Here is a 72,089-nt window from a genome sequence, read left to right as displayed (position 1 = left end):
CATTACTTCTAAATATACATAGTAATATTTTCCTTCTGCTACTCTATCAGAAAGGTGATTCTATATAGTTTCAATTGAACAGTATGTAGCTTTCTTAGCAGGTGCACAAGAAAGAGTCCTGAGGTGACCTAGCACAGACAGCAGTTTAATATATATATATATATATATATATATATATATATATATGTATATATTACTATATATGTACATATATATTACAAGTTATTCTAATCTGCCTCTCATCCCATGCAGCAGAATGCATTTCTCATCAAAGGTTTGGGGTAATCACTTTTTAGTTTTGCAACTGTAATCTTTATGTGCATATAATTACATGTAATTGAGAACTTGATTCTTGAAATGTCATAATAGTGATTTAGTCTTACTATAGAACCTATAAATATACCTTGTAAAGTATTAATTAAATGTTGGGAAGCACTCATTTGCTTTCCCACCAAATCCTTTACTATGTTAGTTCTTGTTCAAATTTTGAGACTATAACAATCAATAAGGTAAAGATTTCTGTTCATATGTGGCTTCTACTGCAGTGAGAAGGATTCACAGTAAGGAAATTAAATGATATGTGAAGATGAATGGTTCAAGGGCTGTCAAGAGGGCTTACCAGATAAAGGTGCTTGCTACCAAGCCTAATGACATGAGTTTGATCCCTGGGACTCCCAAGGTGAAAGGAGAGAACTAATTCTTTCAAGTTGTCCTCTGACTTTTATGTGTGTGTCATGGAACAGGCATATTTGCCCCACCAACGGTAATAAATATGAATGGTTTCAAATCAGGTGTGGTGGCTCACCGCTGTTGCAATCAGAGTACAACAGAGAAACACAGGAAGGTCAGAAGTTCAAGGTCATCTTCAGCTATGAAGCAATTCCAAGGCCAGTATGGGATATATATGACCCTGTCTGGAAAAAAACATATATGTGATAAATATTACAAAGAGAAATAATGCAGAAAAACATACATAGAAAGGTTTCAGTTGTCAGCAGGGGTCAGTACTCACTGCAAAAGTGTCAGCTGGGAAATATTTAAAGGAGATGATAAGCAGGAGAGGATATGGCTAAAAGGGAAAGAATCTCAATTTCAGGCAATGAGAAAACCATGTCAAAGGCCCTGGGGTGTACACCCATGCAACAATGCAACAATGTTGGCCAGACTTGATGGTGACATTTTAAGAAAGAGTTTTGCTGAGACTATTTATATTAGGTAGAATACATCAAGTGAGATTACCAGGCAGGGAGCCTCTTCTCTCCAGGAATTCATTTGCAGCAGTGCTGGCTGGCCTAGGTGAGACTTGCTGTTAGCCATGGTCATAGTTTAGCAAAGTAGGTCTGTTGAAATGCAGGAGGGGTGGAAAATCGAGGTGATTAAAAGCGATTATAATAATTAAGCATGGAAATTTAAAACTGGGTCAAAAGAGAAGTTTGGTCTTTGCATATGCAACCTCTGTCTGGGTAAATAGAGCCCAGGCCATGAGTGCAAGGACCACTGAATAAATGCTGTCAGTATGAAACTCAGAGGGTTCAAGTTGCAGAGGGAGGGTGCGCTGGATGGGGAGAGGAAGCTTGAAATTCAGAGTTTTGGTTGGTTTGCAGTTGCTAGTGACCATGTTTAGGTTATAACATGGAAGTGAGTGGTTAAGATTAGGTTGGGGACAAAATCAAGTGAGAATGTCAGGCACAGACACACTCATTTACACAGATACCTAAGCCATGTGAATTACAGGATTAACGTGGTTGGTATCTGTTTACTGTGTGCCCAGGATCAAGATGGATTCCTCTCAGGGATGCAGGCTTTGGTAAACACAGCAGATTAATGACACAGGCCACATCATTGGAGGGAGCTGAGGAAAGACAGATCATTTTAATAGGTAAGAAAAATAAATGTGTTAAAATGTAATACATACCCATGTTAAAATATGCCACGAAAATTAGGTACAGGAGAGATGAAACTACATGTAATAAAAAAACCACTTACAGATCAGTAGCTAATAGTATACTAAGTGAGGAAAATTTGACCAATTTTTCTCTAAAGCTTGGACTAAAACAAGGAAGATCCTCACTGGAAAGTCCATCCAGAGCAGTCAGGAGGAAGAGAAAGCCACCCAGACTGGAAAGGAAGAGGCAAATTGCCCCTGTTTGTGCACAATACCACAGAAAAGATCAATATTCAGAATATAATCGTTCTAAAAACTCAAGTAGAAAAAACAAAAACACCAACCCTCTAAAAAATGCTATAAATAGGCAACATAATTAACTAAATATTTCCCCAAAGAAGACAACACAAATGGCCAAAGGTAGATGAGCAAGCTCTCAGCATTACAAAACAAATCAAAACCACAGTGAGATATCACTTCATCCCAGGAGTGATGGTTAGTATAAATAAATGAAAGATACGAGTGTTGGTGAGGATGTGCAGGAAAGGGATTTGTGTGCACTGTGGGTAAGATGGACATTAATATGGAGAATAACATAGCACTACATACAATCCAGCAGTATCATTACTGGGTGTATATATCCTTTGGAAACAAAATCAATGTGTCAAAAAGACATGTTTGTTGCAGTACTATTCACAGTAGCCCAGAAATTGAAAGACTTTCTCTATCAGCTGTGAATTCGTAAATGAAATAGAGGCACATGCACAGTGGAATCTGAGGCAGATGTAGAAAGTTCTGTCATTTGTCACAATGTGGATGGACTAATGTAGAGACCACTGTGCTAAGTAAGCCAGGCACAGAAGGAGAAGCTCCATTACTCTCATTCATGCGTGGATTCTGCAGAGGTGGGGAATGGAAGGGTACTTAGCAGAGCCTAGGGAGAATGAGGGGGGGGGAAGAGTCCGGGACGTTGATCAAGGAATAGTCAGTTAGAAACTAGGAATTTCTGTGTGACATTGAACAGGAGGGCAGGTGTAGACAAAAGTGATGTACTCTGTATTCTAGAAGTCTGAAAGAAAGCATTTGGGAGAATTTTAACATGAGCAATGGTAGGCTTTGGAGGAAGTACGTATTGTTAACCTAATTTAAGAATTGATTTAAATTTTGAAACTTCGCATATAATCTCATTAATACCAATTCATTTTTGTTAATATTTTAGACCATTTTACCATTTTTGCTAATACTAATAGTTTTTAAGTATTAGCTAACATACATTTCATGACTATTCTATAGCCTTTTGTTTTGCATGAAAGTTATATGGAATGTTTTTAAATTCTTGGTTGTATGTATATTGGCTAGTTTTAAAAGTCAACTTGACACAACTAGACTCATCTAGGCTGATTACCTTTTAGCAATCTTTCACTTATTTTAGACAAAAATATTGTTTTTATTTCCCCTCTCATACCCCTTTCAGTATTTTTGAGAAATGTCTTATTTATTTTTAATTATTTCTTTTATTTTTAAAATTATAATATAACCACATAAATTTGCCCTTCTCTTTCCTCCTCCCAAGCTCTCCCAATAACCTTTCTTCTCTTTCAAATTCATGGCTTCTGTTTTCACTGTTCCTGCATGTTTACATGCATGCATGTACACAAACACACCTGGATCCCAAAGAATGGATATATATCTATATCTATATCTATATCTATATCTATATCTATATCTATATCTATATCTATATCTATATCTATATCTATATCTCATTAGCATGTCTCTTTTTGTTTTCCTTGTCACGTTGGTGACACTTTGTATGTGTAGCTTCTGACATTAGTATGAAACACAATCTCACAGCAAATTACCAGTCCTCTGGTTCTTAAAGTTGTTCTGCTCCTGACCCTGGGAGGATCGTCTTGGAATTTTCTAGATCAGGTCAGCCTGAGGGCAGTTGTGTTGGGGATTGTCTTGATTGTTAATTGTGGTGAAAATCCAGTCTAAATATGGCCACACAATTTTATGGGCTGGGTCCTGAACTTTATAGGACTCAAGAAAGCTGGAAGTAAAACAAGCAAACAGGCAGCATGGGTTAGTTTTTTTTTTTTTTTTTTTTTTTTTTTTTTCTGCTCTTGACTACGGATATGATGTGATTAGCTCCTTCTGCTCCTATCTCGACTTCCCTCAGTGAGGGACTGTAACCTGGAATTGTAAGCTGAATAAAATATGAACTATCCTCCCTTAAATTGCTTTTGTCTGGTTGAATTATCACAGCAACAGGAATTGTGAGGGAACAGGCCGTTCTGCTGGGTTTGAATCCTGGTGCCTCTTTGTGTGGTTGCCGATGCATGTGAACTCATGTTTTTATGACTTTGTGGTGTGATATTCAAAGCTTTAGTTGAAAAAAATTAATCGTAGAAGGGTGATACTGGGTTTGCTTATGACAGAGCTAGGGCTGTGGAATCAACCTAAGACCGGAGCTGGGATAAGAGTGAGGCAACAGTAGCTGGCTAGGAACAGATGTTAAGGAGATCCCGAAGATCAGAGTCATAAAGGAGTCTTTCTAGAACCGCATCCTAGGAACCACTTTTGCCTAATCCTAGACCTGGCCCTGTCAGGAATTAGTTCAATTTTATTGAAAGTGACTCATTTATCATGAGGTTGGGGCTCACTTTCCATCTAATTCAAGTTAGTCTTTTAAGTTCTTTAACTTCTTTTTTGATTTCTGATTCTATAGAGTTTCAGGCTTAGTATGTCTCTCATACAAGGACTTCAGAGCTCAGGTTCAGGATGTTAATGATGTAAGCATCTCTGTTTTTGAAGGGCCCAAATGAGGATGCTTCAATCACACTTGGGAGTGAGAAGAAAACGGTCAAGGGGGGCAGAGGGAGGGAGGGATCTGGGTGGGAGAGAGGAGGAAGAAAGGAAAATGGGAACATGATCAGTTATTGGGTGGGGGAAACAAGAGTGAAGCCCTGAGGGCCAGCAGAAAGAAGGGAAACAGGCAGCCTCAGGAGGTAGAAATTGGGGGGACCCTCTAGAATGTACCAGAGACTTGGGAGGTGAGGCATGCTCAGGACTCAACATCAAGTGGAGGGATGGGGTTGCCATCACATAGTCAAAAAATCCGGCCCAGAATTGTCCCTGTCCATAATAATTGGATGGACAGGAATGGAGAAGAGACTGAGGGAAAGGAAAGGTCCAGTTACCAGCCCAACTTGGGATTCATCTCAAGGGGAGGCTCCAAGGCCTCGCACTATTATTGATGCTATGGTGTGCTTAACATGCAGGACCCTAGATGGCCGTCCTCTGAGAGACAACAAGCAGTTCACTGAGGCAGATACTCATACTCAACCATTGGACTGAAGTTGGGGACCCCTGTGGTTGAATTAGGGAAAGACTGGAAGAAGCTGAGAAGTAGAGCAACCCCATAGGAAAACCAGCAGTCTCAGTTAACCAGGACCCCTGGGATGTCTCAGACACTGAGCCACCAACTAGGCAGCATACAGTAGCTGGTCTGAGGCCCCCAACTCATATACAGCAGAGGCCTGCCTGGTCTGGCCTCAGTGGGAGACTTGCTTAATGTAGGAGAGACATGAGGCCCCAGGGAGTGTAGAGGCCTGGCAGGGTGTGTGTGTGTGTGTGTGTGTGTGTGTGTGTGTGTGTGTGTGTGATGTGTGTGTGTGTGTGTTGTGTGGTGTGGTTGTGTGTGTGTGATGTGTGTGTGTGTGTGTGTGTGTGTGTGTGTGATGTTTGTGTGATGTGTGTGTGTGATGTATGTATGTGTGTATGTGTGTATGTGTGTGTGTGTCTGTGTGTGTTTGTGATGTGTGTGTATGTGTGTGTGTGTGTGTGATGTGTGTGTGATGTATGTGTGTGTGATGTGTGTGTGATGTGTGTGTGATGTGTGTGTGATGTGTGTGTGATGTGTGTGTGTGTGATGTGTGTGTGTGTGTGTGTGGGTGATGTGTGTGTGTGATGTGTGTGATGTGTGTGATGTGTGTGTGTATGATGTGTGTGTATGATGTGTGTGTGGGATGTGTGTGTGTTGTGTGTGTGGTGTGTGTGTGATGTGTGTGTGTGATGTGTGTGATGTGTGTGTGTGTGATGTTTGTGTGTGAGTGTGTGTGATGTGTATGATGTGTGTGTGTGTGAGTGTGTGTGTGAGTGTGTGTGTGTGAGTGTGTGTGTGTGTGTGTGTGTGTGTAACATCCTCTTGAAGATGGGGGAGGAAGAATGGGATGAGGAACTGTGGGAGGGTGAACTGGGAAGGGAACAATGACTGGACTGTAAAAAAATAAAAGTACTATAAAAAAAAGAATCTGTGCTTTTGGTCCCCTGGCTCTGATCTCTCATGGCACACGATTTCTTCTTAGACCTTTTAAATACACTTTGTTTTAGGGTCTCTTCATTTTATCACAACTCATCAATGTAATTAAATGTTGCCTAATTGGGGTTTAATTTTATTAAATTAGAAGAAACTGTCATAATATGTAACCTATGGTAAATTTGAAAGCGCTACCCGATTTCTTTAAAGATCAGCATTTTCATGTCAGATATGATTACAAAAATATACACTAAATATTTAATAGCAGAATCTATTTCCCCTAGAATGATTAGTACACAGACAAATGGAAACAAGAGCCCAAGTAATAAGTATTTGCCAAAATGATTACTTTGACCTTCAATAACAGAATAATTTTTATTTTGACTCATTCAATGTTCCTGATCCTCAAAATAGTACTGTTAAGTGCCTGGTGATTTTTATGTCCCAGTTGTGATTAAGCCCCTGCTAAGCAGGTGAGCCTAGCCAGGCTCAGAAAATGCTGATTTGCTTTGCAGCAGGACTTTGCTCACAAATAAGGCTTTTGGATGCGGTTTATGTTTTGAAGCCAAGAAAAATGAAAGGTGGAAGTCTTACAAGGTGGAAGAGAAAGTTATAATTTCACACTAAACCTCTGGTGAACAAACACTAATTATTAAGTGTTCTACTTCAGTGATACTCGAGATGAGAAATGGTTGATTTAATTAAGCAACAAAAGTGTATTTGTTGAGAAATTTGAATTGCTGTTAGAGGGCACCAGGAGGAAGACACTTAAAGTGATCTTCTGTCATTTCAAGGGCAAAGGCAGAATCAACTAGCATGGGTTTTTAGTTCAGCTTAAAAACAATGTTGAGTTCCTCTGGGACCTAGTGAACCTCATGCAGAAAATGTTGTTGGACCAGAAGGTGTCAAAGGCAACATCTGCCAAGGCCTGTTTGTATGCTGCCTTGCAGGTGTCAAGAAACTGTGGAGAGACAAATAAGCCCAGGCCGAATCAAAGTTCTGCCACTACTACTCGGATCAGCTTTTCAGCACAGCTATGCGGCAGCGTATGAAAACAGGCATGATAACCATATTTACCTCATTAGGATGCTTGAGTTCCGAGTGAATCTTGCATAGCATATGTTTAGCGGAGTGATTGATACTTACTAGATGTTGAATAAATACGTTAATATTTCTGTTGCTCTCTGCCTTGTTTACAAAAAATATGCCTTGTTAGTTATCAGCATAGATCTTCATCCTCCCTTTTTTTCTGTAGCTCGATTTATCTTAATTGAACAAGAGAAACACGACAGTATAAAATTTCCTAGAGTAGCTAAAGTCTGAATATTCATTACTGGTGTTGTATTGCAGCCATTACACGGACACCTAATCTCAGTGGTTTAATTCTAGTAGCAATCTCTGCAGTTATAATTTCCTCACTCAAATTACAATGAGTCATGCAGAAAATCTTCACATTTGGTCAACACTGTTTATCTCTCTCTCTCTCTCTCTCTCTCTCTTGTAGACATGATCATTTCTTTTTTGCTTTTATTGGATATTTTTATTTTAAATGTTACCCCCTTTCCTGTTTTCCATTCCATAAACCCGCTATCCCATTCCCACTCCCCCTGTTTCTAGGAGGGTGCTCCCTTACCCACCCACCAACTCCCTCCCACCTCCTCCCCCTGACATTCCCCTACATTGGGGCATTGAGCCATGACAGCACCAAGGGCCTCTCCTACCACTGATGCCTGACAAGGCCATACTCTGCTACATATGTGGTTGGAGCCATAGATATAACTGAATGCTGGGCTTAAGTGATTGAGAAAACCAACTCCATTCTAATCACATTCCTTATCTTAAGTAAATAAAAAAATTACTGTATATACACTACACTGTTCTCCCAGTTTATCAAAGGCCTGTTTCCTGTATTGTGAACCTTGTGTTCATTTCCCAAGTGCCACTTGATGGCTAGAATTGAGTAATAGGTTCAGCCTGGGCACTTAATTTATCTAAAGACTCCATGAAGCTTGAGAGAAATATTTTTTTTAAAAAGTTCTGAAAATAAATGTGTTAGAATGGCAATTTTGATGTTCCTGAGTGACTATATAATATTCATATATATATGACATCATCTCTCTATGCATACAATAAGTCTGTTTTTGTAACAACAAACACAAATTAACCAGGAGACTTTTGTTACCACCAGGCACTTAGGGGCTAGGAGAAATTACATTAATTGAGTTGATCACAAACAATGGTTTCAAATCACCACTGTACCATGTGAGCAATTACCTTAGGTACATAATGTAGCGATTAAGAATTCAGTTCTACATCATAGTTACCTGATTGTTCTTGCCTGCTAAGTGAGACATCTCACTTAAGCCAAGGACTTAAGTGACTTAAGCCAAGGAGCTAATACTGTGTTATTGACACTGTAGACTGGAAAAGAGGAAGCATCATATGAGCCCATGAAAATATTATGTAGAGTTAGAGTTTGTAGTCCTGAAAGACTGGCAGATCAGGCGCTTAGTAGGGATGTAAGATCCATCAGTGGGAAAATGACACCTAATTCTGTAACAGCTATCTTTTAAGACAGCTCTTAACATGTATTTTGAAATACATGTTCCTTTTTACTCAGAATTCTCTTGGCTTCCAGATATCTCATAGACCTTAGATATTTTCACATACAAACTCTGATTGGTTTGTTTTAACTTCAGTAATTAAAAATGCCATTCTGATCAGAGAGGCATATCCTCTGAATGTGAAGGGGTGTGTGTGTGTGTGTGTGTGTGTGTGTGTGTGTGTGTTCTCTCTCTCTCTCTCTCTCTCTCTCTCTCTCTCTCTCTCTCTCTCTCTCTCTCTCTCTCTCTCTGTATGTGTGTGTTTGTGTCTATGTCTCCCACCTGATCTTCTCCCTACATACTTCATTCCTTATGACTAGAGTATGTCTTGGCTTCCAGGAAGCTGGTCTTCCCAGGCTTCCAATGAGCCTCTTGGAAGCCTGCCAGCTAAGTGATAAGGCCCTTAGGAGATTATGCAGATTATGAAACAAAAATCTTATGTATCTTAATTATTTTTCTGCTGCTATGATAAATACTCTGACCAAAGCACCTTATGCGGTAAGGGTTCATTTCGGACTCACAGTTCCAAACTACAGTTGATTATGATAGGGAGTCCACAGTGGCAGAGGAGCCTGGGACAGCAGGAGTTTTAAATGGTTTACCTGCAGCAGAATAACCTGAGGTCTAATAGAAATGTCAACTGGTGTGCTCCATGAAGGTCCAGTGAATCAGATAATTGAAAGCAGGAGTCTGGGACTCTATCCTGCAAAATGACATTTCTGGTGATGACCAGGAACACTGGAGAGCTTTCTTGACACATCTTCTCCTACCAGAACTCCTTGGACCTTACGATTGCTTTCTATAGCAGTAACAGAAAAATTATCATTAGTGCTATCGTACACTGATTGCCAACTAAATACCAAGAACCATTTTACATGTTTCAGATTCATCATCTACTCATTTAAAAAGGTGACAAAGTATAGTACTTTCTGAGAGACCAGACCAACTCCATCTTGGGTTCAGGCTCCATTTTAGAGAACCTGACGTAAGGTTGAATTTGAGTTAAACAACAAGCCTGCACCTAGCTCTAGTTTCCAGGTCATGCCCTAACAACCACCAATCAGGAGAAAAGCAGAAATTAAGTTTATGGTTTGGCTCCCAGCACCAGCCAATCATTTTAAAGGGCAACTAATTCCATAATTCCATAATAACTCCCAATCAGATGTGTTAAAAACCCCATAGCTTGTTTGTTTGCCTCTATAAATGCTTGCTTGAAACTAGGCTGGGTCTTTAGTCCTCCTGGATCAGAGGTGGAGGTGGCGAGCCCAAGCTCAAGCTTGAGTAAAGACCCTAGAGTGATTGCATTGGAATCAGTTTCTTGGTGGTCTTTTAGGGTTCTTGAATGTTTCCTGAATGGGCACAACACTTTCAGGTCAGGAAATTGAAGGAGCACTGCTGCTGAGTACAAACTTGGGAATTCAGCTCTGCTTAGTACGAGGTGCTGTCTCTCTACTTGGAATTTAAGATGCTCTCTATACGTCTTGAATTCTTGCCCTTGTTGTTCTTCTCGATTATCCCACAAGCTCAGTTCTTGCTTTTGTTTTGGGTCAGGGCCTATGTAACTCAAGCTGGTCTTGAACCTGCAATATAGCCATGAATGGTCTCGAACTTCTGATCCTCATGTCTCTGACTCCCAAATGCTTCAATGACAGGTCTGCGCTACCTTGACAGGTTTATGCAGTATTTGGGAATGAAACAAGGCTCAATGCATGTTAGCTAAGCAAGCACTTTGCCAACCAACAGATCCATATCTACAAACTTGTACAGGTCTTCTGCATGCTGGCACAGTCTCTGTGTTTATATGTGCATCAGTCCTCTTGTATGAATGACTAATGACCCACCTCATACTTACCTCTTGATCTGCAGCAACAGTGTTACTTTCTTTCCTGAAGTCCAGTTCATCATCAACCCTAACTACAACTAGATCCTTCTGTTGTAGGGTCTGACTTGGATTATTACAAGGATTATATCATCTATCGGGACTTCAAATTGGCTTGTACACTAGAAACTTAAAATGAAGATGAGAGGTCAATGTGCAGATGAGAGGTCTGGCTGCTGTTGCTACTGTGTTTGTGCTGTTAGGATGTGATTGCTGTTGATTTACCGAGGATTGAGTCCTTAGGCTTATGTACTTCTGTGCCTTCAGTCCTTCAAGTATCACGCTGACCTTTCCTGAAGTCTAGATTTGGTTCCTAGATTTGGTTCCTAATCTTGCACCAATACCATGTCATAATATAATCTATTCAATATAGGGAATTCCAATTAATGTTATCTCTTCCTAAGAGGGCTTCTTTGCTATTAAGTGTAAGTTTTCTGCTTCCAGGTTCTTTCTCAGGCCCAACAACTAATCATGTTACTCTAGGTTTGTTTTTTGCTTTATTCTCTTCTTCCCTACTGTTCTCTGTTTGAGATTCTAACACTGGCATACAAAGAGGCTTCATTGCAGGATGTGTGTTATGAGCAGAGAGTTCTGTGCAATAGAGATCTCATCGTCAGGTGGATGGCCACTCAGAGTCGGATGGAGAATCTCACTTGGAAGATCTATTCTCAGTGCTCATGGATGGAGCTAGCCACTTGGGTATTCTTAATGTATCAAATACATACACACAATTTTACACATCGATGAATATGTATTCTGGAACTTCCTGTGTTCCTGTCATCTCTACATGGGGACAGATTCTCATGGTGGGGATAAAGGAATGACATAAAGGCACATGGGATGATCTGGGCGTCCTTCCCAGAACTATGGGCCATGAAAGAATCTATTTTGGAGACCTATCACTAGCCTTGCTCGGTGAACTGGCATAAGCCCTCGGATCAGACCATGCCATTTCTCGCTCACCTGCTCATTTAATGAGCACAGTCCTAACATGTGACAGGCCATTTGCATTTCTCTCCTTCCTGCAGATTCAACTCACTTCACGTCAGTGTCTGCTCCAATAAAATACACAAACTGTCTTATTAAGGTCACAAATGACTCTGGAAACCTTACTGTCTGTAGGAAATCACCTATTATCTTTGTTATTGATCTTTTTGCAATCTCTGATACAACTATCGCTATCTCCTTTAAGGATTTGAAGATCACAATAATAATAATGTATCAAGAAAATATATTTGTACAGCCAGGAAATCATGACTACAAATGAGTTCAACACCACATCTCTTCCCTCCTGGAGTCCATATATTTCTCATCACTGACCCCTCTCTCACACACACATCCCGGGCCATCCCCAGGAATCAGTATTCTTACTTATGCTGGTTTATGGTTTTTTACCAATTTAATAATATAACATATAAAAATTAGTGGCTTGTCCCTTTCACTTGACATGATATTTGAAATGCATCCCTGTGGTTCCATGTATCAACAAGTCATTGTTTTTATTATTGTGTAATAGTCCATTGCATGGATATACTACATTTTGCTTACCTATTTGATGGGTATTATGTTTTGATCATTTTCTAGTTGTACTGAATACTTCTGCCATATTCTTTGTAATCCTGTGGTTCATTTCTAGTTCCATTTGTTTAGAAAACATTCTGTTTATGATTTCAATGCTTGTAAGTGATTGAAAGTTGTTTATCACTAACTTATAGCCTATCATATTCTGTTTTGCACTTGGTGGTGTTTTGTTGCTGGGTTGAGTGTTCTATAGATGGGAGTTAGATCAGGTTGTTTTAGAGTGTTTGCCAATTCCTTTACTCCCTTCATATATTCAAGCTATATTGGGTTGAGGAAGGTGCTCAGAGCCACATTTTCCCATATTTCCTCAGGCCTTTGATATTCAGTAGGCTCCCTGGAGGTCTTTTGCATTCATCCTTGATACCAAAGTTGTGGAATTTATTACATTAGTACTTCTCTGGCTTCTTCATGTCTTCTCTATTCCAGTGAAAAATGTAAAATATACTTTTATTTATCCTTTGGGTATTTCATACACATATACAAATGTCTTTTGATATTTTGCAGTTCCTTGCCTCTAGCTCCTACCACATCCCCCCAGTACCCCTTCATTTCAATGTCATTAGTCTGTTTTTTTTAATTGGATATTTAATTTATTTACATTTCAAATGTTCTGCCCCTTCCAGGTTTCCCCTCTGCAAACACTCTATTCCCTCTCCTTACCCCCTGCTTCTATGAGGGTGCTCCCCGACTCACCCACCCACTCCAGCCTCACTGCCCTAGCATTCCCCTACACTGGGACATGGAAAGTACCCAGGAAGATGGGAAGACATAAATGTGTGGCAGCCGAGGAGACAGTATCTAAAAGAGGGAGTTGACATCTGCAGGGAATGCAGACATGAAGAGTATAGCATTGGTCAATTCTTTGTAAATTAAGTAATTTTATTGGATATTTTATGTATTTATATTTCAAATGTTATCCCCTTTCCTAGTTTCCCCTCTAGAGCTCCCCTATCCCATCCTCCCTCCCGCTGCTTCTATGAGGGTGCTCACCCACCCACCCACACTCTCCCACCTCACATCTTGACGTCCCCCTACACTGGGGAATCAAGCCTTCATAAGACATAGTGCCTCTTCTTCCATCGATGCCAAACAATGCCATCCTCTGCTACATATGTGGCTGGAGCTATGGGTCCCTCCATGTGTACTCTTTGATTGGTGGTTTAGTCCCTGAGAGCTCTTGGAGGTTTGGCTGGTTGATACTGTTGTTCTTCCTATGGGGTTGCAAACCCTTTCAGCTCCTTCAGTCTTTCCCTTAACTCCTCAATTGTGTCTCTGTGCTCAGTCCAATGTTTGACTAATAGAGATCCGCATCTCTATTAGTGAGGCTCTGGCAGATCCTCTCAGGAGACAGCTATATCAGCCTCCTTTCAGCAAGCACTTCTTGGCATCAGCAATAGTGTCTGGGTTTGGTGGCTGCATATGGGATGGATCCTCAGATGGGGTAGTCTCTGGATGCTCCACTCTTTGTCCCCGTATTTCCTTTATACAGGAGCAATTCTGGGTTAAGTTTTTTGAGATTTGTGGTTGGCCCCATACCTCAGTCAGGGACTATGCCTAACTTCTGGATATTTTCTCTAAACCTTCTCACTCCAACATTGTTGGGTATTTCAGCTAATGTCATCCTTGTTGGGTCCTGGGATCATCTTTCTTTCCTGGCATCTGGGGCTTTCTGGTGGCTACCCCCAGTTCCCCATCCCTCACTGCTACACATGTCTGTTCAATTTCTTGACCCTCTGAACCTCTCCCCCATCTCCTTCCACACCTGATCCTGCCCCCTTTTTCCTCTTTTCCTCCTATCTCTCACCCGAGTCCTTCCCTTCCTCCCTCTACCTCCTGTGATTATTATTGTTACCTCTACTAAGTGGGACTGAAGCATACACACTTTAACCTTCCTTTTTCTTGAGCTTTATATGGTTCCAGCTGCATATGTAACAGAGGATGGTATTGTCTGGCATCAATGGGAAGAGAGGCCATGAAGGCTTGATTCCCCAGTGTAGAGGAATGCCAGGATGGTAAGTTGGGAGTGGGTGGGTGAGTATCCTCATAGAAGCAGAGGGAGGGAGGATAGGGGGGCTCTAGAGGGGAAACTGGGAAAGGGGATAACGTTTGAAATATAAATACATAAAATATTCAATAAAAATACTTAATTTACAAAGAATCGAACAATGCTATACTCTCATGCCTGCATTCCCTGCAAATGTTAACTCCCTTTTTTAGATCCAGTCTCCTCAGCTGCTATACATTTATGTCTTCCCATCTTTCTGGGCACTTTCCCTTTAAGCTTTAAATTGTTTGGATATTCATGTGGTGGAATTTAGGACACATGGCATCATTTAAAAGCATCCCTTGTTGGATTCTTGCATCACACTTTTCTCATGAAAGAGCTTATTGCTTTATTTGCCACTATCATTTACCTCTGAAATTCTTACATACATCATATGAATCCTTAGTCTTTATTTTTCCTCTTCTACTTCACTGGCAACTCAAACACAGGTCCAAAATAGAAGGCAATCTTTTTGTCTCACCTGGTCTTTTACGGGGATTTCTAGCTCATTAATATTACCACCACTTCCCATTATTCTTGATGTCCTTGTAGGCTCATTTTGTTCCAAAGATCTCCACAAATGATCACTGTAAAATATTTCCCATTTACCTTTGGTCCCAGTGTTCCCCAGTCTACAAGGATCTCAACACTGGCCATCCAGAACACCTTGGGTCTGCTGTACTCTTAATCTGTTTTCACATACATGGTATCTCTCCTTGGTGTCTAGTATTTTCATGATGTAGTTATTTGTTTCATGATTTCCATGTTCAGCCATGGGCTCCACATACAAGTGGTCTGTATCGATCATGTGTAATGGAATCCTAAACACAAATCATACTCTCAAGAAAATATACTTAATGAAAGAAAGCGAATGAATTGAATTTATACTTATTGCCCTTATTCTGTCGTTATTGGTTAAGCTTCAGCTTGGCTGAGGAATGGTTTCTTTGGCTCTCAATCTTGGCACAGCATGGCAGGGAAGATCCGGAGGCAGAATGCATCAGGGCATGAGGTGGTTGCAGCTCACAGGAAGCAGACCAGAAATGGGAGCAGGACGAACCTTCACAGGCCTGTCCCTAGTGACTTACTCTCACCTGTTGGATCTCCTTACCCCATGTTCTAAGGTTCTACAGCCCCACAAAAGAGCTACTGTATAGGGGACCAACTTCTCCAACCATTAGCCTGTGAGGGTAAATTTCTCATCCAAACCATATAGCATGTCTTTATTGTCACTTTTTCTTCAAATGTATTTTTAATATATATTTAAAAACCAGAAATAAAATTCTGAGCATCAAGAAAGCAAATAACCCAACAGAGTTTTCGAAAGAGAAAATGCAAATATCTGTGAAATACTTAAAGAAATGTCCAACATCCCTAGGCATCACAGAGATGTACATTTAAATTCCTCTTACCCCAAGTCAGAATGGTCAAGATTAATAAAAACAAATGACAGCTCATGCTGATGACAGGAAAGGGGAACAGTTATTACATGCTGGTGAGAGTGCAATGTAAAACCCATGTGGAGGTTCGCAAGAATCTTGGAATTGATCTCCCTCAAGATCTAGTCATACTACCCAAAGGACTCTATATCCTGCCCCAGAGATACTTCCTTATCCAGGTGCATTGTTACTCTACTCATAAAGGACAGAAATTGGAAATAGCTGTTCGCCAACTGATAGATGGATAGTGAAAATGTGGTACAGATGTACAACGGAATATTTTTTCAGCTCTTAAGAAAAATGAAATTTGCACAGAGCTCAAAGTAGTCATCCTAAGTGAGGTAATCCGGAGCCAAAAGACAAACTCTGCCTGCATACTCTTATATGTGGATGTTAGCTTTTAAGCTTTCAGCATGTGTGCTACAACATGAGTAATGCAGAGGTTAGATACCTAGTAAGGGGTCAGGGGCAGGAGGGGATTTTCCAAGGAAGAGGGAATAGAATATAGTGTTATGGAGAGATAAAGCATCAATGGGACTAGGAGGAAAAGAGAAGACCTGGAGGAGCATAATAAAGAAGGGAATATGGGGAGGGAGCACTAACACTAAAAACTTTGAAAAACCATATGTGGAAGCATTACTATATTATTTTTTTTTATTAAGTATATGACTACTAGGATGAGAGAATCTAATTACATAGTCATGCCAACTCTACTGTGGTAAAAGCAAATCAGGAAGATACACCATAGTCTTTTTTCTCTAAGATGCCTCCTGATTGCATATAGGTCTCTGTGCCCTTGGGTCAGCTTTGCATTGGTTCCCTTCCTTGTGATGTTTTAGTATCATTATTTTGGACTAGGTAGAAACCTTAAGAATAATGGATATAATTCTAACTATTTGGGAACTTTCTGCCACGTATTTTGGGACGGTTTTGCTCAATGTCTTTGTTTAGTTCAATGTCAAAGCAATTTTCATGCATTTCAACACAGAAGTTTCTCTTCTAGGGCTTAGAGCTATGACACTCGCAAACTCTACTTAGTATCAACGTTACTAGTCGGTTTCTGAACCATTGTATGTTTCTCTCACTTGTAAGATGGGACTGATGATGCTATACACTGCACGGAATTTCAGTGCTTACACGAATGATGGGCACTTATTTATACAGAGTATCCAGAAGTCTAGTTAGCTTTTCACACCACATCTCACACCCAAGCCCCCAAACATTATAGACCGCTTCTTACTTAGTTGTACTGCATAATAAACCTTAAGGGACAGAGGCTGGTACATTGGTTCCTCAATTAGACTATATATTCTCTGAAAGAACCATCATCACTTTACTCAAGTGCCTAGCAACAAAAAGCCTACAGTAAGATATTTGTGAATGGTTGTCCTTTAAAATACTGCACATTTCAAGGTTTCCACTAAGACTCTACCCCTTAATTTTATTCATTTGTTCTGTCTAACTCCCAGAGCTGAATAGGCCCATGCTGGAGATCATGGCTTTAAACTTAGCATCAATTAAAGCAACGTGTAAATAGGCTAATGTGGACTAGTCCAACACTAGAGCTATGGCGCCTTCATTTCTTCTGGATTCTGTTACTTGCTGATATCCACTTATTAAAATGTTTAAACTACCAAGGACCATGGGGCAACTTTGCTATCAAAACACATTCCGATAAAGGAAAAAAGAAATTGAAAGATCTGTCATCATCGAATAAGTTAACCAGCTGCTGTGGACACCTTTCAATCATTTGGAGTTAGGCGCCAGGTAAAATTGAATAGAGGCGAACACAAATCAGGTCAGCGACATGAACTATTTTAACAGGCCGGTCAAGGTGCAAAAAACAAAGCAAGAGAAGAAGAATTTGCTGTACTTGATGTGTTTGAGGGGGAGTCGAAGTCAAGTGTGATTTTGGCAGGGGTCACTGGTCATTAAACTGATCCATATTTGAGAGAGAATTTCTGCTTCCCTAATTGGTTGGTGCCACACAGACAGGCCTCACCTCAGATCCAGGCTGCAGCTCATGCCTGCACTCAGCCTGAAGTGCTCAGGGCTGAGCTTTGAGGAGACTGGAAAGCAGCTCTACTAATGTGAGGGCTTCCCAGCTGCAGCTCTCCACAGGAGCACTGCTGATTTAGAAGGGGATTTGTAGAGCCAAAGGAGGGATGCTGGCATTCTCAGAGCAGAGCCCCTTTGGCCTGCTTTAATCAGGACCAAAGCTTACAAGAGACATCACACTCTCCTCCTGTTTTCCCAGTGTCCTATCTACAACACCATCTTTCTGAAATTAGGAGGAAATGTCAGGGCCCCTCTTCTTGTTCCTTTACAATTCTATCCTGAAGAGTTACTTTTATTTTTCAGTTTTATCTTAAATTTTCCTTCCATGACTGACAAGAGGGCTTTTTTTTTCACGCCCTTCCCATATTCGCCTCTCTATGGCCATTCAATTTTCTCCTATGCTTCAGTTAAACATTATCCCAGAGCATATGATAAGGATGATGAAAAAGTAGGTAACGTGTAATCTCTAACTTCAAGTAAATCATGGAAGATTAATTTCATCTTTTGTAAAGGATGGAATAGTGTGTGAAATGGGCAATTTGAATATTTTCAGGGTAGAGGAGTTGGGCCTTACTTGATTACTCTAAACCAATTGAAGAGATTAAAAAAAAAAAAAAACAAGGGAAAAATTGAACACTTGCTTTCCCTATCCCTTCCCCTACCAGGCACTCGTTCCTTTATGAAGCTCCCATTGACAGCGTAATGAACGCACAGCACAGCTGTCAAAGGAAATGTTTGAGCCGTTGTGAAATTGCAGGCTGCTGCGGAAATGACTCAAGCACGCCATTACCTCTTGCTGCATTTAGAACAAATAAGCCACCTGCCCTTTAGGTATTATCTGATCTGCTTCAATAGGCTGCTATATAGACCCCCACAGAAGACTCCAAACAGTTTCTTCTGTGGTTTCTGCTCAGAGAACTGCATCTTGTGCAGCTTGGTCTCCGTTTTCTCAGTGCTTTCCTCCTTGGCTCTGCCCCTTGCATACACGATATGAACGGTCACATACGCCCCTTGCTGGGTTAACTCACGTCTCATCTCTGTGACCAGGCAGCCAGCTAGAGTGCATACCTCAGGCTGCTATATCTGCAAGCTGTGCTGGTCCTGTTTGAAAACTCAGTGTATGTTGTTACCTGAAATGCAGTTTTCTTGGTTGGGACTCTGTCCCCCAGGTAAATGCAGTTCTCTTTTAGACATAGGCTTATAAGAAGCATTCTAGGATTGCATTGCCGATCTGAGATGGAGACATTAATTAAGCTATTTTGGCAGGATGATTGTGGCTCTTCAGTTCTTACTAGAAGATTTCCAGGACATGCTCATGCCTTAATGTGCTCTTGCTCTACATTCTAGTAAGGAAAACTTGGCATCATTTACATGTGACTCATTGGGATCTACCAAATCAAAATGCTATGAGTCAACAGACAGTTTCTAAAGCCTAAAGCTGAGACTTTTCTGATTTGCTATAACTATCTACTTATTCCCAGCCATATACTTAAAAAGTGTTTTTGATTTGTGGTTTTTTCTTTGTTCTGTTACTATAAAATATTTATGAAATTGCTTCTACTTTGGAACATGGGGTTTGGAGCAATATAAGATGCGCTACTCCATAGTTCGGTTGTAGTAAGTTTACTTTTTGATTTTTGTGGTATAGAAATACATAATTACACTTATTATTCTGGAATGTGTGTACTTGGGGCTCATGTGCAAAGGTACATACATGGAGGCCACAATTCAAGTCTCAGTAGCCAGTTCTTTGCTTGTCCTATGCAGATCCTAGGGGTAGAACTCAGATCATCAGGCTTGAGAGTGAATAGTCTCATGCAGCCACCAAGCTGACTCAGTTCTTGACATTTTCAACCCAAAATGAGTTTATCAGGGTGTAACCCCATGCTAAGTTAAGAACATTTGTATTTTGAACTCATTCTCCCCTTTACACAGATCGTTGTGAGTCCTGAACAGTGATGAGAACCAGATTAAATAAAGTCTGCAATGTAATCAATGTAATCATTCTCTCAGGAGGGAGATACACACACACACACACACACACACACACACACACACACACACACACACACACACACACACGGGGAGGAGGGAGAGAGAGACAGAAAGAGAGAGACAGAGACACACAGAGACACACAGAGAGACAGAAAGAGAAGAGAGATAGAGATAGACGGAGAGATAGGTAGATAGATAAAGGACGGGTATGAATAGATATGAGGCCACCTAGATAGTATCCAGCTCATCTCAGGAGATGAACATATGTCTCCTTCAAAAGTTTCCTTTTCTCAATCACTCCCTTCAGTTCCCGCCCGTCCTTCGAGCTCCACAGTTTTATTCTGAAAACACAACTGATTGTATCATCTCTTTGCTGACTAACCTTTAATGGCTCATGCCATAGAGCATGAATGCTGAGTTCTTTATCATGAAATTCAAGGCCACACAAATCTTCTTTCCAATTAACTTTGGAGACTTTTCCAACCACTTTCCTTAGACCCCAATCTATTTCCTTAACCTGATAGTGTCCCAGATTTTCTCACAGACCACTCCTGTGTTCACGTCTCCTTATCTCAATTGCTCTTAACTTGCTCTTGATAAACCCTTCCTCTGTGAGGTTGGCCTCAAATATCACATTCCCATGAAGTACCTTGTACTGTCCTACTCAGAAATAATCCTCTCCAAAATATGTTCCCTTAAAATACTATAGCACATTCTGTCCTATGATTGATTGAGACATTTCTTCTGATAGATTATTCACTGGGCAAAACGCGGTGGCTCTGGGCTTGATTAGCAGTAACTACTGATCTTATAGATTTATTGTTCTGGGTTGGGACATGACAGAATTGGTCAGAAGTGGAGGATATTCACAGGGGAACTCAGACCATGTCGGAGAAAGAAAGACAAGGGATGTTTGTTTGTCTGAGAAATGGATAAATGAAAGCCAGGCTGTGGAGGGGAGGCTAGGGAAGAGAAAAAAAGAAAGCCAGAAGTTCTGCACATAGCGGGGAAGAAGTGAGTACCTCCAGTTCCCAGAGAAAGAAGAGTGTGGTGTCCAGGCCTTCCAGGAGTTCTGATCACCTGCAGCACTGAATTTTTGACTGGGTTGTAATAGAAAGAGTTGGAGGTCAGGGACATAGGTCCTTGCAGGCTGGAGCCTTGCACAATCATCTTTATGATCCTTCCCTTCTCTCTTTCTCTAAACCTCCTTACACATTGCCTTGAATTTAGCAGGTCCACTGAATATGTTTGTTGAAATGATTCAACGTCAGCAGATTTTATTTACATATAAATATTGTATGAGTTGTGAAAAGATATGTGTACACGAGATGATATTTTGAGAATAGTTAAAAGTCTTTCAGCAGTTTTCAAAAATGAATCTTTTGTGGTTTTGGGGTAAGGTATTGTTTATACCCTAGGTAAACTTGTAGTCTGCAGCATCTGTATAATTCGAGTATCTGGAATATTTGATATCTATGTCTAACAAGTATTAGTGTGAAGTCTGAGTCATTAGGGTAGGAAAATAAGAAAGAGAATTTGGCCACTGTAGTCCTTAACATGTTTGTGATATAGGTAATTTTCACTTATCTTTTATATTCTTTGACTCCATGACACTTTCTGGTGTCATGAGAGACTCAGAATTCCATAACAATGTGCTGTGGTTCAAAATTGTCAGGGTGAGTTCTGATAACAGTGTTGGATTTGAATACCAAGATTGTTTCAATGCTACATTTAAGATGATTTCTATCAGCACTAAACACATGCATCTTTATTGTGACTCACTAGAGGCATATTTGAGTCTGCAGAGATTGGGGAGCTGCTGGTATTTACTGGTCTCTTTCTTCCTAATATAAAATATGATGTAAGACCATTGGATGGAATCTGCTTTTCCCAAAGTAAGCAAGTGAATAGGATGGTAGAAAAACACAGCAGCCACCTACTGTGTGGGGGACCTAATCTGAAGCTTCAGACCATGTAATGGCTCTATCATTCGCAAACTCTATAACAGCAGGCTTCTCTGTCTTTGTATCCTTCTCGGGGTGAATAACGAGCACTTCAGAGAGTCCAGGTAAGTTCTTATACATAATCTGAACAAAATCCTTGTCCAGGCCCTGGTGCAAGGGGACAGGGGCTGCTTACCCTGTCATCTTCATCAGTTACGACTCCTAGGTATGACTAGGAAAGATCTGGCATCCACAAAGCCTGTACAAAGGCTAGCAGCTGTACATGCAGGAGACACAAACAGGAACAAAAGGTGGGATTGTGCAGAGCCTGATCGCATGAGTCATGCAGAAGAACATTTGGCAGATTGCGCCCTTTAAACTAATAAACGAATGGCTGGCTGAGGCAGTGGATCCTGTCTCTAGACTGATTATAGAACATGTTTGGTGGTCTGCTCACTTGAACTCAGCAGAGGACCGTAGGAATCTGTCCATAAATACAATTGATAACTCTGAAAATGCTTTTTGCTACTCTAAAAAGACCCAACATTCAACTATTTATTGTTAGTACCATTAATATTTCTAAGACCTAGATCTTAAGAGTCCACAGTCCTGTGGCTTTTAACCTGAGATTTGACCTAAATATTAAATCTAATCTTGTGGGTTTCATATAGGAAACAATATTGGTCACTTGTATCTGAATTGTGTTGAAAGCAATAACTATTAAAGGAAGAAAGGCAGCCATAGCTGTAAAGTTTCCAATAACTGTGAAATGGGACCATGACTGGCTTTGGGGAGATAATAAAGGATATCTCAAGACATAGGAAAAAGGATGATCATGAATTTTATCCCACTGAGATTAAACTCTTTCTTTAAATGTTTTTAAGAATCCCATACAATGTATTTTTATTTTAACCATGTCCACTCCTCCTCCCTCAGCTCCCCCATATCCATCCCCACCTCTCTGTGCATCCAGCTTTGCATCCTTTCTTCCCCACTCGGCCACCATTCTCTATCGTTTTCTCAAGCCCATCTGGTCCAGGTTTTGTTGACTTCTTTAGGGTTGAAAACTCCCCAGTCTCTTATTTTCCACACAGTGACCAGCTGTGCTTCCCCCTGTTAATTTCCATCTACTGCAATGAAAAGCTTCAATGACGAGGGCTGAGAGATGCACTGATTGGTAAGTCATCAATACCAATAAGTCATTAATACCACTTACTTGAGTCATAAACATGGAAAAATTAAAGGATATTCATCACTATTGGCTAGCTAGCTTTCACAGAGCTGGATGGTGCTAGGGACACTACATGAGGAAAACAATAACCAGCGGTTTCACATAGCAGTGAACTTCTTCATGGCCTGGCACTGGTGCAGTAGTGACAAAAATAGAATAAACATTTGGTTTCTGAGCTGGAACCCATAACTGAGACAGTTAACAAGGCCAGGAAACAGTGGATAGATAGGTTATACGCCATACTGTTATTCTGCTAAATAGAGACCGTATCGAGGCTAATGTATTTTGCTATACTAAGTAGAATTTCATGCTATATTATCCTTTGGGTAGATGAATTTTCTTCCTTTCTTTCTTCCTTCTTGCCTTCCTTTCTTCCTTCCTTCCTTTTTTCTTCCTTCTTTTTTTTCTTTTTTATTGGATATTTTATATATTTACATTTCAAATGTTATCCCCTCCCCCCCTCATTCTCCTTCTCCCTTCCCCTGCTTCTATGAAGATGTTCCCACTTCCATCCTCCCACTCCCCACTCAATGCCCAGGCATTCCCCTACACTGGGGAAACAAGCCTGATGCTAGACAACGCCATCCTCAGCTACATATGCGGCTGGAGCCATAGGTCCCTCTATGTGTACTCTTCAGCTGGTGGTTTAGTTCTGGAGCTCTGGGTGGATCTGGTTGGTTGATATTGTTGTTCTTCCTATGGGGTTGCAAACCCTTCAGCTCCTTCAGTCCTTTCTCTAACTCTTCCATTGGGGTCCTCATGCTCAGTCTAATGGTTAACTGCAAGCATCCTCATCTGTATCAGTAAGGCTCTGGCAGAGCCTCTCAGGAGACATCCATATCTGGCTGCCATCAGCAAGCTCTTCTTGGCATCAGCAATAATGGCTGTCTGCATATGGGATGGATCCCCAGGTGGGGTAGTCTCTGAATGACCTTTCCTTCAGTACCTGCTCCACTCTTTGTCCCTGTGTTTCTTCCTGTGAGAATTTTGTTCCCCCTTCTAAGCGGTACTGAAACACCCACATTTTGGTGTTCCTTCTTCTTGAGCTTCATATGGTCTGTGAATTGTATCTTGGGTATTTTGAACTTTGGGGTTAATATCCACTTATCAGTGAGTGCATAGCATGTGTGTACTTCTGTGACTGAGTTACCTCACTCAGGATATTTTCTAGTTCTATCCATTTGCTTAAGAATTTCATGTAGTCATTGTTTTTAATAGTTAAGTAGTACTCCGTTGTGTAGATGTACCACATTTTCGGTATCCATTCATCTGTTGAAGGACATCTGGGTTCTTTCCGGATTTTGGCTGTAATAAATAAGGCTGCTATGAACATAGTGGATCATGTGTCCTTGTTATATATTGGAGCATCTTTTGGATATATGCTCAGGAGTGGTATAGCTGGGGCCTCAGGTAGTACTATGTCCAGTTTCCGGGGGAATCAACAGACTGATGTGCCAACATGCAATCCTATCAACAATAGAGGAATGTTCCGTATTATCCACATCCTTGCCAGCATCTGCTGCCACCTGAATTTTTGATCTTAGCCATTCTGACTGGTGTGAGGTGGAATCTCAGAGTTGTTTTGATTTGTAGTTCACTGATGACTTAGGAAGCTGAATATTTCTTTAGGTGCTTCTCAGCCATTTGTTATTCTTCATTTGAGAATTCGTTTCACTTTGAACCCCATTTTTTATTGGATATTTTTATTTACATTTCAAATGCTATTTTCTTTCCCAGTTTCCCATCTGTAACCCCTTATCTCATTCCTCTCCCCTTCTTCTATAAGGGCGTTACCCCTCCCAAACTATTCCGCCTTCCCACCTCCCTGCCCTGACATTCCCCTACAATGAGAGGTACAGCCTTGGCAGGACCAAGGGCTTCTCCCCCCATTGGTGCCCAACAAGACCATCCTTGGCTACATATGCAGCTGGAGGCATGGATCTGTCCATGGATATGTCTTTGGGTAGTGGTTTAGTCCCTGGGAGATCTGGTTGGTTGGCATTGTTGCTCTTATGGGGTTGCAAGCCCCTTCATCTCCTTCAATCCTTTATCTAATTCCTCCAATGAGGACATTGTTCTCAGTTCAATGGTTTGCTGCTAGAATTCCTTTCTGTATTTGTCTTGCTCTGGCTGACCTTCTCAGGAGACAGCTATATCAGGCTTCTGTCAGCATTCACTCCTTGGCTTCATCAATATTGTCTAGGTTTGGTGGCTGTATATATATGGGCTGGATCCACAGGTGGGGCAGCCTCTGAATGGCCATTCCTTCGGTCTCAGCTTCAAATTTGGTCTCCGTATCTCCTCCTATGAATATTTTTGTTCGCCCTCTTAAGAAGCATCTGTACTTTGGTGGTACTTCTTCTTGAGCTTCATGTGGTCTGTGGATTGTATCTTGGGTAATTTGAGCTTTTGGGCTAATATCCACTTATCAGTGAGTTCATACCATGTGTGTTTTCTTGTGATTGGGTTACCTGACTCAGGATATTTTCTAGTTCCATCCATTTGCTATGAATTTCATGAACTCATTGTTTTTGATAGATGAGTGGTACTCCATTGTGTAGATGTACCACATTATCTGTATCCATTCCTCTGTTGAAGGGCATCTCCGTACCCCTTTTTTAATAAGATTTGATTCTTTGTAGTCTAACTTCTTGAGTTCTTTGTATATGTTAGATATTAGCACTCTATCGGGTGTAGGATTGGTAAAGATCTTTTTCCAATTTCTTGGATGCTGTTTTGTCCTATTAACAGTATCCTTTGTCTTATAGAAGCTCTGTGATTTTATGAGATCCCATTTGTTGATTCTTGATCTTAGAGAATAAGTCATTCTCTTCAAGAAAATTTCCCCTGTGCCTATGTGAGGAACACTGTGTGTTTTGAGCTTTAGTAAAGTTAATTTATGAATGTGGGTGCCCTTGCATTTGGAACATTGATGTTCAGAATTTGAGAGTTCATCTTGGTAGATTTTTCCTTTGATGAATATGAAGTGTTCTTCATATTTTTTAATAACTTTTGATTGGAAGTCTATTTTATTCATTATTAGAATGGCTACTCCAGCTTGTTTCTTCAGAGCATTTGCTTGGAAAATTGTTTTCCAGCCTTTTACTCTGAGGTAGTGTCTGTCTTTGTCACTAAGGAGTGTTTTTTTTTTTTTGTATGCAGCAAAATGCTGGGTCCCATTTATGTATCCAGTCTGTCAGTCTATATGTTTTTTTGGGGGGGAATTGAATCCATTGATGTTTAGAGATATTAAGGAATAGTGATTGTTTTTTCCTGTTATTTTTGTTGTTAAAAGTGAAATTATGGTTTCTTTTGCTATCTTTGTTTAGGCTTGTTGAAAGTATATTACTTTCTTGCTTTTTCTAGGGTGTAGTTCCTTTCTTGTGTTGGAATTTTCCATCTATCATCCTTTGTAGGGCTGGATTTGTGTGAAGACACTGGGTAAATTTGATTTTGTCATGGAATATCTTGGTTTCTCCATTTATAGTAATTAAGAGTTTTGTTGAGTATAGAAACCTGGGTTGGCATTCGTGTTCTCTTAGAGACTGTATGACATTTGTCTTGGATTTTCTAGCTTTCATAGTCTTTGTTGAGAAGTCTGGTGTAATTCTGATAGGTCTGCCTTTATATGTTATTTGATCTTTTTTCCTTACTGCTTTTAATATTCTTTCTTTGTTTTGTGTATTTGGTTTTTTGACTATTATGTGATGGGAGGATGGCCCAATCCATTTGGAATTCTGTAGGCTTCTTGTATGTTCATGTTCTCTTTCTTTAGGGAAGTTTTCTTCTATAATTTTGTTGAAAATATTTATTGTCTCTTTATATTGGGAATATTCACTCTATTCTATACCTATTATCTTTAGGTTTGATCTTCTCATCATGTCCTGGATTTCCTGGATGTTTTGGGTTAGGAGCTTTCTTCATTTTGCATTTTCTTTGACTATTGTGTCAATGTTTTAAATGGTATCTTCCACAGTTGAGATTCTCTCTTCTATCTCCCATGATCTATTAATTATTCTTGCATCTATGACTCCTGATCTTTTTCTTCATTTTTGTTTTCTCCAGTTGTGTCTTTCTTTTTGATCTCTTTATTGTTTCTATTTCCATTTTTAGATCCTGGATGGTTTTGTTCAATTCTTTTACCTGTTTCATTGTGCTTTCCTGAAACACCTTAAGGGATTTTTGTGTTTCCTCTTTAAGGTTTTCTACTTGTTTATCTGTGTTTTCCTGTATTTCTTTAAGGGAGTTAGTTATGTCCTTCTTAAAGTCTTCTATCATCATCATGAGATGTGATTTTCAATCCAAATCTTCCTTTTCTGGTGTGTTGGGCTATCCAGTAATTGGTGTGGTGGGAGAACTGATGTTGCCAAGTAGTCTTGTTTTCTGTTCCTTTGGTTCTTACTCTTGTCTCTTGCCATCTGGTTATATCTAATGATAGTTGGTATTTCTCTCTGTGGCTGGAGTTTTTCCCTCCTGTGGGTGTGTGAGCCTGTGATCTTAGGAGTGAGAAGGCTCCTGAGAGACCAACTCTCTCACGGCAAGTTTTGGGTTTGGAGGGCCGTGGAACAGCCTTAGCTCTGGATGCAGATGGAAACTGGAAGGGTCCTTTCCCAGGATGCTCTGCAGTTCCTGTGTCCTGTGTGTTCCTTTCAGGTCCCTCTTTGGACAGTTATTGAAGTGAAAGTGGGGTCTCACCTGTGGGCTTAGGAGTGAGAGCACTTTTGGGAGAACAGCTCTCTTGGGGCAGGTTTTGGGTCCAGATGGAACAGCCTTAGCTCTGGGTGCAGATGGAGATGGGAAGGGACATCAGGAATATTTTACATTCAAATCAAGAAATGTTCCTATCCTCTAAGCATTCCCTTATCAGAATCTTCTATTAGTATACTACATGTTGTAATCAATGAACAAATACCATTCAATTAAACAATAATAAACATATACATTATTATTATCTATTCTTCACTGTTTACATTTGGTATATATCATAACAAGCTTTTACTCTTACATATAGAATAATTTTTATTGAACTAAAAATTTCACAAGATCTAGATCAGTGCTTCATTCAGCTATTATCAGGGAGGCTTCCTCCTGCAGCAAATATAGAGAATGAATATAGAGGTGTACAGCCAGACATTATGTAGGATGATCTTGGAACATACAGTTCTAAATGACATGTCTCCCTCAAGTTCCTCCCTTCAAAGCTCAGGGAATCTAGCAGAAGAGGAGGTTTGGTGTGTAAACCAGAGACCATGAAAGAAACCAAGAGAACAAGGCTCACTAAATTAAATGAGCAGCTCATATGGGCTCACAGAGCCTGAAGCACTAAGAACAGGGCCTATACAGAGACTGGGAGGGATCTGTCTTTCTTTTCTGAGGCAGGGTTTTTTATGTAGCCTTGGTTGTCCTGGAACTTACTCTGAGGTCATGCTGGTCTTGAATTCAGAGATTCATCTACCTCTGCCTCCCAGTGTTGTGATTAAATGGGGCCACTGGCAACACATGGCACCCGGCAGATTTATTTTCTATAGAAAATTAAAGAACAAATTTATTTGTGGCAAAAAGCTACTTTTTAGATAATATTTTTGATTTTATCTCCCTTGAGGTACCATTCTTAGACAAAGCTATGTAACATAGTCTCTGTGTCTCAAATAGAATAAACAGAACATTGTTAAACCACTGTTATATTTCAGTTTTAAAGGATGACTATAGTAATAGTAACATTAAAAGAGAATGAAATATGTGCATATGTATCTTCTTGAATGCATTACAATCTGGTTTATAGATTGCACCATGTTTTATGTTCATTTAGAAATCATAAGTTAGGACTAGTAAGCATGATCTTCATGAATGGAGCTGGAAGAATTGCAAGTTCAAGACCCATGTGGGTTTTTGAGTGAATCCAGGACCAACCTAGGCCACCTAATGAGACACTCTTTCAAAATTATAATACCAAGAATAGAGCTGAGTAGTACAATGATTACCTAGTATACATGCTGCACTATGTTCAGTCCACAGGATCAAACAAATCAAAACAAAGCAAAGGAGACCAAAGCAAACCGAGCCAAACAAAAATCAAAGTAAACCAGGAGGCAATCCTAAGTTCATTATATGTTCTGCTGATTGGCTGTGTAGGAGTGCTATGGTTCATTTCTATCTGTGAAAAACTATTCTCCAGGAAACCCAGTAGGTCAAAGCTATGTGGTGCTGGGGAGTGTTTGGGTCTCTTTGGTGAGCTAGCCTGGCCTAATTGGTGAGCCTCAGGCCATCGAATGACCTGATCTCAAAACAAATAAGTACAAACAACTGGTCTCAAGGCAAATGACATTCCCAAGGAAAGATAGCCAAGGTTATCCTCTGCCCTCTGTCTGTCTGTCTCTGTCTGTCTCTCTCTCTCTCTCTCTCTCTCTCTCTCTCTCTCTCTCTCTCTCTCTCTGTGTGTGTGTGTGTGTATGTGTACATGTGTACAAATGTAGCTGCACACATATATTAACACAGATAAGTGAAACCAGTCATCTTAGCTTCTCCTGTAGACTCGCTTCTTCTCATATTCCCACAGTGGCTTTTTATTTTTGCTTAAGGTGCATGTTATATCAAGCTCTGTTTGTTCATCTTTTCTATTTCCCAAGCTGGGCTGTGGGAACAGTTCTTTTGTAGTTCTGGGGCCCAACATGGTGCCTGGCTTCTTACTTGCTCACTTAAATATTTGTTGAATGGTGGATGAATTATTGAAATGGTGTGGCTAAATTTTTGCAAAGCATAAAATAAAAGATCAATAGTATAGTGTAATTGAATCGACTCGAGAGCCAGAATCAGTTACGAGGGGTTGAAAAATTGTAGTTCAAAAAAGAGGACCCAGGAAAGCATTAAATAGGTTTAGCATTTTTCACGGTACAAAAATACTCTCTGGGAGAGAAGAAGATTCCTTAATACATTAAATAACCATCTTTATGATCTAAGTAATGATGCAAACAAGACGAGAAAAGAAAGGCATAAAACAATGCTCCAGACTGGTGTGTGATTACAAATTACAGAAAACCATATCTTAGGCGCTAATTTTATCATTCCAAACTGATTGGCAAGAGATACCCAGGTAAAGCATAACTGTGATCTCATAGATATTTGATGCACACATTTATTTGTTTATATACGTGTATGTCTGTGTGTGTGTGTGTGTGTGTGTGTGTGTCTGTGTGTGTGCGCGCGCGCCACTGTAAGGATACATATGAGATAGTTAGTGACAACCACATTAATTAACCCAATTAAAAGTTTTTATAGATGGCCAGACCATGAGTTTGTGCCTCTGAAAAACCTCTTGGTGCCCCAGCTCAGAGATGCAGAGTTTTAAAAGATAAAACACACAAAGAACTGATAAAAGACACATCAGAGTTGGAGGAGGGACAGAACAACCTTGGGATATTCATTCCTGGGAGAGGATAGTGGTTATTTTAGACATAACTTGCCACTTTGGTTAATACATGTGGACCATGATCAAGGCCATGGAAATCTCAAATGAGTTCCAAGGCAGATGTGACCGTTATAAGGAGAAGGTAGAGAACTGTCTGTCTAAGCAAACACAAAATGTAATCAGAACAAGACGACATTCCCTTAGTCATTTCACCACGTGCACCACCACCATGTACAGGCAGCACCACCAACTAGTTTTATGTGGGTTTGGGGCATGCTTATCTGTGTGTGCAGTTGGATCCTAAAGGAAACCAGTGGTCTGCAGTTTTATTCCCATGAGAAAGGTCTGTTCTTCTATGTGACTGCTTCACACTTCACACTGCCTGTATCATAACCCACACCAAGGCAGTCTGCTCTTTCTCTGTGCTGCCTCCCCCTTTCCCTGCCATATCTGTTGAGACAAAATCAAAGCTTAAAAAACACTCAAGACTCATGGCTCCTGGAAAAACAGGCTATGAAATCCTGGGAACCTGAAGTTTTCATCTGGCCTGTCAGGAAAATACCCCCAGTTCTAATTTGAATTAGGCCAGAGCTACAGAGAATCATTTGAGTAGCTGCTGGTTAATGAGCTGTGGTTTACAGGTTGGGCCGCCTCATGCTTCCCCTGGAGTACATGGCAGGCTAAGTAATCCACTCTCATTATAACCTCAGCTCAAGAAGCTGCCCATTTGGAGGCAGCGTAATGATGTGATGTTATGATGTTATATATCACAGAAATTAGAGTACGGGAACAAGAGCTGGTAGGTCATCTTGACTCTCCCCCGCCAGGGCAGGCTTGCTCCCCACAACGTTTCCTTGAATGTTTTTGTCCAGTCTGGTTTTAAATGACCCAGGCAATGGAGCTCAAATATCTTCCCGTGAGAGGCCATTTGGCAGTCTAATAGGCTCGCTGTTAGCAAACTCTTCCTAGATGTGCGGCCCAAGCTTTCCCTTGCTCAATTTCATCTCACTGTATCACCGATGCTGAATTATTCTGCTTTTGTGCACCCCAAACAATCCCTCCCTCTCCTTTCTGTTTACTCTTCCCCATCCCATAAATGTTTTCCTCACCCTCTTCCGTTATTTCCAGCCCCCTCTCGAAGCTTCTTCCCTTCCTCTATCCACATTCTCTACTCCCCTCCGGGTTCTGTCCCCCTTGATAGAACTTTCCTGATTTGTTAGGGCCAGAGGAACAGGCTGTATTTCATGCTAGAAGATGTCTCCTAAGGGCAACATCAAGGTGTTCTTCCCTGGCGGTGACAGATGTGCTTGTGTACACAGCCTCCAATTGCACCGCCTCTCTTCGCTGTCAAGCCACGGTAAGGAAGTTGAGGCCTGATGTACAATCAGGGTTCACAATCTGTTGAGCAAGCAAGAAGAGTTACTCACCTGGCACCTGTGATCCTGTCTTTGAATTTGGCCATTTTTCTTTGGAAAACTCTGCTCTGGGCTCACAGTTTGATTAAAGTTTGATTAAGGACTGAAGAGGAAAACGAACTGCCCAAATAACAACATTAAAAATAATAACACCTTGTTCTTTGAAAGCAGAAATGCGTTTCGTTACCCTGTAATTGCAGAAGGGTGACTGTTAAAGTGAATGAGCTCCAGTTTCACCCGCTCTCTTATACGAAAGAAGGAAAGTGCATGATGCTGGGAACAGTGATGTTTAAAAAAAGGCACATTTTTCAGGCTTGCAGGGATTGGCAAATGAAAGAAAAGCAGGAGGATTGTTGAAAATTACCTGATCCATGCTCCCCTCAGACAGGTACTAGCATATGTTCACAGGAAGGCTGTGGCCTTAGGGATCTTCTAAAATATCTTGCCAAGTTATATTCTATGGATTGTAACTTTCAATAAAATGTTTATTGTAGCATAATTTCACGTTAAGGGTTTATTAGTTATCTGTACTCCTTTCCAGTCATTGTGATACAATGTATCAAAAGCTATCTGTTATTTGTTGCAGTTTCTGATTCAACTTCACCTACAGTTGACTCATCTGTTCACTATGAGTCAACTTACTCTGAGTTTGTGCCCTAGCTTGCTTCTCTTTGGAATCTGTGAAGTGACTTGCTCTTTATATAAGGATCAGGAGAAACATTAGCTTCCCTTCCTGCTTTACCTTAGCATGTTTTGTACAAAGCAGGTAAATATTGGTTTGGCATTTTTATCCTAGGGTTTTATGCTACAACCTAGGGAATATGACTGCATATGAAAATCACTGTATACCTGTCAGTCTGCATTTCTGACTCTCACTTAAAAATTGATTGAAAAATAAGATTATGCAGTGGTATGATTCTATGTGGCATTTCAGCCAGCTGCATAATTGTGAGGTCCACTGGTGCTGTGCTGGTCACTCCTGGGATGACAGGAGAAGAGTAAACCATAAGGGAATCGGCTTTGTTGTTAAAGCCAAAACCAATATAAAAAAATCAGATCATTGTGATACTAGTAATTCACTCAGCGAATCCATGACTTTATGCTTTAAGTGTTATTAGAAAGCCCCACAGTTTAAATATGAGTGAGAAAGGAGAGACAAATTGGGAGATAGGTTTAAAAGCTATGATGATCAATAATTACTGTCTGCCAGGAACAGTGCTAAAATCTGCACATGGATTACCTCATTTAATGGTCACTAAATATTCTCCATTTCACACACAATGCTCAGAAAAGATAACCAGCCTGATTAAATGGACATAGATATTAAACAATGCAGTTGGGATGTGATATTTCAATATAGGGCTTATACTGTTAATTACCTTGAAGGAAGGACTTCGGTAGGGGATTAAAGATGGACATTATTAGCAACATGAGTAGTCCATTTGTAACAACATTATTTGGCAAATGACCTAGGATACTAGAAACAATTGGTTTCTTTGCTAACAGCTCCTCTTCTCTCATGAGGTTCCAGGGAGAAATATACACAGAAAACGAAGGCAAGGGGGTGTGTGTGAGTGGGTGTGAGTAGGACATTATGCTCTTTACAGTGTGCAGGACGCAAAGCAAAGGAGCTTCTTCCTCCAATTCTCTCCTTACTGCACTTGAACAAAGGATGCTAGATTGCCTAAGAACAGTTGTGGCTGGAAAAGAGACAGGGAAACCAGGCCATCCAAGCTTACTGGTCTTCACTCAGTTTAAGTTTGGGGAGTTTGGAGAACTTAAGAACACAAGGGAGAGGGAAGTCATACCAACCTATATGAATTATTTGTGCCACAGCATCTCAGAAGACATTTGTGATCCAATTATAGCTATCGAACCTGGTCCCGTTTAGATTAATACACAAAAGAAAGGAGAGAATAGAGACATTTGTTTTCATTATGTGCATGATAAAGAACCCAGCATTTTGTGATGAGAGAGATGTGTTAACTAAAATGGCAATGGAGAAGCAGGGTCTTTGGGTTTTGAATATATAAATGAACCTTGATATATTACAAGACTTTTTCCTAATAAACTCACTATAAGTTAAAAATATGGTAAGCCAAAGATGCATGTAATACATGTAGCCTACTGAATATCATAATTTAACAATAGTGAGCTACAAAGTGTTGTGCATTTACTCTCACGATGGCATGCATGGCTACAAACAGCAGCTTTCCCAGCTGACTGATTTCCCAAGAGAATATCACATTGCATATACCTAACCTAGGAAAAGATCAGAACTCAAAATCTGAAGTATTTTTTATCATTTGTGTGCATTGCCTTTGTTCCAAATTAAAGTAGGGAAACTGCAGGTCACACTCAGTAACATGGGGTGTGGGAACCATTGGTACAGAGTTTGAAGGGCACTAGATATGGACTGAGTGCAGATGTCAAACACATAGCTGCATCTATGTAGACGAGGAATGAGGGATAGAGGTATAGGATGTGTTAGTCATTTTCATAGTGGTGTGGAGAAAGAGCAGAGTGTCAGTTAGTTGTATCTGCAAGAGAATCCATTGAGTCATTGTTAGGAAGACAGTCCAAGAAGGCACTACAATGGAAATGGAAATGGGCTCATGGAGATGAGTGAGAAGTAGGAACTGTAATTTAAAGAAAACACCAGTTATTCAAAACCACATTTGAAAGACCATGAGTGTGGCAGACTCCTACAGGAGTTAAAATAACTCAAAGGTTAAAAATAATTTGAGAGAACAGTCTTGATATAATGGAAATAATAAAATTTAAAATTAGGGACTTGGAAGGAATGTTGATTAAAAAAAAACAGAGGATCACTTATGAAATGCATATCTTTCAAACAAGGAACAAAAGTGGAGAGAGGAGGAACAACAGTATCAACCAACCAGATCCCCCAGAGCTCGCAGGGACTAAACCACCAACCAGAGTACACATGGAGGGACTCATGGCTCCAGCTGCATATGTAGCAGAGGATGGCCTTGTTGGACATCAATCAGAGGAGAGGCTCTTGGTCCTGTGAAGGCTCGATGCCCCAGTGCAGGGGAATGCCAAGGCTGGGAGGCAGGAGGTAGTGGGTGGGTGGGTGGATGAGCACCCTCATAGAAGCAGGGGGAGGGAGGATGGCATAGGGGGTTTCTGGAGGGGAAACCAGGAAAGGGCATAAATTTGAAATGTAAATAAATAAAATATCTAATAAAAAAGAAATTATAGAACTGGAAAAATTTACAGATTGTATTATTTGAATGGGAGAGAGAGGTAGGGGAATTAAGATGATTGACAGATGAGTTCAACGCAACTTAGAAATAGTGGGTACCTTTTCATCTGTTTGCTAATTGCTTGAGAGATTTATCACCTGTCACATCCAACTAGAAAGTAAGGTTAGGTGGAAAGGGAGCCTTTGTCTACTATGCTCAAAGGATACTTGTAGAATGTGACTTTCATAAGACCCTATGTCTTTGGTTTTTGAGTGAACCCCCAAAGCTCAGAACAGTGATTATTACATTATAATTGATCAATTAATATTTCTGAAATAAATAAATTAATGCATCTTCAATAGATTTCAGTAAGTAGTGGGTACTCTGTCACATTCACTGTCTAATTAAATACTGATTATTGAGTTTAAATCAGATTCCTTTCTTTTGTATATAATAAAGAAGATGACTCATGTCTATAACCTTAGCATTTTGGAGACTGAGGCAAGGGTATTACTATGAGTTTGAGGCCTGCCTGGGCTACAGAGTGAGACCTTATCTCAAAGAAAAAACCATTTGGATAATACAATATTGCATACTATAACCATCCTGCATGTGTACGTGTTTATTGACCCTGTAGACTGCTAAGTCTCCAAGAAAGAGGCATACAGAGACAAGAGGTATGGAGAATTTATTTTCCCTTTAGGGGTGTGCCATTGATGGCCTCTCTGTGTGAGATATGGATTTCTTCTAGACAAAATTCCTGCATTATTGTGACATACTATAGCAGCCCTCTCAACACCATGCTAGGAAAACACCAATGCATTGCATGATCTTTGCTTTTGGAGAATTTTATTGTGTATCCGGCTAACTGTGAACTTTGCTTGAACTGCAGTGAGCAAAGTATTTGGGCAACCTTTTCCTTTCTGCTTTTTTTTCCCTATTGTTGTTTTGCTTTGCTTTGTTTTTTGATGTAGCATAAGAACAAACTTTTCTCACTGCACTCTGGGAGTAGCACATAAACCTAAAGGAAGATTGAATCGTGGCTGGGATGACATGTAGCCTCCAGACAGCAGCCAAAAGAGAAATTCCATGGGTAGCAAGGACACATACAGGCTTGGCTTTGCTGCAAAGTATTAAATGTCTCATATTTTTGGAGGCTAAATATCTGTCTTCTGCAGAAGTGTACATTTTTATAGTTGATTTTTCTACTTATCTAACAAAGTCGCAAGCAAATGAGCAGACTTAAGACGCTGTCTAAGTCAGATGCCGATGTTTTTGTGGCTTACTCTGTATTAAGAAAGAAAATTTAGTTAATAAATGTAGTACTTTTTACATTTTATCCTTTCTTTCTACTGAGGAATAATTTAAGGAAATAGAAATGAACATTTGGAGAGTTAAGAAGTTTGTACCATGAATCAAATTAATAAATCACATTTGTCAGAAATGCCCTCTAACATCTCACCTCTCATTCCTTTATTTCACTTTGTAATGCAAACAGCATGGGCGGTGTACAGCTTCTCTGGGCATCTATGTGACGACTCTGCTCCATCTAGCAACGTCCTTAAGAGTATGTGTGTGTGTCCTTGCATGTGGTTACATATGTGTGTACGTACGTGCATGCATGTGTATATGAATGTGCACATGTAAGTGTGTATGTGTATGTGTGCATGTGTGTGCATGTGTGTGTATTTGTGGATGTGTGCATGTTCATGGTCATTCTTTCCTTCAAATACCACAAAATGCTGTGTTTTTTCCCCCATAAGATAACCTGGATAAATTTCAATACCACCTAGGCTGCAGTAAAGCATATTTATCAGGTTTATTTCTTGTTAGATGAATATTTGACTTTCCCATTCATAAATCTTTCCTATATGTTTGTTTATATGTGTCTAATAGCTAACGGTATTTAAAGATAATATTTTCTGCTTCTTGCAGTTTTTCTAGGGTGTCAGGTTCTGTCAGAGTCCTGGTGTAATAATGTACCTGACTTTTCCAGCATTTATCATAAATGTAAATGAACAGTCTGTGGTGTAGCCTGTTTTTAGGGTTGATATAATGATCATGTTGCTATGGTGATGATGGAGCCTACAGGTTCATGAGATGGTATTAGTAAGACGGCAGCTTGAAACTTAATCAGCATGCCGTGACTTCTCCCCCATATTTCAATATCACTTTGGTAAATTGAATTCCAGGCAGTTGTCAGTCCAATGTATTCCCTGTGGTTTCTCCTTTGCAAAATTGCCTCTTTATTCTATGCACTGATGATCAAGGGGTAATTGAAATGTGAAGCTGTTTGTCATGCTATTTATACAACCCTGTCTGGTAGCCAGCAATCTTTGTGTGGTGTGCACTGCAGGTAACAATTAGATCTAGAAACCTTTTCTTGGTTGAACAAGTGAATGATTGTTTTTCCAAAATACTCCTGATTTTGTGGGTACTTTATGTGATACCTTGTTTTGTGGGGGGAAAGTTCAGCCAAGGTTTAATCACAGTTGATTTTCCAGGCCCGATGGGGTTTTGCATTCTTTGCTCACAAGGCCTGTGAGGGAGCCAGAGTACTGAAAGGGCTTCACTCTTCAGGAAACGTGCCCCCAGCTCTCCAGCAATGTGCTCTCCAGCTGAGTCAGAAACTGGACTCTCTGGCTTCTGGTGGCCCCCAAACATTTGCAACAATAGATGTGAAAACACAGTTCCCTGTGGAACAGAAAGCTCTGATTGGGGCGTGGGGCAAGGCCCGGGTGAGGAATAATGCTTTCCCTGTGGGCTGCTTTGTATGGAGAGGATTTAAGCCCCTTTTCTGTCTCCAAGTGAACGATCAATTATGAAGCTTCCCAGTATCCTTTTTTTGGGTTGTTTTGAGGGTCACTACATGATTTTTTTTTTTCCTCTTGAAAGTCAACTCTAAGGGAGCATAAACTGAGCTTTATTTGAAGCCCAGCAGGTAGAAATGTCTCTTTCCCTCCTCTTCCCTGCAAACATTCACTGAAATGAAAGGGAGAGTGCCCACCCCACTCCTATTGAAGGGAAAGATTGTGCTCGCACTCCATGTGCTTCTCCCACAAAAATGATGAAATGGTGGCATCTGATTAGAATGGAGGATCTCCTGATTTTATAAGGTACAATTAGGAAACCATTAGGGAAGAGCTGATCTTCAGAGCTCCGGGAGAGATGCGATCTGCTCCTTCCCCCTGGACCCCTGAGTATTTCTTTTGACTGTATTCTGCCCCTTTCCTAGAACCCCTGGCAAAGACCTGTTATCCAACAGGAAGCCCTCCCTGCCGTGGGCGTCTTCTCTTTTCTTTGTCCTCCAAACTGTCTTCTGCACCTCCCTGCTGGGGTATCCAGACAATGACATTGTCTGCGGGGTACTTTGTGCATTGACAGTGCCCCGAGGCCAACCTGTGATGGATTTTGTTGATGTCATCATGGAATACCAGCTATGTTTATTGCATGCTGGAGAGGGTGTATTGTAATAAATTGTGCAACAACAAGACTCGTGTCTCTACCGCATTGCTGATGCAAATGCGAGAGAGACTTTGCATTACAGTTTCAAGTATCGAGGTTCAATTTCAACTTACAGAGAAAGTTGTCTAATGACTCATCCGGGGCTCTTCTATAGCTAGTTGTGGCTTTTTCAGGCCGGTATGGGTGCAGCGTGATCTCGACCTGTCTACCACAGATGGCTGTGCATGTTCGCAGAGAGCTAATGACACAGCTGAAACTAAATGAACGTTAGTGGACTGGTGATAGCTGATGATACCACGAATAGCTCTTTAGTGTGACTAAGATTTATTATTTATTTCCTGCAGGGCTTCATTAGCATGCCCCTGCTCCATCCCTTTCAGGGACGCTCTGGATGAAATGCCCGTGAAGCACATTCCAAGGGCAGAGCTATTACTAGTGTAGAGAGTATGGGAATTTAGAAGCGGTCCAAATTCAAAATAATGTTTTAAAAAGACTGCAAGGTATCCCTGTTTACAGCAGATGCCCTCCTCCCGCTTCCAGGAACAACTGATCTTAATACCTACTTAGCAAGAATGATTGGTTAAAACGGGAGGCTACCAGATGGCTCAGCGTGGTTAATCACGCCCATCTGAGAGCTGCATTGTGAATTATAAAGTCGAGGGCAAAATTTAAGGCTCCAGGTGGCAAAATTAAAACAAAAGATGGTGTAATTTTTTATTTAAGAGCAAAAGGAATGGATGCCAAATTGCAAGGTGGAACTTCTCTTTGTCGTATGTGGAGAGCTACTAAGTTGAGCAGAATTTGCTGTAACTTGACATACTGTAATAAGCTTGACTAGTTTCTTTTTTTAAAAAGTATGTGTCCTGAACTGGGTGATGATGGCACACGCCTTTAATTCCAGCACTCGGGAAGCAGAAGCAGGCAGATCTCTTGTGGCCAACCTGGTCTGTAGAGAGTTCCAGGACTGAAAGAAACCTTGTCTTGAAAAACAGACAGACAGACAGACAGACAGACAGAGGGAGGGAGAGACAGACAGAGATAGATAGACATGTGGCCCGAGGTCATAGGAGAGCTTTCCTTTTCCCATTTGGTGTTAGGATGAGTTCCTAGGACCTACACTGTAAAATGGTGGCATAAGAAAGGCTGTGAGGTTATCTTGTGTTTGTGGGGCTCCATTCTCGATGATCCCATCGTGTAACCCTGTACCTCAGAAATAACCATGTCTAATTTCATGTTAAGGATTCTCTAGTTCAGGACTTTTCTAGATTCCAGTCTGAGGAGAATTCAGAATTTCCTTTTTTTTTTTTCTGAATCCCTGGGACACCTGGGAGCCTGCATAAAAGAATTCTTAGCATACACCCCAGCATCCTTCCCCTTCAGTGCTGACTAAACTAGGAGCTGATCCACTGCCTCTCCTTCTCCACCTGGATCCTTGGTTTGCTGACATGGATCAATCAGGCTGATCACCTCATTTCTCGGACTTGTTCTCAGGTGGCCTTTAGGTTTGCAGGAAAATGTCAGGCTGCAGCAGCCTGCGGGTTTTCATTAATATATCAGCCCACACCCTCCTTTTCTAAGTCCCTGCTCATGCAACCTCCGAGGAACTTGCCTTCTTTAAGTTTGGGAAGCCATTTCAGAAGTCTGCAAATGACTACGCACAAATATATCCAATGCAGTATATGTGTGCAGGGCGCAGGACTTCCTAGTTTCCATGTGGTCAATACTAAGAATGCTCACACAGTCAAGGGCTTGGGGCGTGGATGGTCCCAGAGTCTAGTCACCAGAGTGAGATCTTCATCCCTATTTGCAGAAAGATCCAGGTATTCCCCTCCCCCTAATGTTTGAAGCATGGATTTCCCATCTACTGTACTTGGAGTATAAGGAAGATAAATAGCTCACCTGAACAGTAGCATTCCTCTTTTTTTTTTTTTTTTTTTTTTCCGGAGCTGGGGACCGGACCCAGGGCCTTGCACTTGCTAGGCAAGCGCTCTACCGCTGAGCTAAATCCCCAACCCCAGTAGCATTCCTCTTGGTTTGATGTCTGAGATCACATGGCCTTTGCCCTAAGTTTTCTGGGTTTTATAAAGGCACGACTCATTAGTGAATTCATGCCTGTATTACTGGAATATAATCTGATTTTAACAAATTACATTTTCTGTCAGCTATTTTCAAATAATCTTAGGTTCTAAAGTCCTGAGGGCTAGAATTTCAGTATAGTTTATTTGGGATATAACACAACATAACAACAGGTGTCGGAAAGCCCAGGATGGCTCTGGATAGTAGAGGACTGGGGCTCCAATGGTTGGGCTGTTATTGCCAAGGTCTATAGAGCATTGTTGCTTGGCGGGGGGACAGAGGTGTCATGTAAGTTGTTAACAAACTCAAAGATGTTTCTAATTTCAGGTCCTGTTGCATAGAAAGGAAATAAATAAGAGAAATTTAAAGGACTTTCCTTCACATTATTTCTGTTATGTCCTGAAATCTGAAAAGTGCTCCTTCCTTTTCTGAGGGCCTAGCATCATGACAGAGAGAAAAGCAGAGGCTAGCATCCATGGAGGATTAGGCAGAGGGTAAGGACTGTTCTGTAACCCCTGGGTCGAGGCACTAGGGAATGAGATGAGCAGAATTCATTGAAGCTCCCTGCTTCTGGCAGTGGGCGGGAGTCTTGGAGTGACTGAGAGCAGGGGTGAGTCAGGAAGCGAATTGCTTCTGCACAAGCTCATTGGAGTGAAGATGCGACTCTTGCATTTATAAACCATAAGAACTATGTGTTTGCACATCTCATTCTGGATACTGGGTTTGTCTTTCTCTCACAGTAAACTTTGGGACAGACCCCAAATGTATTTTGTAGTTAATGTGAAGAAATAAGGAGCCTGGCTTGTACTTCTCATTGGTTCAATAGAGACACTATGTTATGTAAAAGACTTAGAACTAAAATTGGAGTAATAGTACATGGTTATGCTAATTTTAGATTATGTTTATATTTATATTAATTTTAGATAAGCCTTTTAAGTGTTGAGAGTACACAAAAACTGAAAGCAAGACTCTTTATCTATCTATCCATATATACATATATATATGTATATATATATGCTTATGTTCCAGTAAGTCAAAGGATTGGTTAGACATTGCACTTTCCGCATGCCCGTTATAACCCTACTGTGCTGTGTAATGTACTGGACAATTATTCTTTTACTATAAATTCCTTTCCTGGGAGCTTTTTTTCTTTCCTTGAACATTCAGGAACACTGAAAGCAAATTTTTTTTTTTTTCGGAGCTGGGACCGAACCCAGGGCCTTGCGCTTGCTAGGCAAGCGCTCTACCACTGAGCTAAATCCCCAACCCCTGAAAGCAAAATTTGATTGTATAAATATATACACATATATATGAGGGGAATAAATAAGTGCATGAATATGCACGTGGAGAAATAATGTGTGTAAGCATGTGTGTGTGTGTGTGTGTGTGTGTGTGTGTGTGTGTGTCTGTGTTCGTGTGTTCATGTGTCTGTGTGTCTGTAGTGTATAAGAATCCTTCTGACTTCACCCTGGCTGCACATTCTCATTCTTCATGGTCATCATTGGTAACTCAGGAAGTTTCTTGCTGCTTTAAGCTGTTTTACTTATGAAGTTGCCATGCCCCATTACAGGTCAGTAGGACTGAAGTGATGCTATTCTAGGGAAATAAAATGGTATCAAGATCAGTTTGACAATCTACATCAAGAGCTTAAAGAAGTGATCAGGGTTAGGAGCAGAATCAGCCATATAGGGAAACCGGTGGCTGAGATCTGATCACCAGACAGGCTGCACATTCCTCAACACTTTTGTGGGGAAACTGGAATGGGAGAATCTTCTTGAACATGAACTTTATTTTCCTATCAGAGAAAAGGGAAGAATTGGCCTGAAAGGTTGTCCTTGTTGATGGGAAAATGCATAGCTCAGGACAGGCAGTTTTTATTAAAATGTCACCCTGTGCCTTAGTCCTCCCAATAACACTGATGCCAGAGGAGGGGAGGTCTGCTTCAGCAACCCCAAACCCAGCAATTATTCCTCTCAGCCCTGCAATCTAGCATTGGTTTTAAACTCTGAACCTTCCCGAGGGATTTTGCTCTTGCAGTGTGGCCCCCAATGAAAAGGTCCTAGGAAAGGGATTGCGGCCATGCCTGTGAGGAGCCTATGGAGGGCGAGAAGAGAAAATACAAGCAGACCTTAGAAAACATCATGCCCTGTGCTGCTAATGATCAACTTTCCTTTCAGTGTTCCTGAATGTTCAAGAAAAGAAAGCAAGCTCCCAGGAAAGGAATTTATAGTGAAAGAATAATTGTCCAGTACATTACACAGCACAGTGGGGTTATAACGAGCATGCGGAAAGTGCAGTGTCTAACCAACCCTTAGACTTACTGAACAGTTGGACTCAACTTCCTCAGACAAAATGCTCAACAGTCAGATCATTTTGCCCAAAGGATTGGACTGCAATTGTTTTGAAAGTTTCTTGAGAGAAACACAATTAGTGACAAGATTTAATAAAGCCAAAACAACTGAATGTAATCAGACAAGCCTCCATTCTTTTCTGTTCTTTCTGTATAATGTAAGAAAATAGCAAGGAAACAATTACATTACTAAATGAATTAAACAAAGCTCCAAAAACATAAATTAGAATTTAACTACACCATTAAAAGCTAATTTAATTTGTAAGCCATCATTACCAGATAATAAAGACCCATTGCAAAATGTACAATACCTCGTGATCATGGGAAAAAAAACGAGCAATAAATCTCATTGAGCAGATGAGTTTCTGTTACATTAGCAGATGAAAATGCTGAATGGGTGTGTTTCAGCATGGAGTGGAAAGTAGCTAGTAATAGAACAATTAGTGTGATCAACTTTTTTTTGTCATAAATGGTTTTATAGTTAAAGAAAGGCGTTGGTGGAAGCAAGCAAGGCACACAAGAGTTCTCAGTACAGTCCAACCTGCCTTCAAGTCAGGACAAAGAAATTCAAGAAATTTTTTTTTTTTTGGTCAAAATCCAGCTCTTCCATTCAAGGGCAAATGACGTCTTGTTTTATGTAACTGTGAATCTGATGACAAATCTAGTCTTTCAATTGTTGTGTTTTTTATTAAATGGTGCTGAAACTAACTAATGCATAAAAAAAATTCCAGACCAGACTGAAAAATTTTAGTTCCAGAGAACTGCTTTAAATTTTAATAAGAAAATATTATTAGTACATTTCAATACCTGATTAGAATAAGATGCAAATGAATTTCAGAAAATTCATTGTATTGGAAACCAGCTTTAAATGTATGATTTCCAAGAAAGTAGGAATAAACATTTTTCCTTTATCTGACTGTTGGAAGAGCAAAGAGCGAAGTATGGGCAGCCAGCAGATGGCAGTATAACCTCACTTTTTTAAGCCCGTGGCTGTGCATGGGTCTGAAAATCAAGGCTTTTTCTTTCTTCTTTCTTTTTTCTGTTCTTCTTTTTTTAATAAATAAAAATTACAGTATTAGTGTAAGGAAGAACTGGAAATTAATGTATTCCTCTGGTTCTGACTTGTTCTCAATGCCACGAAACAACTCCATGAAGTGATGGGGTTTTCAGCTTATCCACACAGCGATCTTCCCATACAGATGTGTGCTAACAGCACAGGATTTCTTACAAGAATGCTTTTCTTGCCGTGCTTGCATATCCGACACAGTTGGACATACTCATTTCTGTTTCACACCTGTCAGGAAGTTTCAATGTTTAAGATAGTTAACACTGAGTTTAAGTGTGATTTCTCCTGCGTACTGTTCCCTGAATTTCCATTGGTATTTGTGTGTACAAGAGTTTGTGTACATGCAGAAAGCAGAGGACAACCTTGGGTGTTTTTCCTCAGGCAGCCTTAGCAATTTTGAAGACAGGATCTCTCATTGACCTGGAATTCATTAAGTACGTTAAGTTGGTTGAGCGCAGGACGTTTCTGCCCCACCAGTGCTGAGTTTACGAGTGTTTTCCACCACATGGCTTGTTTTCTATGTGGGTCTGGAGGTCAAATTCAGACAAGTCCTTTACTGACCGGGCCACTTCCATAACCTTTTGAGAGATCTATCATCTTAAAAGCTGGATAATGACGCCTTCATCTTTACCTTATGATTTTCTGTTTATACAACTTGTGTTTCCCTTGGCCTGCCAGCTCTGCAAAGATTGCATTGCATTTTAGCTCCAGAATACCCGATACTGGACGCAGTATTTATAGTATCCAGATTTATTTTTAGTTGTGTGTGTGTGTGTGTGTGTGTGTGTGTGTTGTGTGTGTGTGTGTGTGCATTCCTGTGCAGCAGAGCATGCAGGGCCGATCGGGATCTGATGTTCTATACCTGGAGGTAGTTTTGAACCACCTGATGTTGGTGCTAGAAATCAACCCTCACTAGGTCCTCTGAATAAACACCTTTGGTTGCTGAGAGCCGCTGAAGTCCCCACGCTTACTCTTAAGAATTTGTCAAACTAACTCTCTGAAGATTTATGGAAGATGATCTTTGCACATGGCTCCATTTTACAGAGAAGCTAAGTGGTGCATTTGGGAAGAATCTTGGAACTATTGCCTTACGAAATAAAGCCAAGAACTTTCGACTTTAATTTTGCTGAGCATATAAATCAGAAACTCCACTGACTTGTAATTAATAGAGAGTAATCCGCTGAGTCGAACTGTCCATGGGGGCCGCTTTCTAACATAGCAACCTTCTTACAGTTCATTACCGAGAATAAAAAATTTCAAATCTAATGAAATGGCAGGAAAGACAGGATGTCAATACGAAGGTGAAATGAACCTTTAAATGCAGAATTATCAATAACTGTATTATTGATTTCGGGAGAGTAGTCATAGATACAGTCATTTATTTGTGAAGCTACTTACTTTGTGTCAATGATTGATTGCAGAAGCAGGCAAAGACTATATTTCACTTTAGAATTTTGGATGTAAAGAGATGAATTAATTATCCAAATGACCTTCCGCAGACTGGGTTTCTGTACTTATATTACTTTTAACATCATGACATTTTTTATAGTGCTATGTACTAAACGCCACCTTAAAATGTCCACATTGAAAGGCTCCATCTATAAACTCGTCATAGTATATAAACCTTTGCTCAGCCAGGGACTTTGAGTTGGAGAACATCTCCCCATAGCTCATTTACTTGACTTTATCTCTGACTTCACTGCTTCGTGTTGTGAAGCTGAATGTTGGCTCTACACATCCCCTATTCCTCACTGCACCAGGGTGCTCCTAACGCAATGGTTCTGTGATCAGATCATCCTTTCACAGGGATAGCCTAAAACCATTGGAAAACAGATGTTTACAATTCACAAGGGTAGCAAATTTACAGTTATGATGTAGGATAATATTATGGTTGGGGATTACTGCAACATGAGGAACTGTGTGTAGGGCCTCAGCATGAGGAACTGTATGTAGGGCTTCAGTATGAGGAACTGAGGAACTGTATGTAGGGCCTCAGCATGAGGAACTGTATGTAGGGTCTCAGTATGAGGAACTGTATGCAGGGCCTCAGCATGAGGAACTGTATGCAGGGCCTCAGTATGAGGCCACAGCATTAAGAGGGTTCAGAACCACTGCTCTAGCACCAATTCTAAGACTCTCAGGTCTTCAGAGGGGATGGACTCTTCCTGGCAGCCAGTACTTGGGACTGAATTACAAGGCCCTGGGTGCCTTGTGCCCCATTAAAGGCTGCTTGTTCTCCCACACGCAGGTTGTAGAGTCATCGTCTTGGTTAATGCCTTCCTTTGACATTTACATGTAATTTGTGAAAAAAGAAAAGCTGCAGAGGAGGAGATGGATGTAGATGGAGGTCCTTCATATGAGAGGACTTAGCAAACCAGTTCTCCTGACTTGAACTGATGCAAGCCCAGTGACTAGTTCAAGTTTTGTAAAAAATCTGTTTTCCATAGAGGACAAAGGAAGTAACTGAAAGAGTATTATGTCATCTGTGAATCAAGTGCTTTAGAAATGAAGAAGATAGTTACTCATTTGTGCCTGTTTTAAAAGGAGTTCAGGCTTTTGGAAGAGACTAAACAAAATCTATCTTCCATTGCTGGTGGGAGTGCAAATGCATATAGTCACTATGGAAATCAATAAGGCAATTCCTAAGAGAATTGGGAATTGATCTACCTCAAGATCCAGCTATACAACTCTTGGGCATATACCTAAAGGACACTCCATCCTACCACAAGGACACTTTCCCAACTATGTTCACAGCAGCTTTATTCATACTAAGCCAGAAACGGGAAATAACACAGATGTACTCAACCAAAGAATGGATAAAGAAAATGTGGTACACTTATACAATGGAGTATTACTCAGCTGTTAAAAAGCAACATGAAATTTACAGGCAAATGCATGCAACTAGAAAAAGTCATCCTGAGTGAGGTAACCCAGGCCCAGAAATACAAACATGGTATGTACTCAGAAGTTGATATTAGCCAATTGGTGCTGGCCAAAAAAGTCAATGAATAATTTTTAATGACATTCTGCTATACTTATAGATTGGTGCCTTGTCTTGTCATCATCAGAACGGCTTCTTCTGACAAGAGATGGGAAAGGTAATTGCTCACAGGGTTTGAACTAAGACCATTAATTTGAAGGAGAGCAGAGAAGGACATATGGGAAAGTTTGGAGAGAAGGAAGGGAAGGGAGAAATGTGATTATAACCTCAAAAATTAAAAAAAAAAGCCAAATTAACACAATAACTTTAAAATTCATTGTAACGCACATTACTATTTACTGACATAGCTAGTGAATTTGAATATTTAGTGAGTATCTCATTTATCAGGTACTACATGAGGCTCCCAAGACTTTGTTAGATGAGGGGCAGCCTGAAGTGGAGACTTTCCAACACAATGAGGGCAGACAGCGGCTGTAGTTAGAAGTGAAGGGAGGATGGAGGAGCCTGAGAAGAGAGTGCAGAGGCCCCGCCTGAGCCTGGCCACTGCTGTTTAGTGTCTAGGGAAGGAGGGACTGACCCCAGCAGAGGGGACGAGGTCCTCGGTGGGAAGGGAGGTGGAGTGCGGAACAGATTTAGAGGAGACTGATCCAGTGTGCTGGGGTGATGAACCCTACACTGAGGAAATGGGAGTTGGATATAAAGGTGCTGAGAACCAGACACGGGGAGTGACATCTAATCTGTGTCTTTATTTTTGTAAATAAACACTTTCATTAATTATTTGAAAACTGGATACAATGTATTTTCATCTTATTTTTCTCTAATACTCTGACTTAATTTATCCCAGATCCATCCCCATCTCCCTATCCTTCAATTATATGTCCCCTTTTTCTCTTTCTTTCTAACTTAATAACCTGAAATGTGTTTTCTGTGTACGTCTGGGTGTGAGACCTGCTAGAACCACACCCCTTAAAGAAAATGAACTGTTCTTGAACTTCTCAGTCAGGGGAGGCTCATGAACCATTGCATGCTTGAATGTTGGCTGACTTGATCTTGTGTAGATTCTATGCAGGGAGACACAGCAGCTGTGAGTTCATGAGTGGTGTCCTGTCATGACCAGAAGACACTGTTTTACTTGGTACTTCATGACCATGGGCTTTCATGATTTTGCTGCCTCCTCTTCCACCATGGTTCCTGAGCTTTTTTGTGTGCATGTGTTAGAGAGTTCCACTGTGGCTGAGCACTCCACAGACAGGTTTTCTCTGCATTTTGACCAATCGTGAGTTTCACAAGAAACTTCTCTGATGAGGTCTGACAGCTTACTAATCTATGGATAGAATGACATGAATTTAGAGGGTAGTTTGAGATTATGTCCATTTAGCAAAATAATAGAGGTAGGTTCCTACTTAGGGTTCATTGTTGCGTTCTGGCCAGATCGACATACCAGGCATATGTTTCCTCCTATAGAGCAGCCCCTATAACAGTCATGGCATTATGGCACCCATGGACATATAGCTTGCCCACTGATTTATATTCTTAAAAGATTCCTTTGTGGGCTAGAGAGATGGTTCAATAGTTGAGATGTACTCTACTATGACACACTTGTAGAGGACCAAATTTTGGATTCAGTACCCACATGGTGGCTCACAAGTATCTTTAACTCCAGAGGAAGCACCTCTTTTGGCACCAGGCATGCATGTATTGCACAGAAACACACATACACATGCAGGCAAAATATTCATACACATAATAAAATAAACAAAATTTTTAAAAAAGAAAATAAAAATCAAATGATGACTTTGGTTGGGGCTATGGGATAGCAGGATTGAAAGCAGGCAGGCCAATGAGGGAGTTGTGGGGTTTTAGGAGAGACAGAGAGACCCAATATACTTTGCAGAGAATGGCAGCGATTGGGATGGACAGACTTACTACATGTTGGAATATAATCCCAGTGTGATAGTACAGACTACACGTACAAACTACAAAGTGGTCCTCCCCAGAAGCATTCATAAATGTGCTTCTACTTTGTTCTTGAATGTCTAGATGCTAAAAACTACAAGAGCAAATGTTTATTATGTATAAGCTACCTGGTTTTCGGTATTCCCTACCAGCACAAATAGACCAAGACAGAAGAGCCCCGGCTATAAGACAGTGCAGTTGGTTGAGTTGTTGGCTAGGGAATGCCTTGGAGATCCCCAAACAACCCAGACTGATGCTAGGCCAGAGGGTTGCTTTCTGAAAGCTGATGGTGAGGCGGGGCCAGGGGACTTTGCTGAGGACAACATCCACACAGTTCATTGAACATAGAGAAGCCAACCTCATACCCGTATGGAGTACTCACCTCTATGTTCTTGTCTCTTTGATGTGTGAAAGTACTCTGCAGGCTACTAAAAGAGAAGCCTTAACATTGACACACTCACAAAACCTTCAACCTACAATCTGTCCCGCCTGCAAAACGTGCTGGGCAATGGAGGTGCAGAACTTGTTGGAGTGGCCAACCAATGACTGATTCAACTTGAAGTTCATGAAAGTTCATATGCCTGACAATGCCTGAATAGGCAGAAACTGTAGAGCCAAACATGACTGACAAAAAATTCAATGAAATGATTTCTAGTAATATTCTGTACACTCATAGACTGGTGCCTTGTCCAGTCATTATCAGATGACTTCTCCCCGCAGCAGACGGGAGCAGGTGCAAAGACCCACAGTCAGATATTATGGAGAGAGAGAGAGAGAGAGAGAGAGAGAGAGAGAGAGAGAGAGAGAGAGAGAGAGAGAGAGAGAGATTCTAATCTCTATTAGGTTCCTTCAGAGCTCAGGGAACCCTGCAGAAGATGGAGAGGAAAGACTGTAGAAGTCACAGGGGATGGAGGACACCAGGAGAACATAGCCCACTGACTCAACTAAGCAGGGCACATCTAGGCTCACAGAGATGGAAGCGGCAAGCCTGGGGCCCGCATGTCTCCGCACCAGGTTCTCTGTATGTATGTTAAAGCTTGGTGTCTTATGGGCCTCCTAACAGTGGGAGTGGGTGTGTCTCTGACTCTTTTGCCTGGTCTTGGGAGGTTTTTCTCACATTGGGTTGCCTAGTTTCCCCTCAATGTGAGGGCTTTTGTTTTTTTCTTATTGTATGTTGTTTCATTGGTTGTTTTCCCTTGGATGCCAGCTTGTTTCTGAAAGGAGAGGAAAGGGGTTTGGATCTGGGGGAGAGGGTAGACAGAGGAGATCTAAGAGGAGTGGAGAGGGGGCAAACTTTGGTCTGGTTGTATAATGTCAGAACTATTTAAACAAAAAGATTCTAGGTACTATGACGCTGATAGAAAAATCACAGGTTGTATCACACGACAAAATTGGAACACTATTTCCTGAGGCTTCAGCCTTTTATAGAAAGCTAAGAAGATTATACCTCCATAAAACCCATGCGATGGGAGTGTGTTCATAGACCCTTTTTTATGATTCCCTATCTGAAGATGGTAGGTGTCTTGTGAGTGAGTTAGATACACGAGGTTGGACATAATTTTCTTTTGTTTTGGTCTTCTCAGTGACAAAGGTCAGTGTTAGCAGGGCATGCCTCTTCATCCAGAGGTTCCTGCTTACTTTTTTCCCTAACATTAACTCACACTGGAACCCCTGTGTTGGCATCCATTCATTCCTAGTGGGGCATTCTGCATCCAGGCAGTGGTACTTAGCAGAAACCCTACTCTTTCTTTAACCCGGTGGTAAACTGCTTTTGCTCTTCACAGAGTTAAACTGTAGTAGAGAAACACAAAAGGAAAGCTCAAAGATGCTGTCTTGTGTGGAACATAATACACACTTACAACAAACTGAGCCTGATACAATAGCAGCAGCGGGGAGCACAGCTAGTTATTGCTTCAAGGGGAAATCAAGCAAAATAGCTACAAATTGTTTAAAGTCCACTCCTCCCATCATTCTGGAGTCTCAGGCATTTTTTTCTGTGAAATAGAAAAGACCTTAGTTATTTTCTAAGTCAAGATTAGCCTTCCTTGCTGTGCAGTGCCTGCTCTGGCTTCATGTGAAGGAACGGACTTAATTCAGACTCTGAGAGCAATTACCTCAGAACCACCATAGAATACAAGCTGAAAGCCCAGTGTGGGCCTCCTGGGGCCTGCGCCCCAGGACGCTGAGGCCTGAGAAAGGTCTTTATAACACTCTCATGTAGCTTTGGCTGTTGTGTCTCAGCATCTGTGAGCCAGGATACTGTGCTCTCAGCTCCTGGGTTATACCAAAGAGCTATGTGAGTCTAGTGTCAAGAGAACATAGCATTAGACATACCAAATCAAGTAGAGAACGTGGATGTCCTTGAACTCTGAACTGCTGATCCTGCACTGCAGCATTTTATCATTATCTTGTTACAGAAATTCTTGCACATGGGAGGGACCACTTGGCACAGAGAATGAATCCTATGGACCTTCCAAAAATTCTCAGTGTCTCAGAGATCTGGCATGCTCCAAAGACTTCTAGGACCGTAGGAAATGCTGTCTTTATTAGTCTAAAGGTTTGGCATATTGTATAGTGTAAATGCCTGTGCTTACTGCCTGCAGGACACAGCCATACCTGTCCTCAAAGCAACACGTATTTTATGCTGTGCTCTACAACCCTAACCCAGTTATTCTCAAAAGAATCTTGGGTCAATTAGAGCATAATTATCAAAGCAGAGAGCAGAGGTAAACCTATCCAAATGCTTAACAGTGACATTTGGAGATTAATAGAAAATTTGAACACAAAATCTATGTATCTACAAGCTGCTGTGATAATATCAGCAAACATGTTGCAGACATTACACATTCTCAATTAGTCTTCAAATAAATATAAAAAGTGGAAAAGCTAAGAACGGAGAGTACTTCCCTAAGTCTGATTTCGAGATCAGCTACTATAAAACATACAGGGTTAGAATGATCAGACACAGACTGTGGACAATCCTGAGAGGCCAAGGGTGCATCTTAACAAGATTACTGATGCAAAACACTAGTTTAAGTTTTAAACGGAAAAAGGAAGAATCATTTTGTAGAAATAAATAAGAATATGCTGATAATTCTTATCAAAACACTGAGGGTGACCACCTAAAATAGCAGCCAGTCAATGGCTGGCATCAAGGCTAATGCAGATGTTCAGATAAAGGCCAGTGCTGATGATGATTTGGAAGTAATTTTCTCACATGAGTAAACTGGCCATCTTACCAATTTGGGCACCTCTTCATGGGTTTTATAGCCTACAATTCTAGATTATTAGTATATGTTTACTTAGCAAAGTCTAGAATTTAAATTATCATTAGCTACAGATTTTTGATTACTTATTTGATTAATTCCAAAAACAAGGGTTGAGTATGCAGTTAATACTGCTGAGCTTATTAAAGTGATTAGGAGTTGGCCCTTTTTTTTTTTTTTAACTTGAGTATTTCTTATATACATTTCAAGTGTTATTCCCTTTCCTGTTTCGGGCAAACATCCCCCCCCTCCCTTCCTTATGGGTGTTCCTCCCAACCCTCCCCCATTACCGCCTCCCCCAAAAGTCTAGTTCACTGGGGGTTCAGTCTCAATAGGACCCAGGGCTTCCCCTTCCACTGGTGCTCTTACTAGGATATTCATTGCTACCTATGAGGTCAGAGTCCAGGGTCAGTCCCTGTATAGTCTTTAGGTAGTGGAGTTAGCCCTTTCTTAAAGGCTCATAGACTAGCCATGACACACAAAGCAAGCTTGTAAGTACTATGCAAAATGATGTGTGCTTAGCAGCAAAAGGCTGGTAGATGTAGTCTTCGAGTAGTTCTGCTGAAAATCAGAAAGTCACATGCTTGTAATTAGATCTTGGCAGGTCATACTACTTTTGTCAGATAAATTTTAGAGTTTAAACTGTCTTTTAAAATACTCATATGTATGTTAAAATTTATCAGATATTAAAGTGCTTTGTCATATACCTTGATAAATTCTGGAGTATAGTTAAGATTTAGGTGAAGGTGATGTTATACTGGATTGAGAAGCTAAGGAAAGAGGGAATATTTAATCAGAAGCTTAGAGTTTTACTGCTGTGAACAGACACCATGACCACAGCAACTCTTATAAGGACAACATTTAATTGGGGCTGGCTTACAGGTTCAGAGGTTCAGTCCATTATCATCCAGGTGGGAACATGGCAGCATCCAGGCAGTCATGGTGTAGGAGAAGCTGAGTTCTTTATCTTCATCTGAAGGCTGCTAGCAGAATACTGGATTCCAAGCAGCTGGAATGAGGGTCTTAAAGCCCACAACCATAGTGGTACACATACTCCAACAGGGTCACACCTTCTAACAGTGCTACTCCCTGGGCTGAGCATATACAAACCACCACAAAGACCCTGAATGGAAAGAAACTGGAGAGATGGCTCAGTGGGCAAAATGAATGCTGGATAAACACAAGGACCTGAGTATTGATCCCCAGTACTCATATAAAGGAAGACGGATTACAGCCCTGCATAGCTGTAATCTTACCTTGCTGTGGGAAACGGAGACAGGTGAGCCAGGGAGCTGGTAGATAGTGCAGCCCAGTCAGTTCCAGGTTCACTGAGGTTATCTGCTTTGAAAAATAATGTGCAGAATGATAGAAGACCCTTGATATTTATTCTGTGTGTTTGTGCGTATGTGCATCCAAGTATTTATGTATCTATGTGACAGAGAGAGAGGGGAGGGAGGGAGGGAGGGAGGGAGAGAGGGAGGGAGAGAGAGAGAGAGAGAAAGCTGGATGGAATGGGAACATTTAGTCTAAAGGAATAAACTTTACACAGAGGAACAGATGTGAGCTCTTTGTGGTTAATACACCTACTATGTAGTTAACAATTTTCCACTTTTATTAACATATATTAATGGTATAAATTTGTGAGGTCCATTTGCCAATTTTGTTCATGTACATAAGATACTCTAATTATTTTCCTGTTATTCACATTTATCCTCTCACACTCTCTCAGTCATAGAATCAGTTGAAAGGCTGTTGAACCATGTTTAGATGCACAATTCAGTTGCATTAGGGATGCTCATACTGTTATATAACAGGCACTGCCACAAATCTCTAGCTGTATTTTTAATCTTGAAAAAGTGAAATTATAATCTTAAACAGAAACCACGCATTTCCCCTCTCCATCCACCCAGAAAAACCACCTTCCCACTCTTTTATCTCTATGAAGTAAACTTTTGGATACCTTACATAAATGAAAGCACACACTATCTTTCCTTTTGCAACCAACTTATTTCACTTAACACAGTGTCTTGAAGTGTTATTCACACCTGAGCACACATAACAGTTGTTACCTTCCCTTTAGATTCTGAATAGTATTTTTTTTTACAAGTCTGTAATGCAGTTTGAGTATTTGTGCTCTGCCTGTGCTCTTGGTGTGATTCTGACTTTGGCTTCCATGAGTCATGTTGATACCCATATGGCTGTACAATTATCTGCTTACGTTCCCTGCATACAATTCTCTAGGGTATATAGACAGAAGGATCTACTGATCACGTGGCAGTTATGTTCTTACATTTTAGGGAAGTCCACAGTTCTTTTTTTTTTAACAGCTTCTCCATCTGTTAACAATGTTCCAAACACTCCATATCCTTGCCAAAACTTTTTATTTCCTTCCTTCCTTCTCTTTCACCCCTATCTCCCCATCTCTCTTTCTTGTTCTTTCCAGCCATTTTTATCATATTGCATTCCAACTGGCATCGCCCCGATACTTCTTTACACTGAGAGTTTTCTATGTGCTTATTTCTATGTGCTTTTTATATTTTCTTTGTAGAAATGCCTATTCAAGTCATTTAACTTTCTACTATTTATTTCATTGTTGGCTGTAGCAGCTCATTCAATGAGAATATCTGGATATTGTTACTCTATCAAATACATAATTTACAAATGTTTTCTCTCAGTCTGTAGTTTATTTTTTCACTGTGCTTAGAATTTTCTGTGATGAACAAATATTTTAGATTCTGATATGATTTAGTCTATCAGCTTTTTCTTGTTTGGTTTTTGGTACTGTATCTCATAAGAATTGCCAATTCCAATGTCATTTTACCATTGTTTTTCCCATGTGTAGAACCCTGATCCATTTTGAATTAACATTTGTGTATGATGTAGCTTAAGAAAATATTTGGTTGTTTTACATGTTGATATTCAGTTTTTTCAATGTTGGGGAGACAACTGTACTTTTCTCTGACAAAAAAGATAATTTTTGAAGAATAGAATGTACACAGAGTATGTTCATTTTGGTCATATGCTAAGCTATACGCTGGAATATAAGTTCAGCCTTAATTTAGAAAAAGGGTATTATTAGCAGGAAGGAGAAAGTGCAGCTGTGTTCTCTTCCTGCACTAACAACTACCACATCTAGGAACTCAAAGTGGTTTTGACTAATAGATACTTTTACATTTTATGATCAATAAAACACCAGCAATGAATTTTACACATTGAATTATTTTCTCATAAAAATGTGTTTGCTCATAATTTAGAACTTGAAAAATGCAGAGTGGCATAATAAAAAAAAAAGAAAATTACCATTTATCTCACTATCTAGATGTTCCTGCTACTATTATTGGCTGATTCTAAGCCCAATTTTATAAGCACACATATTTTTCATAAGTAGGAATAATGTTGAATTGTGAGGCTTTCTGCTCTGCTGTGTCTTGTGTTTCACTTGGGATGATGCTGTGAGCCCTTTTCCTTGTCATTTTAATGAGGGTTAAAGGATGCTTAAGTGAGGGTGTGGCAAAGGCAAGCAAGAGGACTGATCTATTATTGACGACAGAATAGACTTGTATGACTTTTATCAACAGCCAATCACAGGACAGCTTTATCTGCCTAAAAACTTGAATGATACTTGCTACGTAGGCAAAATGGTCCTGATGCAGCGCACTTAGGTACCATGTAAACATCCCCTCTGCCCCCTTTAGAAAGGACTATCATGTCTGTATCAGATGTTGTATCGGACACTTGCTAAGGAAAAGTAGAGTAAGGTTACAACAACTTTCTTCCTCTTTCATCATCCACTCCTGCATCCTATATTACAGAACTTATTGGCTTGCTTTCTATATAGGTCTTACCCACAGACCACAGCAGCATCATGTCTGCACAATTGCAGTTAATGGCAGAGAAGGCAGTTGTTCTAGATGAGTTGTTTAGTGAGTTATGAGCATGCAAACAACAAAAGGCCAGACAATAACATCTCTACTGAAGCATCTGTTTTTCTCGTTACTCTTATCATTGTTCATTCAGTCTGACATGACTGCTTCAGCTCTTATATAGAATTTCTAACATTTGAATCCGTGTGACTGTCTAATCCACTGTGTGACCCACTTCACACCCTCTCTAACCATGGTGTGTCACTCCTTTAGAGACTTGGCATCTGTCTGCCTATCTGCCTTTGTTCACATAGAGCAACAGACAAGATGTTTGTTTCAGCCTTTCTTCTGATACAGAGCTGCAGTGTTATCTACCCTAGTTGCCTAGCACATTATGTCTGTATTGGCATAGTTCAGAGTATATTTGTGGAGTAATTTCTTTGGAAATTACGTATATTCTGAATTTGAGATGCTGCTTTTCATTTATTTTATTTTATTTTACTTTGGTCTTCACTACTTTTGTAGGAGATGAGGTATCTCTCGAAAATTCCAAAACTCACATGTTGAAGGCTTGAGCTTCAGGAGCTGATACTATCGAGGACTCTGCCTTCATATATGAATTAAGTCCCCTAGGACTCATGTTATAAGTTCATTGAAGAGTGATGGAAGGGAGGAACTTTAAGAAGTAGGTCTGGGGTCTTCCCTGTAGAGATGGGGTCTGCCCTAGAGAAATGGGGTCTGCCCTGTAATGATGAGGTCTACCTTGCAATGATGAGGTCTGTCCTGTAGCATGGGTAGGTCTTATAGCAATGATGTCTACCTTGCAATGATGAGGTCTGTACTGTAGCATGGGTAGGTCTTGTAGCAATGATGTCTGCCCTGTAACCATGAGGTCTGTGCTGTAGCAAAGGGTCTATCCTGAAACAATGGTGTCTACCCTGTAGGGATGGGGTCTGTCCTGTAGGTGCCTGTCCTGTAGTATCTCCCAAGCTTCTTCATTCTTTTGCTATGAGGTTGGCAGATCTTCCACAGCTCCATTTCAATGTTTTGCCTCATTATAGCCCAGAAACAATGGTCCAGCTGGAGGGTAGATTGAAACTTCCCTAACCATAGAAAATTAAATTGTACACTCATTAACTCATTCATCCCAGGTATTTGTTACAGCAGCTCTAAGCTCAAGACAACTGCAGACTTCCCAACAACCAGATCCATGTGTTGCTGTTTTCCCTGAGTGGTTGCAGAATAATTTCTCCACAAATCTCCATATGATTTAGAAGGCACCAGACTCTCTTCTAACAATCTCTACATCTGGTAAAGTTTGTGGTGTCTTTTTTAAAAGTAAAAAAACTGTTTTCATTGTGTGCATACACTGGATGGTGTGGATATTTTCATAGAAATGTGTGGTATTCAAGCACATTCAGCAACCCCATTATTTCTCCCCATTCATTCTCCTTGTTCCCACCAAAACCTTTGTTGTATGTATGTATGTTGTTACGTACTTATACATATGATTTTATGTGTTTATAAAATATGAGACTTTCAGTGAGAGAAAACATATGACACATGTCTTTCTGAGACTGGCTTAATATTTAATATGATTAATTTCAGCTACACCCTTTCCCATAAAGCCGTAGTTTCTTTAGCTTTATGGCTAACCCCTTGCATTCTACATATACTTCATGTTTTCTTATCCATTCCTCTGTTGCTGGATATCCAATTTGGCTTCACAACTTCCTATATGTGAGTGGGGCTGAGGTTTTCAGTGTCTTTACATATTTTTGTCATGTTTTAAACAGCCTGAGGTGTAGGGATTATGTAAGTTTAGTTAAAATGTGAGAGCATCCAGACTCCGAAGATCCTAAGCTGTGCCCCACTAGGCCCAAATCTAGATACTAGAGCAAACCTGCCTACGCTGCCTGGTTTTCTACCCACTGCAGAGGGACAGGTTAGCAAATGATTCCACAGAGGCAAGGGGAAATCAGAGACCAAAATACAACGAAGAAATGGCATGTGCTAACCCCACACTTCATCTTCTTTGAGATTCTGTGATGCTGTCTGCAGATTCTTACCTTTACAGCTTCTTTTTGTGCAGTATCTGAAACTGCACCCTGGACAGTCAGCAAGGGTTTGAGGTCTTACACTGTTCTCTAGATCAAACAGTGAATTGTTTGCTTTTGCCACAGTGGCCTGTAAAACTTCCACTCCTGGGCCTTGAGCATCTAGAGAAATCTGCCCAAATATCAAGAATCTTTGCAGGAGAATTTCTGAATTTGCCTTTTATTTTTACTGTATTTCTTCCATGCATTTTGAAAAAAAAAGCACATTCTCAGCCTGGTTTTATGAATCCCTCACCTCTCCTGTGAGGACAGAAGTGAGCTGTTTATCTCCATTTTACAGACATGCAGACTGAGTGACAGGTGGTGCCCAGGGCGGCTTTTAGGCGTCTGACTTGCAGCATCTAATCATGGGCATGGCGCCTTTCCTGCCCTTCTGCACGATGTTATTTTCAATTTGCTTTCTCATCTGGAGAGGGCATTTTCATCTTTTATGATAGTTTCGAGTTTCATTTACACCATCAGACCTCTAAATTCTTTTTGTTCTGTTGAAAGCCTGGTCAGGGTGACATCTGTCTCCTTTTTCAGGTGGGGGTGTAATTTAATAGATAGGAGTTGCTGGTTTCATAAAGAATGATTTTCTTTGCTTTTAACCCTCCTTAGTTCAGCCTAGACTTAGAATTGAATTAAAATGACTGATAATATCTTTGATAGCACCATTTAAAATTATAATACCACACCCAACCCATTTTACCTGCTAGTGCTGCTTTCAAACATAGAAGCATAGATTAACACATGTTAGAATCTTGGTTGGAAATCAGGAGCTTGCCCCCTGAACTTTCTGTCCCTGCTGTTGACCTAAGCTCAGGGAAACAAAAAAATGAGTCTCTTTTCCCCATGTACAAAACTACAGGACCTTAGTTTTACTAACTGGTCTTTTTTGTCCTTTGTGTTGCCTAATGCTTTTGTTTTTGTTGACACTAATATTTTTTTTTAAAAAAACAAAAACAAATGAAGCTAAGTTTGCAGCTAAGCAGATACTATCCACTGTGTGTGTGTGTGTGTGTGTGTGTGTGTGTGTGTGTGTGTGACATGCTCAGCAGAGAGGACCTCGCAGTCGTTTCTGTGCCTTGTTCACATGTGTGTGCTAAACACAGGTAGGAGAGAATTAGCACTTTCTCAGGTTTGGATTAAGCCAGTGACAACAGACTGGGTGCTAGAGAATAATTCTTGTGATATTGTTTAGCAATCCAAAGACAGAGCTAGTGAGACTTTGTTAACTGGACCAAGGGTAGTCACAGGGTGGGGGCATCTCTGAATGTGGTGTTTTAGAGAGTACCTTCTTGATGAGAAGAAGTAATCATGTAAACAAATAAGCAGAGGCATCAGGCCAGCCGGGACAGGACCAACGTTCATTGGTTCATTTAATTAATGAGCAAATACAGAGTCATATTTTTGCTAGCATAGTACTAGGAGTTATGGTCCCAAGACCAGCCCAGTACAGTATCTATCCTTAAACTCATTCAAACAGGGATACAGACGTACACTCCAATGGTACCAGGATGGACCAATAGCATCTCTGCACTCCAGCTTCATCTGATACAATGATTGTTGTTCTTTAAACCCATAGTGGGTAGCCCTTTTTGCTGCTATTCACTGTTTCAACTGTGCAGATAAGTGTGGTCAACTATCCTTCAGTTTAATATAAATATATGTAAGAATTTCCAGAATACATTACAGAGAAGATAGCCAGAGGAAGTCGTTTATATCTTTGATCCCACCACTTTGGAGGCAGAGGTAGGCAGGTCTCTGTAAATTCCAGGTCAGTCTCGTCTACATAGTGAGTTCCAGGACAGCCAGAGCTACATAGTGATACCTACCTTAAAAAAACAAAAAACAAACAAACAAACAAAAAACCCAAATAATTACTACTACTACTACTACTACTACTACTACTACTACCACCACCACCACCACCACCACCACCACCACCACCACCAATAATAATAATAACATTGTACATGAAGGAAACAATCAATTTGTAACTCAGAATTCAAGATAACATTACAGAGGAAGCAAAGTGTTTCATATTTTAGTTTTTTAATTAGCTAATTAATTAATCTATAAAAATTGAGACAATATTATATACTCCTATCTGGCCTTGGACACCTGATCTTTCTAACTCTACTTCCCAAGAACTGAGATTGTAGACAGGTTTGTGTCACCATTCCAGACTTATGTTTTTTACCCTCCATTTGCGAACACCAATCATAAAGAATCCTGGTATCTTCCCTCTCTTGTTATCCCTATTTTATAAACAAGATAAATGAGGCACCAGAGACCAAATGACATTCAATGAATGTCTTATCCCTTGTTCTGTGCATCTCTAAGAGTTTGGCTTCTGACAGTTTTACTTGGGAGTTTTCAGGTACCAGGAGTTTATCAGTCTATAAGAAGCATGAAGGGATCCCAGGTACTGAGAATTGCCACTGACTATGAGAGAGGCATTCTAGATCATGGAATATTGGGAAGACAATGAGAGACTCCTCCTCAGATGCCAAGTCTGGCTTGGCCATGGTAGGGATGATTTGATATGGTTTCTGCCCATGGAACAGAGCCAAAGGGGCATGGGCCTCCATGAGTGCCAATGATTGCTATAGGTATAAGGCTTCTTTGTGTAATAATGTACATATTTTATGTTCATCCTTTATGTTCTCTCTGTTAACATTAATGACTCCATGAAAATTAGGAACAGAAATTAGAGACAAGGGAGTCAAGTATATGTCTATGACTCTCCAAAATGGGGCCCTTCAGGACAACTCTTAAGGCTGTAGGAAAGAACTCTGAAAACATGAATTCAAAACATATAATTTCTCAACTATGTGAAATATAAGGAGGCAATATGAATTGTTTAAGGAGCTTCACAGATCTCAAAGAACAGAGGCAGCTGCACTATGAACTAGCTTGTCACAAAATTAGGAAGAAGATGAAGAGATTTAGGGAGTGATGATTGCAGGGTAAGATCCCACCCAGCTATGTTTGTGCTAACAAAGGCAGACAGACAGATTCCTGAGGTCAAGGTCAGCTGGGACAGAGAGAGCTTTAAGTCTAGATCCAGATTTGGTAGGAACAGGAATTTCAGAGTGGGGTCACATTCAGATATCTTATTGTCATTCATACGGCTGTATGAAGGAGTTTTTATTATTAATAAAGGGGATGCAGTGTTCCTTCCACCTTTGAAGTTTTATAATAGCTAGGAATTTATTACTGGCCTGATGGGTCTTACCACATCTTTCATTCATTTGTCACATATTATCATAGCTCTGCTTTTAGCCAGGTGTGACACTAGGTGCGGTGATAAGGTAAGCAGCATAGAAGAAGCCCTGTGTTATGAAGCTTCTCACAGAGGAAAGTAAAAATAACTGAAGAAACAGTGCTGGATAGTAGTGATCCTTAGGAACATGAAGCAAAGTCAGACTTAGGAAAGGATGACTCATGTAGCTTACATGGGAAGGGCAGGGAAGATCTTGGCAAGAAGTTGATATTAAGCAATAGTGCATGGTACAAGAACTCAAATCTTTATGCAAGAACTGCTCATATGCTGAACAGCACTAACACTGTTGCCCAGAAAATCATTGGTATCAATTTTACAGAGGAGGAAAGACTGAAAAAGAGGTTGGCTTTTCTATTTTTCTTTTTATTTATTCTTCTTCTTCTTCTTCTTCTTCTTCTTCTTCTTCTTCTTCTTCTTCTTCTTCTTCTTCTTCTTCTTCTTCTTCTTCTTCTTCTTCTTCTTCTTCTCTCTTAACACTCCAGATTTTATTTCTCTCCTGGTCTACCCTACGACTGTTGTACATCCCATACCTCCTCCCTACCATCCCCCCCACTCCCACCAGACCTTTAAACTCCCTGGGCCTTCAGTCTCTTGAAGGTTAGGTGCATCTTTTCTGACTGAACCCAGATCCAGCAGTCTTCTGCTCTATCTGTGTTGGGGGCTTCATTTCAGCTGGTGTATGGTGTCTGGTTGGTGGTCCAGTGTCTGAGAGATCTCAGGGGTCCAGATTCATTGAGACTGTTGGCCTTCCCACAGAGTGGCCCTCCTCCTCAGCTTTTTTTTCCAGTTTTTCCCTAATTCACCCACAGGGGTCAGCAGCTTTGGCTCATTGGTTGGGTGCAAATAACTTATCTGGCTCTTTCAGCTGCTTGTTGGGTCTTTCGGAGGGCAGCCATGATAGGTCTCTTTTTGTAAGCACTCCATAGTCTCAGTAATGGTGTCAGGCCTTGGGGCCGCCCCTTGAGCCGGATCCCACCTTGGACCTGTAGCTGGATCTTCTTATCCTCAGGCTCTTCTCCATTTCCATCCCTGCAGTTCTTTCAGACAGGAACAATTATGGGTCAGAGTTTTGACTGTGGGATGGCAAGCCCATCTCTCTTGATGCCCTGACTTTCTGCTGGAGCGGTTGGCTTTTCTAAATGGTTCAAATTTACCTGTACCTGAATCCGTTCCAGTGCTTTGGCTGCCCTAAATGTACAAACTACATTCTTCCAAAATGAAGGTAAAAGAAGTTTGGGTAAGATTTTGAAATGGGGCAATTAGAAAATTGAGTGGCAATCGAAGCTGGAATAAAGGAAAGCAGATAAGGTTATGCTGTGTTTGCCTGAGAGCAGTGGCTTAAGTCTGAGCTTCGAGTCCACTTGTGACTATTTAGAATGGAGTGAAGAGAGACAGTTTGCTTTTCCTTTTGGGTATCAGACTGAAACAATGATCTCCAGGACACTGAAATTTTCACAGAAGTCTCTTGCAGGGAGTAAGCTGAAGTCTAATGCTACCCAGAGGAGGAGGTGATTTCACACAGTAGGGATATCACATCAGGACCACATTTTTAGGAAAGACTGGACTTGACAACACTGCGTCAGTTATAGGCAGGAACATTTTCCCCAGAATTGTACAGACAAGCACCCCCGCCCTCTGCTTAAACCTAAACCTCCTGTCAGGAGCTCCAAGGGGTACTGGCAGCTTATCGGTTCTTCCAATGTAGACAATTGAATAAATATTCTTTCTTTATCTTTCACTATTACTTGTCTCTTTAATTGACCTATTGAGGACAGTTGGGAGTTGGGGCTTAAAGTATTAGGACTTCGAGGGCTCAGGATCCAACCATAACTACTGTGTTCACACACCCACAGGACATACAACCAGAAATGAGAACATTCTGTCCAAGAGGTGAAGAATTCTGCAGAGGAGCCTTTTGGCAGTGAGTGTGGGAGCCTTTGAAGGTATTCTGCAAGAGGGAATAGCTTATCAAAAAGCTAGAAAACCTGTAGGGCTTTCAGAGTTTACAGTCTGTGTTGGCTTTGTTAGACTCAACAGACTGTGTGGTATTTTGAACCAGCCTTACCCACACTCATTCGCTTTGAGTGGGTCTAGCTTTGACCTGATCCACAGCCATGTCAGAGAAAAGGACTTGGCTAATGCTTTTCATGGAAGTCTGACTGTGTCGAGTCTCAACTTATTCCTTGAGTAATGGTGTTGTCCCAAATGTCACAGTTCAGGATGGATATAGTGTTTTGGATGAATTCTATCTGGTGGAATCAACCCCCAACAAATTGACATGATGCTGACTGGATGAGGGGGGTGGAGGCTAGAAAGGTTGGCATTACAGCAAGCAGCCAGGGGGATGCTATTCACAAGAGAAGAAAGAGCACAACTAAATTCACCTTTGCTCTCAGTTGGAGAGCAGATTACATTCTTCACAGTAAAGTGATGACTGCAGCCACCCGCAGCGGAGGGAAAATAGTCCAGAAAGGCTCTTTAAGAAGAACTCAATGGTGTCATGAGAAACCTATACATTCCACCATGAAGCCACGGAGGGTCAGACTCCTAGAGTGCCTTCAGGCATTCTTCCTGTGCCCTTTTGTGTAATCTGCCCTTTCTGTGCTTTCTATCTCTATTCCCCCTCCTGTGCATTATAGATTCTAGTCCCTATGTATCAAGTTGCTATATGCCAAAGGCTACTGTCAAAATATGTTTGAAACTCATCTTTCAGTTCCGTTTCTTTCCCACTCAGCAACATTGTTTCACAATAAATTCCAGTGTAGGAGTTCAATCTATGAATGGGCATTGGAGAGAAATCTACCAGCTTTGGAAATTGAAGTTTTGTGTTTATGTGCATTTTCAGGGAACAAGTCAAGACATTCTAAATGTGTTTCGTACCCAGGGAAGATTAAATGTCCCTTACTTCTCTAGGAATCTATCTTTCCTCCCCACTTTCTCTTCCCTTTCTCTCCTCTCCTCTCCCCTCCCCTCCCTTCTTTTCTTTTCTTTTCTCTTCCATCCCCTTCCTGTTCTTCCTCTCCATTATCCCCTCCTCTCCTGCATTTCCTTCTCGTTTTTTTATTAACTACTCCAGTAGAAAGATGAAGATGAAGTTCTCTAAGTGCTGGTTTAGGGGTCTTGAAAGGATAAATGAAGTGCTTGTGTCTACTCTGACTAGCAAGGGGTGTGAACTTGTCCTCCATTTTTCCTTCCTCTGCTGTTGGCTGCTTTTTATGAGGTAAGTTGTTCTCTCAATAATCCATTCACACTTGGTTTTCCTTAGCTGGACACCCAAACAGACTTTAAAACAAGTGTTAGATAATGGATTCTATGTTAAGTCTGCTGTGATCAGACTTAGTGGGCCATCTTTTATTTAAAAGAACAAAATGTTTTGAACAAAAATGCATTTTTAAAAGAGGTTATAGCTTATTAGGAGTTAGAAGCATATGTATACACAGAGGTAAGTCTACCACAGGAACACAAATGAGAGGGACTTTTTGGCCTACTTAGCTCTTGAGATAATTTGTGTCTGTTTTAGCCCTTGCCCACAAATATAAATGTGATAAAAGCTGTGCTTATCTTCCTCATACACACAGCACCCCACAGCTCCCTACCTCGTTGTTCCTTTCAGTAAAACTGCACCCAGTGTTGTGAATATTCTGTGTCTAAGTGTTTGGAAAAAATAACTTTCACATGGAGCTTTCGAGGAAATTGCTTGGGATCAGGAGCCTTTCAAAGATTTGATTTTGTGATCTTATATACTAGTTATATATATTACATATATAATATAGTATGTTATAAATTATATACTAATTTTTTCAGGCTTTTCCAGAACTGTCAGTTGACAGCTTCCATCAGTGCATAATTCTAACTTACCCAAGTCATTATTAAAGTTATTTTCTTGCCTTGTGTTAACCAGATGTTTTTATTTTATAGTGTTAACACATTTTGTATTTTTTTCCCTCTGAGGTCAGCAAGGCAGCCAAAATCAATACTAATGTCGAGCCATCGACATACTACAAGTGACTTCCTTCACGACCTGCAGCCGTCACTCAGGAGTTGCCTTTGGCATCCACCGCCTGTCCAGGTCATTATCCACTTCAGCAGCCCATTCCTTGTGGTTCAGAGAGTGCCTTCTCACAGTGTGTTTCTCTCACAGGAGAGTACATTCCTATTAAAGAGTCTTGTATCTAGAACCAGAGATCTTTACAAAACTACATGTCAGTGCCTTCGAAAAATCTGTGGTCACCGAATAGAACTTTACTTCTCAAGAGAAAAATGAAATAAAAGAAAACGCCGCTGCCGCCCCCCCCCTCACACACACACACACAGAGAGAGAGAGAGAGAGAGAGAGAGAGAGAGAGAGAGAGAGAGAGAGAGAGAGACTCACACACCACAAATTAAAAACACCTCAAAACTCACAATACCTTTAGCTGTACTTCCACAGGAGCACAACACTGGTCAGACTTAAATCTAGCCCAGCCTCTGATGTGCCTTTGTCACTGGGGACCACAGGGAAGCTAGTTAAAGGCTTGCTTTCCATTATCCCGAAATCCTCATGGGTACTAGTGAATTTCCTAGATGGCTGCAATGTGTCAATGCAGAAACAATAAATTTGAGACCTTGTAAAAAGGAGTTTTACAAGGAAGAGCCCCTTTCCCCATGTAGAAAAGAAATTTCCAGACATTTATCACAAAATATTATCCAACCTAAGATCCCAGGAAAGCCTGACTATTTAATTTCGACCAGACAATCTTAAAACAACTGTTCTGAAGCTGAGTCAAGAGGTCAATCAGTTCTCTTGTAAGGCATAATTAATGAGGAATTTTTAAAGTTACTTATGTTACTTCTTCCTGCTTCCTTAAATGTTTCTAGAGAATTAAGGAGTACCTCTAGAGAGTTAAGAGTTTCCAGGGGTCTGGTGTCACTGACACTATTATGGATTCTTACCATCAGATACTGCATTTATTAGTGTCCTGTCAACGTGACAAAATACTCAAGACCTTTTAAGATCTTATAAGGCATGGCAGTTCAGTGTGGTTCATAGGTTCAGAGGTCACGCTTTCTGAGTCATTGGTCTCATAGCTTAGGGTAGGATATCATGGTGGAGAGTGTGGAGAGAAAGCTATTCACTTTTTGTTAACTCTTGCCTTTCTTTCTTTCTTTTTTTGTCTGCCATGAAGAAAGGGCTAGAATCTCCATGGCCCTTCCAGAAGCACACCTCCTTATGACCTATGACCTTTTAAAGGTTCTACTACGTCTCAAATGAGCCAATGCCTTGGAAGTGTTGAACATCAAGGTTGTGACAGGAATACACCCTGTGCATTGGATTCTACAATTTTAAAATCCAGTTCATTGCTTGTACTTTTCTTTTCTGAGTGTGGCTTAGAATGTATGCAATCTGGCATACTCATTTTGCCATAAAGATTAGTGCCCACTGTGCAGAATTATATCACATCTCTCATCAGTCTCTTTACTCTGACTTCATCAAAAGCAAATGGCCGGATGACTAACTACCTCTGTATTTAGAGAAATCACAATGATAAAGGATGACTTAAATAATTTAACTGCAGATAATTTTGGACGATGGCTATGCTATCTGCAAAGTCAAATTTGTAAGTTAATTTTGATGGCAAAGGGGATGTCACATGAGTCCCAGAGTCGGGGAATTAGAAGTCAAAAGTGAAACAGATGGCCTGGGACCAAAGGTGACTGAGACCAATGGAGAACCAGGAGGAAGACAGGCAGTATTCCCTTAGGCATGGGCCAGGTTAAGATCTGTCTGTGGTTTCAATGAAAACCAAATTACTATACTCTCTGAAGATGTCAGGTGGCTTCCCATGCTTCTGATTTGTTTCCTTTCAATGTGGCAAGAATTTTAAGGAAGGCATTAAAGCATTCTTCAAGGACAGTAGGAAGAAAGTTCCAGAAGCTTTTATGACAGGATATCCTCCTGTCAACAGATCAGTCTGAGAGTCTGGTTTGTGCTGCTTTAGGATGGAAAGGTTTTGAGAGAATGATGTCCCTAAATGAGTGCAAGTTTCTTGTCCTTCTATTAGTCAACAAATTAACGCAAATCCATATAGAACTATTCTGCTGCAATGATGTTTTCCCCCTTCCTATATTCAAGAAAAAGCTGAAAGGAAAATTTGTTAAATAAAATATTGCCTAGATGTTCTTTATGTGTAAATGATAAGTTCTGTGTATGCAACCAACCAGGACAGATATAGCTGCTCTTATGAATCCTGTAACGTAGACAGGGAAGCAGATATGATCAAGTACTTAGAGAAGAGCACAGCAAAAGCTGTGTCAAGGGAATTAACTGCATGGATCCGTGGGAGTAAGGAAGGAAGGTCACCATTGTACTCGGTTTTGGGGTTGTAGAAGGCTTCTTGCAGGAAGTGCCACAGATATGTGACATAAGAGACATAACAAAATAGCCTGGAGAATACTCTAGCAAGGAACATGTTCAACTCTTGGGAACTCATGGGACAGAAATACCGCATTGCTCAGTAGGACTGAGTGACAGTGGGTGTTGGTGGTGAGCAAAGGGGTGCTGCAGCAGCGGGCAGCACTCAACATCTAAGTCTCATTATTGTTAGAGAAGGCTGGAGGCTAGATTTTATCCCCATGCAACAGGTTGGGTTTTAAAGGGTTAATGTCACTAGAGTTATTTTAGAAAGATCAGTCAACTCATTAAGAAGCATGCAACGAGGTTCCAGGTTCTCAGCATCTCAATGGACAGGGAATGTTTGACATGCCTAGACTTATATAGAGAGCGTATACAAATGGATTTGTATTTTCAATATACTATTTTAAATGACAGACTTTCTGGCTAAAAACAATAGAACATATTTCATTGAATATCAGTAGAAAATGATACCAAGAGATTAAGAAATTCCTAGAAGCCAAAAGCCACATAAAAGTCGGGACACTGAGAGATGATTGGCTCTACAACTACAACTGTCAAGCTGAAGGTGACTCTCTGATCCAGTTGTCCCAACCCTTTGTTGCCATTTTTCTGTGATGCCTGGGCTGGAGAGATGGCTCAGTGGTTAAGAACACTGACTGCTCTTCCAGAGGTCCTGAGTTCAATTCCCAGCAATCACATGGTGGCTCACAACCATGTACAATGGAATCTGATGCCCACTTCTGGTGTGTCTGAAGAGCTACAGTGTACTCATATAAATAAAATAAATCTGTTTTAAAAGAAAGTCTAAGGGATTGTCAAATAATGAGGTCCTAAAAGCAACTCTCCATAAAATGGGACCCCAAGATCCCTGTACCCCTAGAATGAACATAACAAGAGCTAAAAATAATATTCTCTGCCTAAGATAGCCAAGGGAGTCTGCTGGCTTCATGTCCATATCAGTTTAAAAGAGAACTAGCTCTTCCAGTCTTTTTAGATACAGGGTAAGTTAAAGAAGTATAAGTTTGATGTGTTTTAGGAAAGAGAAATAAGCTGATACAAACTCCTCTCTGGAGACTCTTTCCTGAACTCTTCTCAAAAAACATGTGGATATTCTTAGGAAAGAGATTTCACAGCCTAAACCCCCAAGTACACAAGGAAAGAGAACATACAGTGAGAACCATTAGGAATAATGGATGGCAGTGTGAAGTTCAAAAGCCTTCAGCTGGGGGAGTGCACAGAGAGCACACGTATTTATCGTGTTGGTAAATATGGCTGAGTAACTCAGAGTTTGTATTGTTCATATAAACAATCTGGTGGCCGATGACGGCCTATAATGCCCCGCTCCTAGGGATCTGATGCCCTCTTCTGGCCTCTGTAGGTACCTGCACTCACTTGCAGCGATCACACTCTCATATGCGCATGGTTAAAATAGTAAAACTATCATAAAATAGAATTTTAAAAATGGAACACTGGAAGGGTTACAGACATGGCCAAGCAGGTAGAAAGATGGTAGAATTTCTAAAACAAAATTTAAAATTTAAAATAAAAAAAAAAGACAGGTTCAATGGAATGTTGGAAACAGCTTATGATGAAATTTGAAAACTAGATGATGTGACTTAATAAATTACCCAGATTCAGTGCCAAGCGATAGAAGACAGGACAGGGAATTGGAGAACACATAAGAGTGGGGGTGTGTAGCACACGTCTGCTCAGAATTCTTCAAGTACAAACATTATTTCAAGAATCACCAACACTAAAACCACAGAAACCTGATGAATCTACCTAAAGGAACTTGATAACAAACCATCCTAAAACCTCAGGGTAAAATGCAAAGCAAATATTTTATATTCAGTACAGCAGAGTTTGCTTTGGTAAAATTTGCCCACCTCACATCATCAACTTTTATTTTCAGAGATTATAAACATTACTATAGTAACTAGTTGTGAGTAATTTAATCAATTAATATCAGGAACGATTTTGGGTTTACTTCATTCTTTTGTTTTGTTATTTTACTCCTCCTGGTTTATCATTTTCAGCTGCATGGCTTTGTAGAGACAGTTAAAATCTTGGCCTCTTAAGGAATGTTATCACGAGGACATTCAGCCCCATTCTCATTTTCTTTGCTGTTGGGGTGTGGAGACGGAGACACCGAGATTCACTTGGTGGCTACAGACTCTAAGCCTCCTCTCCCTACACAAGTGTAGACCACCCATTGGTGCTTAAATTCTAAGAATGGAACTCACAGAAGGTGAAGTGTTCTCTGATGACCCAGTGAACTTAAAACTGAAATGCTTTTTTTCCTACCTGTGGGTGGGGCACAGAAGGATAATTTTTGTCCTTGCTATTTAAAGTCATGAAGTGCACTTTGGTTAGCCACAATTAGTTGAATCTAAAGGCTACTGCTACAGGGCTGGAGAGATGGCTCAGCCGTTCGGAGGACTTGATGCTGTTTAGTGATGACTTGGGTTCAATTCCTAGCATCAGAGTTTGTAATTTCAGTTCCAGTGAATACATTGTCCTCTTCTTACCTCTGTAGGCATCAAACACACATACACAGTATATGTACATACATACATACATTCAGACAAATTACTCACATTTTAAAAAATGAATAAAGCTTGTAACTAAGAATGATATTACAATTCCAAGCCACAATCTCTGAGACCAGAGGAAAAAAAGGTATTTTTTTCTTTACATCTCTTCCAAAGGAAAAGGTTTTTAGCAGATAGAATTATGAACAGAGTGTAGTCCCTGCACTCTGGAAGCTGAGGCAGGAGAGTCAAGACCAGCCTGGTCTATGTAATGTTCTCTTCCCATCAGTGCTACTCAGTGAATTTCGGTCCCCCAACAAACAAATAAATGACCAAAAGAAAACATTCGACCCCTTACATCTCTCCAACACCTTATATCTCTCCAACACCTTACACTTTTCCACCACCTTTTATCTCTGTTCAGAGTTAAGCGATTGTGTGCCCAGTCCAACTGATCATGCATGTGTCCTGATAAATTATTCTTTCGATAACTGGCTTTATTGGTGGAAGTATTAATGTTTTTACTTTCTCAGCCTCCCACCTATCTTGTATTTGCTCACAAGCCTAAAACTGCCCCATATTTATATTGTATGCATTATATATATTCAGTACATACTGTACATAATGCAATATGCATAACAGCTATACTTATTCTCAGAATCATCTAGAGTGTTTCAATGTAATATTTTAAGTATTTTCATGGGTTCACTTAAGACAGGAGGCACTTCTATGCTGTATGACAAGACATACCGCACCGGCAAGACTTCATAAAAGCCAGAAGGAAGTAGGGGCTACAGCTCTGGTCCAGGTAACTCAGGAGAACTCTGGTGGAACTCACTCGAATCAAAGAAAAACCACTTTACACAGTTAGCCCGGTGGTCCCGGCACTCTCGCGCCTGCCAGTCAGTGGCTGGGGAAGCAGGAGGTTACTTTTCTTGAACTTCCACATCCATGTATCTCTATCAAGCTAGAAGTGCTAAATAGAGTGGAGCGCAGTCCAGTGACTTCTGCGGCAAGTGGGAGAGAACCTCGGGCAAGGCTGGGTCAGGACGAAATTTCTGCTTGCATGTAGTCAGGGTGGAGCCTGGTCGTTACCACAGCGGCCTCTGGATGGCAATGCTGCTCTTCCAGACTACGTTTCTCGGCTGCTTTCTTTTTTCTTTTAAATCTCTCACTCTCCCAGATAGTTGTTCTCAGCTCTGCTGTGTGAGGATTTAAACAACGCTTTGATGCTGTAGGATGTTGGTGTTCACAAGTCAGGTCTATCCTTTTCTTTTTTCTAAAAAGATAATATAGTGCTTTTTCAAAGTCAATTAACACTCAGGGCAAATGAAATGGGGAGAGCAAAGGTCACTGTCTGAAGGGTCGCCTTGAACTCAGCCGGTATTATTCAGGTGTCATCCAGGAATTGCAAATCACTAGGCAAAGAAAGGAAATAATAATTAGTTCATTTTGTTTCCTGATAACTCCCAGTAAGATGGCTTAATATGGCTTTTCTGTTGTATTTCCTAGTGATGGCTGTGGCGTGCTGTGCTTGGAGCTGCTGGTTCTCTTTCTTGCTGTCTTGTAGGCACTTGGGATGCTTCGGTGACAAATTATGCACCAGGAAAAGACTGATGTAAAGAATCAGTAAAATATCTGGATTTCAACGTTTCTGGATACATTCTATAAAGGACAAACGTTGAGACTTCCAGCTTGAGAGAAGGGGACATGATGGACAGACAGAATGATAAAAGCTATTTCTTTTATGAAATAGTCAGCATCGATTCCAACCACCAAACAGTG

The sequence above is a fragment of the Rattus rattus genome, chromosome 3 (assembly GCF_011064425.1).
Source record: "Rattus rattus isolate New Zealand chromosome 3, Rrattus_CSIRO_v1, whole genome shotgun sequence".
NCBI classification, from domain to species: domain Eukaryota; kingdom Metazoa; phylum Chordata; class Mammalia; order Rodentia; family Muridae; genus Rattus; species Rattus rattus.
Note: the sequence above shows the minus strand (reverse complement) of the source record.